The sequence below is a fragment of the Adiantum capillus-veneris genome, chromosome 30 (genome assembly GCF_014529385.1).
Source record: "Adiantum capillus-veneris isolate H3 chromosome 30, ASM1452938v2, whole genome shotgun sequence".
Classification (NCBI taxonomy): domain Eukaryota; kingdom Viridiplantae; phylum Streptophyta; class Polypodiopsida; order Polypodiales; family Pteridaceae; genus Adiantum; species Adiantum capillus-veneris.
In genome coordinates this window covers 97131151-97203239 of record NC_140960.1, presented here as the reverse complement: position 1 = coordinate 97203239, position 72089 = coordinate 97131151, and the positions used below count along the sequence as shown (strand labels likewise).

The following is a 72089-nucleotide window of genomic DNA, read 5'->3' as shown; positions in this document are numbered from 1 at the left end:
TATACTTAAAAATTCAGCCTTCACACACCCACTTTCTTTCATGAGTAGTTGGCAGTTTCAAACACCGTGTCCCCCCCCGACCCCCTGCCTCTCTCTCTCTCTCTCTCTCTCTCTCTCTCTCTCTCTCTCTCTCTCTCTCTCTCTCTCTCTCTCTCTCTCTCTCTCTCTCTCTCTCTCTCTCTCGCACGCGTGCATCCTCAAGGTCTACTGTGCTTAGAGATTCTACTGTGCAAGGTTGGCTGCTTCAAGGACGATTGCAATAACCACCCTCTTCTCTTCGAGGTATGTCTCTCCCATTGAACATGTACACTCTCTACTGCTTGAGCACGCGCACCCCACCTGAGATCATTTAGCTACATTAAGATGCATTTGGAGCTGCATGAGTGCCACACCTTGCTCATTTGCAACAAGAGGCAAGCAAAACCTAATGCTGCTGTTGTTGGCTCCATGAGAGGACATAGACTCCCGAGGTAATTTGCTAGTCCACAAGCTGCATGCAACCTTGGGGCAAATCCCATAGCACATCACCTTGAATGCCCTGCTTACAAGAGCAGGCCCATGAAGTTCTTGTTTCTTTTTAGTAGGGATGATAAGTGAGGGCACACCACGTCTCATGAGTTCATTGGATGATGTGCAGGTATATCACTTGAGACTAAATCATGGCACCTTCCTCAAAGCATCCGATTGAAGCAAGCAGTAGTCTAGTTAGGAACATCGAACCACCTTTGCATACCAAGTTTTGTCGTCTTGCCGAGGAATTTCATATGGAGCGTGGATTGCCATTGGAGGGAGTTGATCTGTGTAGCTTGATAGGAAACAATGACATCTCTGAGGAGGACTGGGAAGCTGTCTTTATATGCCCAAAGCCTGTTCCGTGTAGCCAGAAGAAAGTGAAGGCATACCATGCTCGGTCGAAGTTCTTACAAAAGCTTGTGTGGAGACACTGGGATGTCTACCAGGAGGGTCCCTTCATGTTGACGGGAGCAAAGCGAACCCCGAACCCCGACGGCCTCTAAAACACCGGGGACCAAATGGCGCACCTCGAGCCTGTCATGGTAAAGCAAACAGGGGGGCACCACCTAGCTTCAACAGCTAGGACGCAAACAACACACCACCATAACAAAGTTTTCATCCAAGAGAGATGGATGCTTGGGAGTAATGATGAAGAGGAAAGGGAACGAGATCAAGTGAGAGAGAGAGAGAGAGTGAGAGAGAGAGAGAGAGAGAGAGAGAGTGAGGGAGGGGGTATAGCGGCTTAGTACTTAGGCACCACAAAAGAATGGCGAATCCGCACACCCTTCACACATACACAAGCTCACTCCAAACACAAGACTAGGTGGCGATTCCGCACACCTCACATGGGCAAAACATTGCAAGAAAACATACTCACAAAACCTCAAGCTTTATTTAGAGAATAAGGTGATGAAATGGGGAGCATAGGGTAGGGGAATGAGAAGGGAGAGCGTGGTAGAGCACATGGCGGATAGGTGGGAGTTAATGGCGAAGACTCGCACGAGGGTTATGGCCATCATCCTTCATTTAGTTTCCCTTCATCTTCCATAGCCCAAGGGTGTAGAGGTCATGCTCAAGACGAGCATGGTGATTGCGGTGATGGTGATGGTGTGGGTGTGTGTGTGTGTGCACTAGGCACACACAGTGCATAGTGTACTCTTTGGTGATGGTGTGTGTGTCCTTAGTGTGATGGTGACCCCTCTTTATATAGGGGAGGAGGGGGGAGAAAGTCTAGAATTTAGAAATGAAGAAATCATTATCTACATAGGCCATGTGACTGTGGGTCCCACTTGTCTGGCTGTGTGTATATGTGCCAGAACAGCAGTCTCATGAGAGAGAGACTAAGAGAGAGAGATGGGTTGATGAAAAAAAGAGAGAGGTGACATGGAGACTAAAGTAATTACAAGAGGGGAGAGAGGGGAGTGTGTTCAGAGGTGAATCTGTGTGTAGATGTGTGTGAACACAAGAAAAATCAGGTAACCACCGGGTGGGGATGGGTCTGTGGGCACCTTTTTCAGTGAAACTGAGTGTGTGTGAGTGTGGGGGAGGTTATTTAGCTACAAGACAAGAGACATGGCGCCCTTTAGAGAGAGAGGGGGGTATTTGGGTCATGGGATATGATAGGAGAGAGAAAGAGGGGGTGGGGTATACTATTTTAGAAGATAGGGTAAGTTGCATGTGAGTTAGGGTGCATTATTGGTGAGTTATAATGCATTATTGGTGAGAGGTGGGGTAGCTTGAGGGGAGAGAGAAATTAGAAAGGACAAGGGAAAGAGAGAGGGGGTTGACCTTTTGAGTGGAGGAGAGGAAAAGGGACACCCGGCGGGCAACAGTGAAGAAAAAGGAGGCAAGGTGGGGATGGGCTACCCCGCAGGCATGAGGTGGCCTATTTTACCTTTCTTATATATTTACATAATCATACTTTATTTTTTTCTTACTTTTTCCAATGCCTTTTATCACTCCCTCCCTAAGAGGGGGTTTTCATGGGGTGGGGACGAGAGAAGAGGGGTATGGGAGCTTGGCTTGTAAAAAGCCCCCATCATAATCCCTCCCCTTTTGGCTAGAGGCATTCATGTCTCTAGCTCATCTGTTTGATCATTATCGTCGGAGGTGGCGGCTGATGGTGTGTCCTCATCTGGAATGTCAATTGGTGGAGCCTGGTCAAATCGAAGAAAATAAGGTTTAAGTCGCCAACCATTTACCCTGGTTTTATGAAGTTTTCCATCAGCCTCCATAAGCTGGTAGCTTCCATTGGCATACTTTTTCCTGATCATGAAAGGGCCTTTCCATCGGAGCAGGAGTTTCTTATCCTTGCGCGTGTCGAAGCGATTGTCGTGGCGGAGCACCAACATTGCTTTCTTCAATTCTTTTTTCCGGAGATGCTCGTTAAAGCTAAGCCGTCTATGCTCTGCTTGTGCTGCATAATAATTTATTGCTTCTTCTCTGTCCAGCTGCAGTCTTTCCAAGTTGATGATGTGATCTCTCAAATGCATGTTGGGTTGTTGAAGTTGGCTTGCCATTACTCTGAGACTTTGTAGTTGCACTTCAATGGGCAAGATTGCTTCCTTACCAAATACTAGATGATATGGTGTGAATCCCAAGGATGTACGAAATGAAGTTCTGTAGGCCCATAAAGCTGGTAGTAGATACTTATCCCAGTCTCCGGGATGATTATTTACCTGCTTGGTAATAATTTTAGAAACCATTCCATTTACCTTTTCAACTAGGCCATTACATTGAGGGTAATATGGTGAAGAGTGCCTCCTTGTAATGCCCAGTTTCTGCATTAATTCTCCTACCAAGTCTGCTCTAAAACCTGGCCCTCTATCAGAGATGATCTCTAAAGGTGTGCCAAACCTACATCATATGTGCTCGTAGATAAATTTAGCTACCTCTACCGCTGTGATTCTAGTGGTGGCTGTAGCCTCTGCCCATCTAGTCATGTAGTCGACCCCCATGATAATGTAGAATTTTCCTGAGTTGGCCCTAGGTAATGGCCCAATGGTATCGATACCCCATTTTTCAAATGGGCCATATGAGAGAATAGGTGTCTGTGGTTCAGGTATAAGTGACCTAGTGCCGGCCTTTTGACACAACTTACACGTTTTGCACAAATGGTGTACATCACGGTTGAGGCTAGGCCATATGAAGCCTGCCTGCAAGATTTTCCTACTTGTTATGTCTAGGGCAAAGTGACCACCACAAACCCCGTCGTGACAACTAGCAATTACTCCCGTGATTTCCTGAGAGAGAGGGACCTTCCTGAGTATTTGGTCCTTACCCTTGCAGTTCAAACCGTCATTGATGAGTCGATACCTTGTGGCCTTCCGCGTCAGCCATTGCTTCTGTCCCTTTGTTAAATCTGATGGGCATTCCCCTGTTTCCAAAAAATGCATGATGTCAGGCAAGGCATCACTTCCTTGAAATAGAGGGAGATTTAGTTTTATTGCTCCAACCACCACTTCCTGTAGTCTTTCACTTGCTAGGGCATCTGCTTCTTGGTTTTGAGCCCTTGGGATATGGTGTATTTGAACTTCTTCAAACTTACCCAACAAGGTTTTTACACCACTTAAGTGAGTCCTTAAACTAGGATTCTTGCATGTCCATGCTCCATTTACTTACCTTACCAGAAGTAGAGCATCCCCAAATACATTAAGGCGTTGTACACCTTGTGAGATGCACCATTGTAGACCCTTGGTTAGTGCTGCATACTCAGCTTCATTGTTAGAATGTGAATCTAACAATTGGCCCAACGAAAATACCTTTGTCATCAAAGACCACTATGCATGCAGATGCTTTGTCGGACGCTCGCTTGTAGGCTCCATCAAAGTAGAGAGAGTATGCTCCTTCTACCATCGGTGGTACTGGAGGTAATCGGACTTCTCCTTCCTTAGATTGCTTCTCCTTCCCTTCAAAGACTTGGTAGGTCATGAGTCCCCCCAAACTTGCCCTTGTTGTGCTTTCTACCTGTACCGTGTAGTCAAACTCTTGCAGACGAACTAGCCATTTAGTAATTCTAGCAGACACATCCATGTGTTGTACAACATAGGGAAATATTTCATCCGTGGTTAGGATCACAAATTGCTTAGGCAGCAAATATGACCTAAACTTTGTAGTTGCAAATCTAAGAGCTAGGACTAAGTGTTCCACACGGGTGAAACCTTTCTCTCCTGCTGTCATCATTCGACTAGAGAAGTAGATTGGCCTCATGAAAGATGTCGTCGTATCCTTTTGGAGTAGCACAGCCCCCAATGAGTCATCACCAACACTTGAGGTGACATAGAATTTTTCATCCCACTTAGGTGGTGAGATAGTTGGCAGAGTGGCTAAGACCTCCTTTAAGTACCTCACCTTTTGTAGAAAAGAGACCAGTTGACGTGCGGTCGTTGGTGAAGGTAGGGCTATGAGTGCGGACACCTTACTTGGGTCGGCGTTGATACCTTTTGCTGAAATTTCATGGCCTAGTAGAATGACTTTACTCTCCCCAATGTGGCATTTATCCACATTTAATTACCCACCTAGGCTCTGCAACCTGGCCAAACCTTTAGTTACCTTTTCTAAATGTGAAATACGGGAGCTATATATATAAAAATCATCAATGAACACTCTTATGGATGTTCCAAAGAATGGTTGAAAAATATGTGACATATCTTTGGAATGTGGCAGGTGCATTTGTGAGACCAAATGGCATAACCCTGTATGCAAAACAACCCCATGGCGTGATAAAAGTGGTTTTTAGCTGATCTTCCAAGGCTATGCGTATTTGAAAGTATCCAGAATAACCATCACAGACGGTATAGCATTCAAAACCCGCTACTTCATTCAGAATTTCATCCAAGAAAGGGAGAGGAAAGTGGTCTCTCTTTGTAGCTGCATTTAGTGGTTTGTAGTCAACACAGACCCTCCACTTACCATTCTTTTTAGGCGTCACCACTACAAGTGACACCCATTCTGAGTTTTCTACAGGATAGATGAATCCCGCCTCCAGCAATTGTAAAGAAAGAGGATGCAAGAGAGCTACACAAGACAAGCACAAAGCACACAGAGATGGAAAGCTTCTTCTTCTTCTTCACAGAAAAGAGAGTACAAAATGACTAAGTGCTAAAGCTGAAAAGTAGCACATATGTACATGCGGTCACTAAGTGTGAACTCGCTAGAAGCGTACTAGGCTGGCACTATAAGTGTAGTCCAGCTGTAGAATCACTGGCAGAGATCCTCCGTGTCGGTCACCTAACGCGCTAGTGAGTAAATGCCGTAAGCGGCCAAGACCCGTAGTGGATGCCAGCTCAAGGTGTAGAGCTCGACATCTCAACACTCCCCCTCGAGCTCTGCATGTCGCAGAGTCCAAGCATAGTCCGGAAATGTCGAAGCTTCTCAGCTGCGAGGGCCTTGTTAAAGATATCCGCTATCTACTCCTCTGTGCTGACGTAGACCAAGTCGATGTCGCCCGCCAACACTCGCTCTCGAACGTAGTGGTAATGGACCTCTATGTGTTTGGTCCTAGCATGGAACACTGGGTTCCTAGCCAACTGCATGCTGCTGAGGTTGTCACAATGAATGACAATCTGCTGGTCCACCTGCACTCCCAAGTCCTCAAGTAATGTGCGTAGCCAAGCTACCTCGCACGCCGCAACTGCTGCACCTCTGTACTCGGCCTCTGTGCTCGATAAAGCAACCGTAGGCTGCTTTTTGCTGCTCCAAGTAACAGCAGCACTCCCAAAAGAGAACATGAAGCCACTCGTAGATCTCCTATCAACAATGCTACCTGCCCAATCTGCATCTGTATACCCATACAATGCTAATGGTGCATGTGCTGCATAGAACAATGCGTAGTCAAGAGTCCCTTGCACATACCTAAGTGTGCGTCGTACTCCATCCAAATGTGGCTTCCTCGGAAGCTGCATGAACTGACTCTCCAAGCCTACTGTGTAGCTCAAGTCTGGCCTTGTGATAGTCAAGTAGATTAGACTACCCACCATCTTCCTGTACATATTGACATCCTCAAAAACATCACCCTTCTCTGCACTCAGCTTTGCATTCATATCCAAGGGAATAGAAATCGGCTTACAATCAGCCATACCATACTTTGACAACATGTCCAAAGCATATTGTCTCTGTGACAGCCATACACCCTCTCGAGTCCTGATCACCTCAATGCCAAGAAAGTAGCGCAACTCGCCCAAATCTTTCATTTCAAACTCCTGTTTGAGAAGACCCTTCACATGGTCAATCTCCATAGCATTGTCACCCACAATAATAAGGTCATCTACATATATGGTAATGACCACAATCCCCACATCACTCTCACGTACATAGAGTGAATGATCAGCATGAGCTCTCCTAAAACCAATACTGACAAGATACTTGGCAATCCTGTCATACCATGCTCTAGAGCCCTGCTTCAAACCATACAAAGCTTTGAGAAGTCTGCATACATAATCTGGGTAACCTGGATCGACATAACCGGGTGGCTGATGCATATACACTTCCTCTTGCAACTCACCATTCAAGAAGGCATTCTTTACATCCATTTGATGCATAATCCATCCTCTAGATGCAGCCACTGCTATGACAGCTCTCACAGTCGTCATCTTTGCCACTGGAGCAAAGGTCTCCTCATAGTCTATGCCATACGTCTGCGCATAACCCTTTGCGACCAACCTTGCCTTGTGACGCTCAATGTTACAATTAGCCTTATGCTTGGTTTTATACACCCATTTACAGCCAATAGCTTTCTTGCCACTTGGCAATGGCACCAACTCCCATGTGTTGTTTGCTTCCAATGCAGCCATCTCTTCATTCATTGCATCATCCCAATGCACATTTCCAACTGCATCCTCAAAACATGTGGGCTCCACATCCTGTATCACCTTAGCCATGTAGGCTTGGTGATGCGCTAGATACCCATCATAAGTCAATTTCTCAACTGGATTTCTGACTCTATTAGATCTGCGCGGTCCTGGGTCACTCCTTTGCCCTCTAGCATCTTCTTGTACTTTCCTTACACCAGGTGTCCTGACAGTCGGAATTCCAAATTTCTCATCAAGACTTTGTTCAGAACCATCTGAATCCATGTCTACATGTGAAAAACCTGATGATGCATCAGCCATAAAGGGAGATTCATCAACCTTTTCCTTTCCTTTTCGTGATACATTCCCTGTACCCGTTGGTGGAGTAACTTGCGTACGTAGTCTACCATTCCATGGTTTCTCAACAGAGCCACGAGAAGAGGACTCTTGTGGTCCACTCAAAACCTGTGACTGTGGCCTCACATTTTGTACAACCACATCATCTTTTACATCAGCCCCAATAGTGCCATGTGCATTACTGTACCAGCTGCTCATCTCATCAAAGATTACATCTCTGCTCACTCGTAATTCTCGTGTAGTAGGATTGTAGCACCTGTACCCCTTTTGTTCAAGGGAATATCCCACAAGAATACATTTCTCTGCTTTAGGATCCAATTTCCTACGCAACTCATCTGGTACATGCACGTAAGCTATGCAGCCAAACACTTTCAAGTGAGCCAAATCAGGCTTTGTACCTGTAAACTTTTCCTCAGGTGTTACATCATGCACCGCAGCTGTAGGTGTCCTGTTCATAATGTACACAGCTGTATTTATAGCTTCAGCCCAGAAATGATGAGGCATGTTCTTCTCATTCATCAATGCACGTGCAACCTCTGCAATGTGCCTGTTTTTCCTTTCTACGACCCCATTCTGCTGTGGAGTATATCTGCATGTAAACTGCCTGTGTATACCATGCATTCGCAGAAAATCTGAAAAATCATTGGAGAAGTACTCTCCCCCTCCATCTAACCTCAATGTCTTGATTTGCATATCTGTCTCCTTCTCAATCATGACTTTGAAGTCTTGAAAGTGACCAAACACTTCACTTTTGTTACGCATGAAGTAGACCCATACTTTCCTTGTATGGTCATCAATGAAAGAGACATAATACCTGCAACCATGTATACTTGCAGTATCGGTTGGACCCCAAACATCTGTGTGCACCACCTCAAGTGGCCTTTTACATACATTGCGCTCATGTGGAAATGAGCCCTTTGACTGTTTTCCAAACTGTCATGCTGCACACACTTTATGCATACCATCCACCTTGAATTTGGGCAAACCTTTTACAATCTGTTTTGATTGCATGCTGCGCAATCTCTGCTCATTGACATGGCCAATGCGTTTGTGCCAAATGTCAACATCAGCCACAACACCTATGCCCTGTGCAAATAATGCAGCTTTTACCTCAGGCATGTCTACATTCAGCGTAAACATTCTGCCCACACATTTGCCCTCTGTGATCAGCTTACAGCCATTCTGGAAATCTTCTACATAACAGCCATTTGGATTGAAGCGAACCTGTAAACCCTGCTCAACCATTTGTCCAACAGAAACAAGATTCTTTGTAATGTTTGGGACATGAAGTACATCTGCTAAGTACTTTGATTTCCCACTCTTCGTATTTAGAGGTATGTCCCCTACATGAGCAATGGGGTGAGCTGTGTCATCTCCTGTCTGCACATAGCCTGACACATCTGGTTTGCGCATATCTCTAAACCACTCTCCACGAGATGTCATGTGATTAGAGGCACCTGAATCCACATACCAAACATCATCTTGGGTGGAATTCTCTGCAGTCATTGTATTCATTACATGCTGCATAACAAACATGCGCTCGTTTTTGCTGTCATCTGCATCTCTGCTAGTAGATGCATAGTTGCCTTGTTCTCTCTTTCTACTTGCTTTTCCCTTTGGACAGTCACGTGACATGTGACCTCTTTCACCACAAGTCCAACATTCTCTACTATCTGGAGTATGTTGCTGCCTGCTTGATCCTGCACCACGACCTCTTTGACTGCCCTTGCCTTGAGACTGATTTCCCCTGCCACCTGTATTGTTTTGATTTGATTGACCTTCCAGAAATTGGCCCCTGCAACCCCTTGGGCCTCGACCACGACCTCTACCTCTACCTCTACCTCTATTGGAGTTAGAATAGAAGTCCTGTTCAGAATTATTTCTGCCATGAGAAGAAGATGTGTCAAGGTTCTTCTCCTCAATAATAAGCATAGAAATCAAATCTTGGAACACGGGGATGTCGTCTCTTGTATTCATGGAAGACCTAAAATGTACATACTCATCTCCTAGACCATCCAAGCATGCACGGACAATGTCATCGTCTTCCACTGAGACTTTAATAGATCCAAGAGCCTCAATGATACTCTTGATCTTCAAAGCATAATCATTGATGGAGAGGTTGTTCCTCTTAACTTGATTTAGCTCCGACTTTAGTTGAAGCTTCTTGGCCTTGGTGTTCACCTCGAACACTCTGCCTAAGTTTTTCCATGCAATGGCGGGGGTTTCAGCATCCTGTAGATAGCCCATCATGCCATCTGTGATGCTCATAGAAAGCCAATACATCACTTTGCTCTGGCCTTGTTGCCAGTCCCTCAAAGATTTCCTTTGTTCTGCTGTAGCATTTGCCTCGGGAATCTCTGGTTCCTTTTCATTGTCTCCTTCTACATAGTCCCAATAACCTTTTCCTTTTAGGAAATTTGTTATTCTGAACTTCCATGCAGGGTAGTTATTTTTCTCAAGCTTCTCAGTAACAATCTGACTGAAACCGTCAGACATCTTGAAGCACTAAGACAAAATAGCTGCAATTTGCAAAAACCTGCAAATCTGCTAAACCTGCTATCGTGGTTCCTGTAACGCTTTCTACACTCAACGAGTGTCCACAATCAAGCGTTTCACAACCACTGTACTTGTACAGTAAATCTCTGTATACTGCACTTTGGAGACCTGTTCAGAAACTTGTGCGAACGAAGGGATGGTGATGCTCTTGCTCTCTTAGCCTCTCTTGCCTGCACCAGGCTCTGATACCATGTAAAGAAAGAGGATGCAAGAGAGCTACACAAGACAAGCACAAAGCACACAGAGATGGAAAGCTTCTTCTTCTTCTTCACAGAAAAGAGAGTACAAAATGACTAAGTGCTAAAGCTGAAAAGTAGCACATATGTACATGCGGTCACTAAGTGTGAACTCGCTAGAAGCGTACTAGGCTGGCACTATAAGTGTAGTCCAGCTGTAGAATCACTGGCAGAGATCCTCCGTGTCGGTCACCTAACGCGCCAGTGAGTAAATGCCGTAAGCGGCCAAGACCCGTAGTGGATGCCAGCTCAAGGTGTAGAGCTCGACATCTCAACAGCAATTTCCTTACCTCGGCCAAGAGTGCCTTTTCTTGTATGACCCCCAGTTGTCGTAGCTTTTGCACAACTGGTTTTACCCCTTCCATCAGCTTAATATGATGTTCCACCACTGTAATGCCTGTGATTCTTTCATAGTTGTCAATGAACAGGTTAGGAAATCCCATCAACATTTGCAAAAAACTATCTTTCTCCTCAAGTGTTAATTCCGTAGACAACATACCCTTCAACCTACTTACTCCTAGGCCAGGTGATTTGCTCTCCTCTTCATTGGGTTGCCCTTTTGGTGATGGATCACCAGTTGTGCTTACCCTTTGTGGATCCTTCATAATGATACCCATCACATCAATGGAACTGTCACTTTCATCGGTGGATGTGGTCTCCTCCTCAGAACTGGAAGATTCGCTAGTGGTTTCATCTACCGATGTTTCCAGATTCATTTGCTTCTGCTTGCCAATCCTCATGTCGTAGTAGATTGTCTCCCCTTTCTTACCGGTCATGCGTAGAAGGCCAGTACCTCAGTCCTGTTTTGCCTTCATGGCCATCAACCATGGCCTTCCCAAAATTAGTGGATAGCCCTCCCCCTTAGTAGGCATCACAAAAACATCTACCTCTACCTCAGTGTTGAAAGCTTTGATTTTCACGGCACTTACCACACCCACACACTTTACTTTTGCGTTGTTTGCCATCTTTGCCTTGCATGGAGAAGGCCTGTCAACCTCGAGCCCTAATCGAAGCATGATAGCTTCGCTCATTACACAGATTTGTGCACCTCCATCAATGTAGGTGTTTCCAACCCTCTTTCCTTTTATGTTTACGTCGACAATTGGAAGGATTGCATCCATGTTGCATCTCGAAATTGCTCCGGCTACCTTTGTTTTGGAGCGTCTTGTACTTACCATTTTAGACCATTGTCGCCTTACTTTTGGTGCAAGATGTAGCAGCTGTGGCCATGTAATCTTCGGTCCTTGCTCTCCCACATCCAATGTTGGATCGTAGGGCTTAGAACTTTCCCCTAGCTGGAAGTCGGTGATGCCCAATTTCCGTCGTGGCCTGGATGGCCTCTTGCTAGTTTCTCCTCTCATGCTTCTCTCATCATCTGATTGTGTAGCTTTCTCCCTCCTAGCTCTTTTCACAGTCATGGCTTCAAGTGGTTCTAAAAAGGTTACCTTCTCCTTACCCTTGTTCCTCTCCTTTGCTCTGGGTGGATCCACTACTATGGATTTTCCTTTCTCTTCTAGCCTTATGATGTTTACAGGGCGATCAGGTGGTGGGGCTGGTGGAAGAGGTGGGATGGATGCTTGTAGTGGTGTCTGGGGTGGAGGTAGAATTTGTGTTGGTGGGGGTGGTGCTCGGGGTGGGGGTGTTCTTTCTCTAGGGGGTGACAATTGGTTCCTCCTACCTCCTCTATTATAGTTTTGTCGTGGTTTGGGACAATAGTACATACCGTGACCATCTTCTCCGCAGTTGTAGCAATGATACTCCCTGTTTTGTCGTCGTGCTCTTCCAGGGTCTTGATCTCTTTCTTGACTCCTCCCTTGCTGTATTAAGTGGACAGACAAATTTTGCAGTTGGTCAGTAATATGGGCCAACATATCTTGTTGGTCATCTCTTACCCCAAGAGCTGGTGGTGGTGGTGGAATGGTGGTTGTCGTAGTTGCTGGTCGACGTGATGTTGTTGTTTCTGTTGACTCGGTTTCTTTGGCTTTCATTCGCAGCTTCTTGTCCTTAAGGCGAGCAATCTCAACGACTAACTCGTACGTAGCCGGGAATCTACCTTTCACCTTCTCCTTGAGAAGCGGCCATAAGCCATGCGTGAACCGATCTTTTTTTAGAAAATCGGGTGCAGCTTCCCCCCTTGCCAGTGACTCAACCCACTGTTCCCACAGATCCACAAATTTGGACTCATACGTGGCATATTCTAAAAGACCCTCCTGCTTCAAGTCTCTCAACTTGTCCCACAACTTTTCTGAAGTGGTACCTCCCCCAAAGCGCCTCTTAAAAGCGGTTTTTAAGGGTTCCTAGTCATCCTTGGTTGCTTGTGGAAGTGCATTGTACCATGATCTAGCTTCTAGCTTCATGAGATGCTTAAAGATTCTAACCCGGGATTCATCCATATCTTTGTTGCTCACTACACATGCTACTTCAAAGTCATCTAGGAAGTCTGTTACCAAATCCTCCCCCTTCTTTCCTTTAAATGTTGGAAATGCTACACTTGCCATGATTACTGAGAGAGAGCTAGAAAGACACACTGCTTAACTTGCAAAAGTTTTTTCTTCTTTACAAGGAGGCGTGTATACCCTCTTATACTAGGACATAGATTAAAACTTCAAACGGTACATTGCCTTGTACCAAAGGTAGGACAAATGGTTGATCTAATGCCAGAACCTCAAAAAATCGCTCCCCACCCAGCATGGTGTCAATGACGTGCTGGTAGTGAGCCTTCAAATCCAGTATTACCTTGATTGAGCGTAAACGTGTTGGTATGTGTGATCTGTCTTGAGGTAGGTTGTACTGATTCATGTGAAGCTTAGAGGTGCTTAGTCACTGTCCAAGCTTGTGGGAGAGGGTGGTGTTCTTTCCTGAAACAAACTCAGTAGATCCCTAGTTTCTCTAGTGAGAGTGTGAGCCAATGATTCCGTTATCTGTGCTGCAGCATCAGGTGCGACTTGAAAACTGACTGTGATAATTACCTCGGTGACTTGAGTTACCCGATTCTCAAAGTAGAATAGTGTTGATTCTCTATTGTGTAGAGCTCCTTCCATTTTGTTGTTGTGGGTTGGTTGTAGGTTGCGGACATGGTTTCGACCTTCTCCTTCTTCTTCTTCTTGGCACTTGGCCTATGTATATCCACTAGGTTTGGCGTGTTGGTTGACTCTCCCACTGCAAATCGATTACCGTTACACCTGGCACTCGAGCTTCGATGGAGATGCGGAGTTCGTCTAGTTGTGCTTGGAGATCTTCTTCTTCTGTCGTCCAATTAGCAAATCTTGCTAGCCATTCATCCATTCATAATAGTTTAGGGGTTTCAGTCTTGTAAACTGAAGGGTTTCATAAAAAGATCCTCAGTGGGGGCACCAAATGACGGGATCAAAGAGAACCCCGAACCCCGACGGCCTCTAAAACACCGGGGACCGAATGGCACGCCTCGAGCCTGTCATGGTAAAGCAAACAGGGGGGCACCACCTAGCTTCAGCGGCTAGGACGCAAACAACACACCACCATAACAAAGTTTTCATCCAAGAGAGATGGATGCTTGGGAGTAATGATGAAGAGGAAAGGGAACAAGATCAAGTGAGAGAGAGAGAGAGAGATAGAGAGAGAGAGAGAGAGAGAGAGAGAGAGAGAGAGGGAGGGGGTATAGCAGCTTAGTACTTAGGCACCACAAAAGGATGGCGAATCCGCACACCCTTCACACATACACAAGCTCACTCCAAACACAAGACTGGGTAGCGATTCCGCACACCTCACATGGGCAAAACATTGCAAGAAAACATACTCACAAAACCTCAACCTTTATTTAGAGAATAAGGCGATGAAATGGGGAGCATAGGGTAGGGGAATGAGAAGGGAGAGCGTGGTAGAGCACATGGCGGATAGGTGGGAGTTGATGGCGAAGACTCGCACGAGGGTTATGGCCATCATCCTTCATTTAGTTTCCCTTCATCTTCCATAGCCCAAGGGTGTAGAGGTCATGCTCAAGACGAGCATGGTGATTGCGGTGATGGTGATGGTGTGGGTGTGTGTGTGTGTGCACTAGGCACACACAGTGCATAGTGTACTCTTTGGTGATGGTGTGTGTGTGTCCTTAGTGTGATGGTGACCCCTCTTTATATAGGGGAGGAGGGGGGAGAAAGTCTAGAATTTAGAAATGAAGAAATCATTATCTACATAGGCCATGTGACTGTGGGCCCCACTTGTCTGGCTGTGTGTATATGTGCCAGAACAGCAGTCTCATGAGAGAGAGACTAAGAGAGAGAGATGGGTTGATGAAAAAAAGAGAGAGGTGACATGGAGACTAAAGTAATTACAAGAGGGGAGAGAGGGGAGTGTGTTCAGAGGTGAATCTGTGTGTAGATGTGTGTGAACACAAGAAAAATCAGGTAACCACCGGGTGGGGATGGGTCTGTGGGCACCTTTTTCAGTGAAACTGAGTGTGTGTGAGTGTGGGGGAGGTTATTTAGCTACAAGACAAGAGACATGGCGCCCTTTAGAGAGAGAGGGGGGTATTTGGGTCATGGGATATGATAGGAGAGAGAAAGAGGGGGTGGGGTATATTATTTTGGAAGATAGGGTAAGTTGCATGTGAGTTAGGGTGCATTATTGGTGAGTTATAATACATTATTGGTGAGAGGTGGGGTAGCTTGAGGGGAGAGAGAAAGGAGAAAGGACAAGGGGAAGAGAGAGGGGGTTGACATTTTGAGTGGAGGAGAGGAAAAGGGACACCCGGCGGGGCAACAATGAAGAAAAAGGAGGCAAGGTGGGGATGGGCTACCCCGCAGGCATGAGGTGGCCTATTTTACCTTTCTTATATATTTACATAATCATACTTTATTTTTTTCTTACTTTTTCCAATGCCTTTTATCACTCCCTCCCTAAGAGGGGGTTTTCATGGGGTGGGGATGAGAGAAGAGGGGTGTGGGAGACTTGCTTGTAAAAAGCCCCCATCAATGTATGAAGTAGGGACTCAATTTGCAAAGGCCTTTGCATTGGAAAACTGCAGTGAATCTGGCAAACATCAAATTTCTTGGGCTATCTTTGCAGAGAGGGCAATGAGAGCCTCAGAAGAAAGACACAACTTGCAAAACAAGATCAAGAGGTGGGAAGAGCAGATGAGTGGAAGAGGGAGAGGTTCCAAAACCACTGCTGTCTCTACCAGATCATCATTGAAAACAGAAGGTACGTATGTACCATTGTCAAGCATGCATACAGGAGGATGCCTGGTACAATTGGTAGAGGAGGGTAGCAGGGCACTTGCAGAAATGAAGAATATTGCAGAGGACAGATTGCAAGACTATAAGTCAAGATTAGAGGGTGCAAAGAAGCAGGTAGAGGATCAAGTCAGAGAATTGCATAGGGCTGAGGATGCTCAAAGCTCAAACACTTTGGCCATAAAGTTGCAAATGGAGATTGATTGCGTGCAAGACCCTGTAGCTCGACAACGCCTGATTGATTTGATTGGATAGTTCTCGAGTACTACTAAAGACAACGTTGCTGAACTAGAAGCCAATGTGGCTAAAGCAAAGGTGCATACCCTCCTACATGTGCTTCACTTTGTTTTGGAGTATGTGGTTCACTTCCATGTGGTTATGTGATTAGAGTGTTTTGGATTGTATGGTTATGTACTGTATGAGCATATTCTATTTTTGCTATGTGCTATATAGCACAAAATATGTGCTATATGGTCACAACATAGCCATCATCTTCATGGAGTAGGTGGTTATATGCTATGTGCCATGTGTGGTTATGTGCTATGTGCTTTATAGTTCAATCTAGGTGCAACATGTTCACAATAGTACCCTCATCTATTTGGAATGTGTGTGATTCTATGCTATGTGCTCTGTGTGGTTATGTGCTATGTGATACATAGCACAAAGGACATGTGTAATATGTGCTATATAGCATAACCTGTATGCTATATGCTCATAGTATAGCCCTGAAGTGTGTGTTAAATATTGATATGTGCTACATAGCATAATCTTTTTAATTGCTATGTGCTAAATAGCACATTTTGTGTGTTATATGTTCACAATATAGCCCTGGAGTGTGTGGAATAGTGAATTGTGCTATATAACACAATCTCTATTCTTGCTATGTGCTACATAGCACCATCTCTAATTGTGTTATGTGCTACATAGCACAATATTTGTGCTATATGCTATGTGCTATGTCTCATATAGCCCATTGCATATCATATACCCAACAAGCTTGTGCTATATAGCATATAGAGAAAATGTTTGGGCTATATCTGGTATTTTAAAAAGTCTCTCTGCTATGATCTACAGTGCATACTCTATGTAGCACTTATAACACATTATACTTGGACTGTGCTATGTGCTATATAGCACAATGCATATCATATACCACATCAAGCTTGTGTTTATAGCATATAGAGTAAGTGCTTGTCTTATATGTGGTATTGCAAATAAGGGACAAGATTCACGCTGCATATTCTTTTGAGCAATCTGCTTTTTTTGGGTTATTGAGACATACATTAGATGTGTTGTCTTCTTTGTTTCACAGGCACTACTTGCAGAATTAGAGACCAACATAGCACAGGAATCAAAGCACTTTAAATTTTGTGTTACCATGGAGAGGACTTCACATAATGTGGGGGCCGGTTTGATGAAGCCTTTTCCTCCTATGGATTTTGAGCAGAGCATTAGAGAGGTGGCACTTAATGAGTTCTACCATTGTGTAGGATGTGGATTCCCATTCGATGCCAGAAGCTTGGATGTATTCTCCCTGCCTTGCACCGATGTGCACCATATGCTATGCTTCGCGCATGTATGTAGGGACTATGGCTATTGTGTTGCACTAGATTGCAACATGTCTGTTCCACCTAGAGCTAAGCATATGATTGGTGAGATGAAAGAATCAAGTGCAGGTAGTCACTGTGTCAATTATTTACTAGTACTACTGCAGACCCACTTCCATTGGGAGTTTAAACTCTTGCATTTAATGAAATCATTTGCAGGTACAAACATCATTGCAGAGACCTGTATACAAGAATCATTGAGGACAAAAATAGAGAGAGTCTCTACGCAGGCCACTGGCAGGTACCAAAATCAGTATTTATGTGTGTATTTTGGGATACTCCAAGTGAGACTTTGTAAATAGCTTACTTTGTAGAACAATCATCGCATGCTTGCTCCAACAAGACGATGCATTCCACAAGGAAGAATGGCTTGATTACCCCAGGGATGCAGCCAGCCCTTGAAGCGGAGTCTGCCGTAGGGGGTGCAATACGTGGAGTAGTTGAAGACATCTTGATGGAAAAGTCTTATGCACTCAAATCACCTAGGAAAAAACTAACTCCAAGAAGGCTGTTACGTTATTCGTTGAGTGTCAAAGCATCACCAAGTTCCCTCACTAGAGATGAAGCATCAGATGAGGCAGCTGCAGATGCGGTGAAAGAAACACCCCCTCCAGCGGGGAAGAAGCCAACACCAAAGCGCAAGAAATCGACTCCCAAGAACTTAGGTGGAAGTCCCACAATGGATATACCTCTTGATTCATTTAGGAAGAGGAAGAAACCAAATGCAAAGCAATGAGTGTGTTTTTGTTGTAACTTCGTGCAATTAGAAGATGTCTTTAGAAGGCATGTGCAATCCATTGCACCCCTATTGTATCCATGCTCATTGATGAATCAAGTGTTGGAATGTGTTAGTGACATGTCTCTTAATTCTTTGCATCGAGTAGTTGTAAACTATTTGATTTATTTTCTGTACATGTTTAGTAATATGTTTCTACTTTCTCTTGTCGTAGATAATCAAGAAGCTGAAAAAAGAGGAACTTGCATGAGACACACTCGCTCTTCAGGGTTTCTAGATGAGGGGTCTGTAGGTTCACTGGCTCAATCTTAACCTGTGAAGAATCCAAGAAGGGGTGCTACAGCTTCCAGGGGGGTTACAGGCAAAAAAAAAGTGTCTTTTGATACAGTTGAGGGGTCTGTAGGTTCACTGGCTCAGTCTTATCTTGTGAAGAATCCAAGAGAGGGTGCTATAGCTTCCAGGGAGGTTATAGGCAAAAAAAAAGAGTCTTTTGATACAGTTGATCCCTGCACACCTACTAGTACTGCTGATTTTTTTCCAAATGTACCTAATGCAGTTGATGTGCAGGTTGTGCATGATGATGTGAATACAAATGTTGACCATGCTAAACTTGAAAAGGGTACATTACCCACCCCCACCACAGTTGAATCTGGCACATATGCCATTGATGATGCTATGGTAGTTGATGCCTGCACATATGCCATTGCTGATGCTACGCTAGTTGATGCCTGCACAAATGACATTGTGGATGCTATGGAAGTTGATGCTCGCACAGATTCTGATGTTGATGGAAATGTTAATGATGGTGGAAGAGAAATTATTATTCATGCTGTCATAGATGCCCTTCCTGATGCAGTTGTGGCTATGGGTACAAATGCCACTGTTGAATCTGGCACAGATGCCATTGATGATGCTACCACAGTTGATGCCTGCATAGATGTCATTGCTGATGCTACGATAGTTGATGCCTGCACAAATGACATTGTGGATGCTATGGAAGTTGATGCTAGCACAGATCGATGCTGCTGCTGATGGCAATGTTAATGATGGTGGAACAGAAAGTATTGTTCATGCTGCCATAGATGCCCTTATTGATGCATTTGTGGCTATGGGTACAGATGCCACTGTTGAGGATACCAAAGGCATGGGTGAGGAGGTCCTCATTGAGAGAGAAGCTGAAACACGTGAGGTAGTGGGTGCAAGTGATGTCACAGCCCAAGCTGAGGTGGTATGTCCAAGTGATGCAGTTGATGACATTGTTGATGCACAGGAGGCAAAGGGTACAGATGCCGCTGTTGAAGATATGGCAGGCTTGGGTGAGGAGGACCTCACTAAGAGAGTACCTGGAATAGGCTCAGCAGTGGGTAACGGTGATGTCGCGTCTTCTGTCGACACAACTAAGGCAGGTGACAGAGAAGTTCAATCGGGAGAGGCAATGGGAGAAGTTGTCGTGGCTGCTATGGACATGAAAGAGGCAAATACACATAATACAACTGAGGCATGTATAGAGAAAAACAATGAGGCAGGGAAAGGCACAGAGGTGCCCACTGACACAACATCTCAATCGAGAGAGGCAATGGGAGAACATTTCATGGCTGCTGTGGACACGAAAGAGGCAGTTACACATGATACAACTGAGTCTTGTACAGATCCCACTATTGGGAATACCAAAGGTAAAAGTCTAGAGGTCCCTATGGGTCGAGCGGCTGCTACAGATACAAATGAGGCAGGTACAAATAATGCTGATAAAGAGGCCAAAAATGGACATGAATATGAGAGGCAAGAGAGGCCAGAGTGTGTTGTGGTAATGCCAATATAGATTGTTGCACTGCCTCCTGCGTCTTGTGAGGACAAGAAGAGAAGGGATAATTTATGCATCATACTGGATGTGAATGGGCTTCTCATAAGGAGGTATAAGGTCTCCTTCTACAAAGGAATAGCGAGAAGCAGTACTCCTGATTGGGCAAGATCAAGGTATCAGGTAGTCATTGGGCCAAATGCTACAGGAAATATGCAATTTGAATATGTGGTCAGGCCCAATGCATCAATCTTTTTGCATGCACTGCTCCAAAGAGCACAAGCTGCACTATGGAGCTGCATGACCCAAGACAATATAGCACTTTCTTTGAGTGCATGATTTCCTAGGCTGAACAGACAATTTTTCCTCGATATTATCGGTCAAGAGGGGTGTAGAGAGGTGAGCTTCAAGCTAAATGAAGTTCCTGGGATCCCTCCATGTAGAGATAACGCAAAGCCCATATTTTTCAAGTGTTTGAAAGACTTTTGGAAGCACTATCCTAAGTTCAACTCTAATAATACACTGGTGGTGGATGACACACTCTACAAGTGTCTGCCCAACCCTCCCGGGACTTGGGTCTGTCCTGCTTCATTTGAACCAGCAGAGATTTGTCAGTCCCCAATTTACCTGGTTAGCACATTGTTCCCTTGGTTAGTCAAGTGGACAGTCTCACCCAGCCCTAATGCTTATGCAAAGATGAACCAGTTTGAAAATTCTTCGGACATAGTGTCTGCTCGTGTCATCAGCCACTATATAAGTCAATGAGAAGTATGTAGGGAAGGTTGATTGTGATTATGGAACATGTATACAGCATTTTGCACACTGAATGTACTTGCGATTACTATACAAAAAACTAACCTGTTCAAAGTTCTCTAAACTTAATGATTGAATGATGTAATTTTATTTTGGTGATATGATGTTGTCATACTCTGATAGAGTCCTGCTACATGGCACACATAATAGCATAGACAGGACCATTGGGATATTATTACACATAGTTATGCTATATAGCACTCATACTGCAAGAAATACTATGACATAATAGCATAGATAGGGAGATTGGCCTCTTATTACACACACTTACGCTATATGGCACACATAGTGCTCTCAATATGTAATATGACTCTTTCACATACCACACATCATATCATAGACATGAACATTGTGCTATGTGATACACACACTTTTACTGTATAACACACATGTTGCTATCTTACTACTATAGAGTCCTTTTATAGCATAGACAGGGAAATTGGGCTATTATTACACACACTTGTGCAATATAGCACACATAATAGCCTAGGTAGAGACAATGAACTATCTTGACACATTACTTGGCTACATATCACATATAGTAGCATGTACACAACTCCATAACACCCAATGGGTAGCTATTCATAAGAGTGATATGTTGAACTTGAGAGTTATTCATTGTAAGAATGAGACATATTTACCTGAGATTCATCAAGAAAGTGAATGGGATGCTCTTGATAATGTTTTCTTCCCAATCATTGCCGACAAATATCTTGGTTAACTTTTTTCAAGGTGCAACATGTTCACAATAGTAACCTCATTATCTGAAATGTGTGTGATTCTATGCTATGTGCGTTGTGTGGTTGTGTGCTACGTGATACATAGCACAATGGACATGTGTAAGGAGGTAATAAATGGTGAAGGCTATATAGAACATAATATAAGCCTGTTAAATAGGTGTCATGCTGCTTCATAGGGCATGGCATTGTAAATGGTTTCATGTAGTTCCGGAGATAAATAATATGTCTTTGAGGTAGCATCTACCAAAGGCATGTCAAACTTGATTGCCCGAACAAGGTGAGAGTACAGGTTAGTAACTCCCATATCATCAAGTAGAATGTAGTGATTTGGGTCCCCCTCTTGCTGTTGATAATAACACCCTGTGACAACATAAGTGTTTTTATCACATTTTTTTTCCCACTTATCTCTTAAGATGCAATCTGTCATCCATTTTCTCTTTGTACATCTCAAAAGAAAGAACTCTACTCCTTCTGTATTGCCAGTGTCTGCATTGACTGCAAAGTTATCACCTTCAATGAGATACTCACTCAGCATATAATCATGGGATCCCTCAAACATTGCATATTCATCTTCTGGTACCTCAGTCTCTTCTGGTACCTCAGAGAGTGGTTTCAAGGCCTTATGTGTCCACTTGCCTGCATATGATTTGCTGGAACAAGTCCTCCAATGGCCCTTCATGCAAGCATCACAAAAACAAGAAAGCTGCATGGTCCTTAATTGAGTAGGATCATGACGACGAAATCCTGAAATGCAATGGAGTGATCGAGATCTTGCAACTCTCTCACAACCCCATAGATTAGACCTGTCCACTTCTATCTCTTTTACTAGCCAAAATTTCCTGTTTATAGTAGGACCTGCTTTAGTGGATTGTGCATAAGAGCTACATGCAACATTGGACATTGTTCTCGTAAAAAATGCAACCACGTCTGTAGCTTGCCTAAGAACAACTCCATTACTCTTGAGTTGTTCATGTGTAAGGGCTCTCTTTATCACAGCGCCAACGCCATCATGCTCCCCCTTGCCATGGCCAGAGCCAAAAAAATTCCATGTCATCTCTGTACTGTTAGTTGGTAATATCTAGCAACAAAGTAAAATGGCCTTGCAGCCTTGAATTGAGAGGCTGCACCATCTGACCACACCCATTGCTTCTTGAAATTCAGCCCCTGCTCTTTAAGCTACTGATCACAAAGAAGGAAACAATGCTGGACAAATAGCGTATCATGTTGCCTATCATCGGAGATGTAGAAATGCATATGCTTGATAATACTGTCATCTTCGTTGTCACGCATGTACGTTATGTGAACAAGGATGGTGCATTGATCTGCATGCCAATGCATGCATTGTACTTCATTTTGCTCTTTGAACGAGTAATTTTCAGCAAAGTCTACTACAAATATAATGGTATCGAAAGGAAACACCTTCAAACATTCTTTGTATTGATCTGCCTGCCATCTGTAAGTGAAATTGTGCTCGATGAAGATTTTGATGTCATCTTTTATCCTCCCTGTCAGCTCACTTAAAGCCACCTATTTGAGTGACAACATCTTTCTCTTACTTAGACCATGATTAGTTTGAACTTTAATGTCCTCGAAGACTTGCAGTGGAACTGTCTTTGTCATCTCTGCACATTCTCGTGGACAAAGGCTGAGATTTTTCACACCACAGTTTTTTCATTGGCCCATCAAGCAGGTGTGTTTATGGAACATATCCCCCTCAGCCTTTGTACATACGCATGATTCCCACAACTTCATGATCACTGAAAACGAGTGCTCAACAGCAAGACATTCTGCATTCACCCCATCTGATTTGCAAACATTGCATTTACATGTACATGAACTCCCATGAAAACCAAAAGCAGATGAACGCATAACATTAAATGCATCTTTGAGATACATCAGTTTGATATGATAAACACAACATCAAGTATTTCGATCGTTCAACTTTCGCATGAACCAAGGCTTCAGCTTCTCAAAGGACCTTTGCCCAATTGTCACATGTGGGTGGCTATCTTTAAACTTCAAGAAATACTCTGTCTGCTTGAAAAGAAAATGCATTAGAATTACATTTTGCTATATATCACACACAATAGCATAGCTACAGATGCATTGGTATAAATACATATAGCTATGCTACATAGCACAGATAATAGCATAGATAGATAACTCATCTTTCATTACATGCTCAATTTTTCTATATAACACATAATAGCATAGATAGGGATTTTTAGCTGTTATTACATACACATCACACATGTCTGCTATATAGCACACATAGTGCTCTCATATGATAACACAGTTCTTCTACATAACACACAAAAGAGCATTGACAGGGATATTGTGCTATTATTACACATATCACACTCTCCATAGCACACATAATAGCATAGACATGGATACTGTGCTACTATTACACTAACATCTGCTATGTAGTACACATAGTGCTTTCATAATATTATATAATATGATAGAACACATAATACCATAGATAGGTATATTGTGCTATTATACACACATGTCTGCTATATAGCAGAAATGATGTTTTCATACTCTGATAGAGTCCTGTTACATGGCACACATAATAGCATAGACAGGACCATCGGGCTATTATTACACATAGTTATGCTATATAGCACTCATACTGCAAGAAATACTATGACATAATAGCATAGATAGGGACATTGGCCTCTTATTACACACACTAACGCTATATATGGCACACATAGTGCTCTCAATATGTAATATAGCTCTTTCACATACCACACATCATATCATAGACAAGAACATTGTGCTATTCTTACACACACCTTTACTGTATAGCACACATGTTGCTATCGTACAACAATACAGTCCTTTTACATGGCACACTTATAGCATAGACAGGGACATTGGGCTACACTTGTGCAATATAGCACACATAATAGCCTAGGTAGAGACAATGGACTATCTTGACACATTACTTGGCTACATATCACATATAGTAGCATGTACACAACTCCATAACACCCAATGGGTAGCTATTCATAAGAGTGAGATGTTTCACTTGAGAGTTATTCATTGTAAGAATGAGACATGTTTACCTGAGATTCATCAAGTAAGTGTATGGGATGCTCTTGATAATGTTTTCTGCCCAATCGTTTCCGACAAATATCTTTCTTGTTTGGAGACACCCTACTGTGCTCTATCCAAAATGTAATAATTGTCTGTTTCAATTCCTCCGATAAGGACCCAACATTTCCAGACTTCCTTTTGCATAAGTCGAACCTCAGCGTACTTGACATAGGATCTCTGTCAAGTCTACCCAAAGCTGAATATAAATTCCTTGGATGAACATTTTATAGCTAAATGCCACTTTATGTAGAGTAACACCTCTACCTTGGCTCCCATTATCATGCAGTAATCCATTCACCATCATGCTGAATGTGCTTCATTTTAAAAACATCTCGTTAGCTGATTTTGGAATCTTTAATTCCTGTAAGGAGACCTTGAGTGCAGAAATAAGGCCATTTGCAGGAAGATACAAATCTTCACAAAATGGCAAGATTCTATCATCATTGAAAACACCTTGAAGAATTGCATTTTGATATTCTTTCCCATAACTATGCAACTGTCTCACAATGTGCTGAACAATATTCTGAATAGTATGTTGCTTCTTGTCTTCCTTTGTGTGTACATCGACGTCCTCCCTATGACAATCTTCGCTATGACAATCTTCCGCTCCAATGTTGACGCTTGGATGTACTTGCTTTCTTGCATGACATCGCTTTCTGTACTCACGTTTAGCCTGTGCTTCATACTTCCTCACTGCAATAATTTCATCCTCATTTAGAAAAGCCTTTATCTTAGAGTGCACCTGCGTATGAACTATATCTATTCCATGTGCCTCATCATAAAATCCTTCGTCCACCATCCTGGAACAATCTGCAGTAGTTTGAAATGAATGAAGTCGTACAAAACTTCTTGATTGTAATAGTGAACTGAAATCCATTTGTGCTGCATTCAGTGAGTTCAAGAAGCTCCATTACTGCTTGTGAGGAGGTATGAGCTGGAACCAAAGCGAGAGGAAAAGAGTCTCCATCATCCATATTCTAAACAGGAGAGTAGGAGAGAGAGAGAGAGAGGTCCACACGTGCTAACCGCTCCATGTCTTTCAATCCGAGTAGTGGAGTCGTGAAGTCAGTTATCTTACCTATATTCTTTTACCAATATTCTTTTAAAAATTATTGACTTAAAAGCCCAGCTATGGTGCCATCCATAGCATCATACTTGGTGTCCATGGACACCAAGTATTTAGACACCATTCTATGCTTTTACCCCTTCCTTCCATGTTGACAGAGCTCCATAGAGGTAAATCCTATTAACCCCTATATTATAAAGACTATATCACTATGACAACTACGTGGAAGTCATAGCCTGAATTTTTATTCCCTTTTTTTAAAGAAACTCAATTGTTTATTGTTTTTAAAATTTTCATGCATTCATTCTTTTTTTTTTTGCAAGTCACGTTGGACTTGAAATTTATATTTTTTCTTATTTTGTATATTTTTATTTTTCACATATTCCACACTCACTGCTACATCGTGGAGGAATATCCTTTCACATTCACTTACCAACCCGTATAAAATCTAGATACGACTCATGGCTCTACCACTAGAGACAAAGTTGACTCCACCCACCTACCAAGCTTACACGGCGATGGGTACACAACATATAACATATAAGTTTCCCTCCCCAAGCTCATCACAAGTGAAGTATTTAGCATACCAACTATAATCTAGAGTTTCAAAGTCTCTCCCAACCAGAAAGATCTACGACACTTCAAAGATTTGTTTTTATCGTTAAGGGTATAAATGTACTATCCAACACTAGATTAGCTGCAGTGACTATAATAATTAATAGCCCTTACTACTCCCTGTCAGCCACTAACCAGTTTGGTCAAAATTCTTCATTAATAATTCTAGATAAAGACTACTAATAAAACCATATAGATTCTTAATCTAGCATTCTAATAAAACTATGCATGACCCTTATTAATTCTTCACTGACTTACATGCATTGAAATGAAAAGATGTTAACAATTTGAAATAACACTTTCTAAATAAGACACCCGTTAGGTCTTTCTTGAAAGTGTTGCTTTACTTTGAAATGCATCCCCAGATACAGCTTTACATCTCTTTACTTTACAACATTTACTCCAATCTTCTCTTTTGATCACACACTCTAACTTTGCTTACTGCAAAAGGATTAGAACTACACACCCACTAACGGAATGTAGTATCCTACTCCTAAATTTTTATGGGTTTTTGTTGTTTTTGTTTTTGTTTTGATGATTTGCTTGTTTTTGTGCTTTTAGTGTTTTTTTTTATAAAACAAAAAATCAAGCATTAAAAAAACATTTCTTTTTGGATTTGTGATTTTTTATTTTTTTGGATTTTTATGGTTTTGTTTGTTTTGTTTAGTTTTTTTTCTTTTTTAAAACAAGTGTATGCAAAGCTAGGCAAACATAAAGTCCCTCTGCATCATCCTCTAAGTCTCACTACATATTACGGAATAGTGTAGGTGCATTGGCTTAGCCAAAAGGTGCTACATGCTATCCACACATGGTCCAGTTGCCTATTCTCAGTAAAAGCTTCACAATCCTATTTGTATTAAATGCCCTAGTTAGAGGCATCTATATAAGGTCCATAAACCTACTTTTACCAAAAAGCTATAGCTCCCTATATATATGTGAAACCCTATCCTTTTTCTTCTATTGTGCTATGGATTCCAAACATATTTACATGCTACAGACACCTACTATCCATTGGAAATTTGTAGTGTCCTACATTTAAAATACCCTAGCATATACCACTGTGCACATTATCTCCTATCTTGCACCAGTATTTGTCGGGATAATTTCTTCTTTTCACATGATCTAGCAATATGGCTTTCTATGCCACAATGCTTGCACTTGGATTGATATTTGGGCTTGAGAATTTTCAACTCAACTCGTTTCCTTAGTTAGCTCTTTTCTAGCTTCCAAGGAACCTGTAGTATGCATAGGCACTAGATTGGGCTCTTTAATTTAATTGACACGATGATTATTGCCATCCATCTCTCTTAATGCAATCAGGCTCTCGTCTCCCTTATGAACACTTTTTGAACACCTAATGTAGCTTGTCTATACTCATCAAGGTCTTCTCTCATTGCATCAACATCATTTCTTAATGATGCTATTTGTTCAACATGAGATTCATGTTTGAGGTTAATCATCTAAGATATCTCTTCTATTTTCTCTTTTAATGTTATAACATCATCGCTATAACAATCATCAATTAACTTCACTAAGTCTTTATTATATTTAGCTTCCAAAATAGCCTGCCCTTTTTATCTTTCTAGTTGGGCCATTTTCTGTAGCACTTGAGCCATAGCTTCGTCTGCTAACTCACACACTTTTAGTAAGTACTGTTCCCAAATATCCTTTACTTCCATGAATTCACCAGATTCTCTTCTAGGCTTATCCAGATCATCTAAGTCGTCCTCCACGGTTATATTAAAACAGTTTGCCAAACACTCATCTGAGTTGGAAATCCATTGTGCGATATCCTTATCAAAATCATTGTAAAGAGACCTTTCCAGTTTAGTGTACTCGTTTATGTACTCTCCTTCTTCCCCTAACATACTACACGTAAGACAACCAACCTATGCACATGCCTTTATAATTATATTCAACTTTGGTCGTGGCTCTCAAAAGATTATCAACAATCCTCCACTTAACAAGATCAGGCAAATTGATGACCCATTCTAATGAGATGTGGTCCTTGACCTTAGTCGTATCTCTTCCAATATAGAGACACTATGTTTACTTACCTAAACTAAACGGCTCTATATTTCACTCTAGGCCTCTAAGTCCAACCAGGGTACACTCGGCATGCAAAGTCTATGCACCGGGGTGCCCCGTAGATTTAATAGCCAACCGAGTTCTTGGTGGACGCACTAAATGAATGCTACCTTCCAAGAAAACTGAAATACAACGATCTGGGATCCTAAGCATGCAAAGTATACGCATTGGAGTGCTCCACAACCACAAAGGCTGCAAGAATGCTCTCAAGAAACACACACAAAGTCTTAGCCTTTTTGATGACAAAATTGGAGGCTATCAGGCACAAGGGTACTTAGAAGAAGAAGAGAGTTTTAACATCGTAGGAAACTATCCACACACACACACACACACACAGGGAGAGAGAAGGTTATTTTAACACTAGGAGCTACACACACACACCCAAAGAGAGAGAGAGAGAGAGAGAGAGAGAGAGAGAGAGAGAGAGCGAGAGAGAGTCTCCTGAATCAATCAACCTGGGAAATGAGTAACTGAATTTTTATACAATGGAGGCAAGGGGTTGCTTATGTAGCAACCTCAATAAATTGCCCTACCCAAGACTTTGACAAATAAGTAAAATAAATATCTAAAAGCCAAACTAAATAATGGGATCACATTTGAAAGTAATGCCATCTTGAGAATCGATTGCCTTTGTAGAAACTTTGAACTGTAGACCACACTACGTCCGATAATCCCCATTAGTGAATTGTGAACACATCATGTCCAAAAATATAAAACTCCAAGATAATGAACTGTTGGAACACATCATGTCCATAATCTAGCCAACAACAATGGATTGGTGCACTCATCCATAGTGTTTTAGACGTCTAATCGGTTCCCTGCCAGATGCATGTGCATTGAACTCTGACACACGGGTCCAAACATCAATAGCTTGAACTCCAACACAAGGGTCCAAATTAATTATAGGGAGCATTGCTTGCCCTTCTCTGCCACTCACAAGCCTCTCTCTGGCTGAAGCTAGTGGTGACACCTATCATTTGACTAGAAAGCTGACATCGAGGCCACTATAGCCGCCGCCACCAGTGCCATGCCGATCTTCTCTGTCAAATCTTTCTTACCGTAATCTCTATCCAGATTTCCTTTATCCTTGTATTCTTGTGAGTTCCTGTTTTTGCCTTTGGCTTCAAACTCTCGAGCCAAAGAAATCGTTGAGTTACATTCATGACAACTGTGATCGTACCTCGTGGGTACCATGGCAGCTAATCGAGTAATTCTATTGCCATCCTTTTCCAACTGACCTTTGCCGTTGTCCTCTAGCGAACTCCTCCATTTGCTTTTGACTACACAAACTTGAGCCAAACAATTTTTCGGGTTCGTTGAGAACTGTGCCGATGCATAGGCCGCTAAATGGATGGTTGACGATCCATTATCCATAGCTTTTGGTTGGTTTTGGTCGATGTCAACATGCCTCGAGCAAGAGGAGGACATATTGAAGCTGCAAGATCTGGTAATCGGGTACCTTCTCGCACTCCACAAAATGGCCGTTCAAACCAAGCCGCAAAAGATCCAACCCGATTCAATTCCACTGCATTAAAGGGAATTCCGAATGCAATGGGCTCTGCACAATCTGATATCCCTCTCTGAAATCCAAAACTCTATCGTTGATGCCTCGCACGTTTACCGTGTGGTAGGCCTCAAACAAATCCAAAGCTCCATAAGAACTCCAAGCTGACGCTCGACTCGTCAGCAATGCCCAAGATGCAAGATCTCCAAGTCTTCACCAAAAAGCTCCAATGGCCCAATGCCCAAGGCCATACAAGGTTAGGCCACAAAAATCCTTCTTTGATGCCCAAATTGTGGGTTGGCTGCCTTGGTGCAGCGTTTCAAAATACTTGAGACTACACACAGTTGCCACTCACTCTACTCATCCCATCCATTGCTCTCTCTCTACTACACTAGACCACTCCATGGTGGCTAAGCCTTAGATTGTCATGCCATATTGCTTCCCCACGAGAGCTATTGTTGGCTACCCATTATAACAGCTTGCACCCCGCACTTGACATTGCCACTACACACCCACCAACCTCAGACCTGTGCCCTCGTCTGCCCCATAAAGCCAACACTAAGGATTATCATAACATGGGTAGTAGCCACTATCACGGGTAAAGACGATCATCAAGCAACTACAACAAAGCCATGCAAGCATGGCTTTGCTGAGAAGATGCATATGGCTGCCACTAATCATGACGGTTGCAACTCAGTGCACATACGTACAACAAGGGCGTTAGGCCAAGACACAAATGCATCGTCTTGATAGTGCCAAATGGAGGTGGACCATGGACAAGACCTGCAACAAGGTACCTGCATGGCAATCATTGAGAGGAGTGTAAGTGTAAAATGAATTCTAGGACTCAAGTAGGTGCCCCCCAATTGGCGCAAAATCAAAATAAGGGGTACTATGGAAAGGTGAAGTGTGATAAGAGGTGAAATCAAAGCGTAAAAGCTTTTGCATGGGCAAGATCATACCAGGTGGGAGTCATGTTGAGTTCTTCTGGAGCACGATATCCATCTCTCTCTCTCTCTCTCTCTCTCTCTCTCTCTCTCTCTCTCTCTCTCTCTCTCTCTTACGTGGTGCATTCTCTACATTAGACGGATCTTCTTGCATGAACCTAGTGTACAATGCTTGCTTTTGCAAAGGTTGCCCCTCAACCTCCATAACAAGGCTAAACCTAATCTCCTCTCTCTTGCACGCCTTATCTTACCATAGCTTATCGACATGCCATTGTTATTGCCAAACTCGACTATTGAAAGCATCTACTAATAGCGGTTCCATCTTTGACTGTCACTTCTCTCTTGCTCTTTCTGACAAGATTGTGAGAAATTTTGAGACAGTCATTGCTGGATGTGCCTCTAAATCAAGAAATAAAGTTGGAATCCATTTGAGCTCTATGGATCACGAGGTTCTAATTATTGCAATAACACCTTTTAGAGTCAATTGGACTTCCGTAGCAAGTGTTATTCTCCAATTTTTGAGAAAATATATGCTAGCACAAACTTTCAATGTTGTTAAAAGATGCATTTCATTCCTTAAGCAACTCACATACCATTTCATGACGTCGACAACTCTCCTCTCCGCATGTGTCCACACTGCCTACTCTACATACATCCCTATGATTTAAAGGGCTTCAGTCCATAGAAGCTTTCAATAAAAGTCAGTGGCTATTGCACGCAATACCTCTGGCTCTAGAGCAATAATGACATCTTATCTTCAAAGCTGTCTTAACACCTGCACGTGAATGTCGTGGACCCGTGATCTCACAAAAGCACACGGGTACCGATAGGTGGCTTGGCCTCGGTACTATCTCACATGGGCTAGATCCAATATGAGACGGCCTGTCTACAATAAAAGAACTCAAAGCATCGTTCCTCTATCTCACGAATCCCCTGTCTCGCTTGACTCATCCACTCCTTAAACTAGCAACGCATAAGCTTCTGCTCCTGAAGTCTCTGTAGAGAAACCAGACTATGGCGCAACACGTGGTCTCTATTTTGAATCCCTCACAGCCCTGAAAGCTCTGTCTCATGGACAAAAAGTAGATAAAACTTTGAAATCCCTAGACTTGGAGAGAATATTGCCGAGCCTGCAAAAGCCCAAGCTAGGCCACGGGAGAATGGAAGTGCATCATGAAGCTCCGTCAAGAGGAAGAGAGAGAATATATGCCGGCATGAGAATGAGAGAGAGAGAGAGAGAGAGAGAGAGAGAGAGAGAGAGCCAATCACCCTCATGCAAAGCTGAATCTGCTCACTAAGACTCTGCGCAGCTAACCTAATTATGCATTGACCTTCAAGCAGTCGGCCACTGATGATATTTATATAGATGCCTATTGCACACGAGAGAGAGAGAGAGAGAGAGAGAGAGAGAGAGAGAGAGAGAGAGAGCAATGTGTGCTATTGCCCCCTCGCTTCGCTCTACCTCCGGCAGTGTGCTCGATCTTGCCACCTCCCTTCGCTCCACCTTAGGCAGTTGCAAGAGATGTGAAGGGCCGCCCTTGACTTGCGAAGAACGAGTTATGTGGTTCTCTTTCATAAGGCTGCTGCTTCTGGCACCCATATGTTTGAGCTGCTGCGTAAGCTCAAACGAGCCTGAGTCTCTTTACATGCACCACCTTAATGCAATTTGCCAAGAAGTCCAAGCTTGCTCAGATAGGAAATGCCTGAAGTGAGCTTATACATGTGCAATATATTCTCTTGTCTCCTACCTTCGCTCCACCTCACGCAGCTGCAGGGGATTTGAAGGGTTGCCCTAGATTTGAAGTCAATTTCACGCATAATGAGCGAGAAAGACCGACAGGCTTGTATACTCCATGGTGTGGGGAAGAGGAGAAGGAGAGATCTGAGAGAGAGAGAGAGAGAGAGAGAGAGAGAGAGGGAAGGATGTTAAGCTTGAGGCATGCAAGAAGGTGATAGGCAAGAAGCATGCATTCATTCCATTACAAAGGGTTGGTTTTATACAGTTATGGTGGCAGTTACAAGGTCACGTGATTCATCAGGGTATGTGCTCTTTGGCATCTGACCAGGTGTGTGATGACATGGATGGATGATGTGGATTAATTATTCCCACACGCCCTCATAAGACACATCATCCATATAGAGGCATGTGTAGATGCATAGTAGGAGATGCAATCTATTGTATGCTTTGATATGTACAATGATGCTCATGCAGACTTGAGGTTAGTTCATTTTCAAACACTTCAACCCAAATCTAGGTTTGACTTCATGATGAAGAAGATTAGCAACTCCGATTGCTGCTTTGGTCGACGAGCTTTGAAAGGCTTTGTCAGGTTCACTTCATGCATGCTTTCTCGAGTTTGGACATGACTTACTCGCCCGCACAAGGGAGATGAAAGCATGAAGTTTTCCATTGGATGAACTGCAAGAGAGTCAAGGTGGACATCTAGCATCCATTGAGGTTGAGGCATCAATTGAGAGTGCAAGATGATGTCGAGGATAAGATGTAATGGTTGTAGATCAAATTGTCCACCAGGGTCAAAAAAAATGAAAGATCAAGAGGTTGCACAAACATTTGGAGTTTGCAAGACACCTTGCACAACTCTAGCTGCCAATGACATGTCATTGGTGAGCGTTGAAGGTAAGGGGTTCAAGGCGGAATCAATGACTTGAACGTCGGTGTGGTAGTGAATCTCAACAGATAAAGGGGGGAATTGATTTTGAGGAGGAAGGGATACCTCCATGTAAGCATCCAGTAAATCCAGCTAGGAAAATGTATTTGAAGAGGTATTCAGTATGGTAGCTTGAAGGAGAGGCCAGAGCTTGGATTTTCTGAGATCCTTGGAGAGGTGTGGAATTCCAATTGATGGACAGCTAGGCTCGCGAGGTGGCTCGTCATTGTAGAGAAGAAGGAGAACTCACTGTGAGAGAGAGAGAGAGAGAGAGAGAGAGAGAGAGAGAGAGAGAGAGAGAAGAAGGCTATTAAGCTTGAGGAGGATACGCAGGAAGAGAGGCAAGAAGCGTTATCTTATTGATGACCAAGGGTGCAGTTATATACAGTACGTATGGCAGTTACAAGTTCATGTGATTCATCGGGTTGTGTGCCGTTTGGCATCTGACCATGTGTGTGGTGACTGTGTGATGACATGGATGGATGATGTGGATTAATTATTCCCACATGCCCCCATAACACACATCGTCCATACAGAGGCATGTGTAGGTGCATAGTGTGAGTTGCATTCTACATGCTTTGGGTAGATACAATCATGCTTATGCAAATGTACATGATGCAATAAGGGGATTCCATCATCCTGGATCAATTTTCGACTTCACCATGAAGAAGATAAGCAACTTTGATCGATGCTTTGGTCGAGCTTTGAAGTGCTTTGTCAGGTCCGTAGAATGAATGATTTCACGAGCTTGGACGTTGCATATTCGCCCCCCATGAGAAAAGAGAGCATGAGTTTATGATTGGCTGAATGAACCGCAAGGGAGCCAGGTTGAGGTTTCAGCATCCTTTCATGGTGTGGTTGAGGCATTAGCTGAGAGTGTAAGTTGGAGGTCTTGTAGACATGAATACAGGGATCAAAGGGGGTAGAAGGAATTACTCTTGGCGAGGGAAAGTTTGTTGTATCATGGAGCTGAGTATTGGTTTGAGGGAAAGGCTCACTTGGCAAAGGTTGGATTACAGTAGCCAATTTAATGGGAGGTGGCTACAACATGAGCAGATGGCTCAACTGGTTCAAGTTGTTGGAGATAGCATATAATTTGAGTGAGAATTTGCATGCTTGATGCGTCGGGGTTCTACATGAAGCGGGAGAGGCAGTTGGCAAGGTACATGTCCGAGTGCTTATGGGAGACAAGGTAGAGAACCTTACCAAGAATTAATGTTGTATTGATTGCTTCGGATGCAAGGTGATGAGTGGCATTTGTTTCTCGAACGTCCCGCCTGCGAGGGTTGATGGCAGTCGAAGGTTTCAAGTTGGAGCTACATTTGCGAAAGCATCCTTTGTAGTAAGCGCATAAGGACGGAGCATGGCAGGGATCTTGAGTGATCTTGGCCCTCACAACAAAGTGTGGCACAAATCGGGCCTGAGGTACACAGGCTGAACTGAAATTGCCAAATTCTTGAAGATTGGGAGTAGAAGGTGCTATGGAGCTGCGACTCGGAGGTCCACCATTCCTGCGGGGATGGACGCCAGAAGAGTGGCAAGGGGTTTGGTTGCCGTAGTGAATGGGAACCGGTCCATAGCAATCAAGCAAATCCAAGTTGAAAGGTGTGGGCACACTTGTGATCACCTCCAGTAAGGTTGGGGATTTGTGTGGGTAAGGTGCTTCCAGAGCATGGTTTGATTGCTTTGGAGCATCTACAGGGTGCCTGACTAAGTGGCCATTGGCGAGGACAAAGGCATTAGCTGCAGCATCGAGGGTGTGGTTGTCTGGGACGTGGGTGAGGTGGTCCACAGAAACATGGTATTTGGAGAGAAGGGCCTCAGTGGCTAGGGCTCGGGAAGCTTTGTGAGAAGAAGCAGAGGCAGCACCGAGAAAAACATTAAGAGGTTTGACCACAACTTCTGCGTCATCTGCAGGGTTTGCCGCATGGTCATATGCAAGAGTAGCAGCAGCATTGTCGGTTGCTGCGTAGGGCGCTTCAAGTGAAGCAAGAAATGCTTCCACGATTGCGAGGTTGTCAGCTTCGAGCGCAAGGGTGGTAGCACCTTGGGCTGTTGAGTATCCTTCTGCATGTGGTGCGGCTGCAGGTTTGTTGGCAGAGAGGGCATGTGCCATGATCAAAGGGTGAGCATCAATGGCAGCATGAGGGGTTGCAGCAACAACACCTTTAGCAATGGCTGCAGGGGTGACATGGGTCTTGCCTGCAATTGTGGCGTGCAACGAGGTCTGATCAAGAGCAGGAATGGGTTTGCTTGGACGGTTGGCATCGCCTGCAGCAGAGTTTGAGAAAGGCGGTTTGTCCAGTGCAACATGAATATGGTTGGAGAAAAGGGCCCCATCGCGGTAACAACATCAAGAGGCCGTGCGAGGGCTCGCATAGGATGGGCTGGGTGGGTGGCGCTTGCATGGCATGCTGATGTGGATTGAACCATAGCGCCAACTTCAGCAGTAAGAAAATGGCGGGCTTGCCTGAGGGAGACAGGATCTAATGGGCTCACGTGTCAAGGTTGACACCAAGAAAGCAGCGGGCTGGCTGCAGAGCCGCCAAGAGAACCATGGCTAGGTTCTTCACCTAGAGCCAAAGAGGCGCAGGGGCTGCATGGTGGGGCTGCTCAAAGAGGCGGCAGGGTTTGAGCGCAGGAGCCAGGAGGGAGGATCTTGTGGCTACAATATACCATGTAGAGAAGAAGAACTCACTGTGTGTGTGTGTGTGTGTGAGAGAGAGAGAGAGAGAGAGAGAGAGAGAGAGAAGAAGAACAAGAAGGTTGTTAAACCTGAGGAGGATACGCAGGTAGAGATGCAAGAAGTGTTATCTTATTAATGACCAAGGGTTATACAGTACGGATGGCAGTTACAAGGTCATGTGATTCATGAGGGTGTGTGCCGTTTGGCATCTGACCACGTGTGTGGTGACTCTGTGATGATATGGATGGATGATGTGGATTAATTGTTCCCACAATCGTCAAAGCGGTGCTTTGGTGTTGGACAAGTTTTGTGTGGGCGTCTTTGGCAAAAGCGGCAAAGGTCGAGGCCATGGTGGAGACGGATACCATTATGACCATCGAGGGAGTAAGAGTTACAATTGAGGGAGGTTTGCTGCAAGAATTCTTGGTGGGCAGCATGTGGACGTAGTTGATCCATAATTACTTGACCTGTAGGAGCTTGGCTCCCAAGGAATGCACCATCTACAAGGGGTCACCTCCGTGTGGATTTATCCACAGCAAGAGATTCAGCATCAAGGGTGGCGGTTAAGGGTGTGGCAGCATTGCAGATTGCAGTAGCGTCTTGAGCTGCAACATTTTCTTCCGGAGGGGTGGTGGTGTCAGACATTTTTTGGATAAGCATGAAGTCACTAAGTCATTCTAAAAATCTTGCCCACTAGCCTTATGTATATATGTGTATATAACTCTGCAAGTTTTGGAAGTGGCCTTGTAAAAATTCATGTACAAAGGTGTGATTTTGCCAAGATTGAATGTTGATGTTTTGAGTTGTTTGAGACTCCAAAATATGATTTTTAATAACTGTTTTCAGCCATGCTTTATAGCTTGTGAATCGGACTTGTACATCATGAGTTATGAGCATCCGAAGCGGGTGGCTTCAACTTAGAAGGTGATTGCAGGTGCATGCGAGAAGGGCAACTAGACCAACTTTTGGAGTTCTCTCACAAACTCTCACAGCCAAAAGCCTGGTGCTTTCATAGCAAGATCCCAAACTTCTCAACATATTTTTGGTAAACCCGGCGTGAATCTGCTAGGGTGAGAGTTTGTGGGGAACCATGGGTGATCATGTGGAGCAACATGGTATGAATTTTGACCCAGCAACAATGCAAATGTTTCAAGCATTTGTAGTGTTCATGCAACAACAACATGCCAATGAAAGAAGGTAGACTTCATCAACCAAATCCATACAAGCGGTCGTCAACAGAATGGATCATTTCATTGGCAAAGATGTAACCAAGTACTTATGCGAGTATGTTTAGGAGATAGAGCTGCATCGCGTGTCAGAAGGTGAGATGATTCAAAGCTTTGAGCTAGTTGATGCACCAAAAATTAGGAAACATGTTAGGGAAATTAAAGATGGGTATGGAAACTGAGAAGAACTCAAAGTAGGTTTAAAGGAGGAATATTTCATGGAGGACTCTAAGAGAGTGACCAAAAGGACATTCTTTGAATGGGTTGTCAAGCCAAAGCAAGGACTATCAATAACAGAGCTACTTAGGAAATTCTAGCACACTATGCACAACTCACAAGGACAGAAAAGGCCACACTAGATGTTATAGAATTTATATTTTATTATCTATTGCAGCTAACAGGTGGCAAAAGCATCAGCAGATAATGGATTATGTAGAAGGATATTAAATTTTATGTATCTTTGATTATTCAAGTGCTCTTTATAAGCTTTGGACAATTATGTCCAGACAGCCAGTTTGTACTCATTTTCGGGCATTCCAAAAATCTATACATAAATACGTGCAAGAGGAAAATGCTCACTCTTGCACGGGGGGAGATTGCACCCAGTGTCTGTGTATTCTTCTTTCCTCTCCTCTCTTCACTCTCGCCGTGCTGGCTTAGCACTCCACTCTAGAAGGTGCGCCTACACGTGCTCTTTTGCTCTGTCTTGCTCGCAGTCTCTCTCTGTACACATACGTCGCGGTTTATATGCTATGGGAATTGCCAGGTATGCAGGTTTGTCAGTTTATGCTAGATATTGTGTTATCTTGGGTATTTTGCAGGGCAGCCATGTTTCCGTCTGTAGCAGTGGTATCAGAGCATGGGCTACACTCCAAGACTAAAGATTTTTGTCAAGTAGCATACGCTCCAAGACTAAAGATTTTTGTCAAGTAGCAGCTAAGTGTTTTGTTTCCTTATGCTTGTAGATTTCGTTAATTGCTTCAATTTATAATAATTATTGTCGATTGTATGAGATAGATAGTGATCTTTAGAAAATTGAAGAGAACCCTTTCTTTTTTATCATGATATAGTGATTATTAGTATAATTATGTTAATTAAATGTATTGATAGAATAGATTAAACATAATCTTATGCTTGGATCTTATGGCAATATGCAATAATAAGAGAGGAATAGCATGTGACCTTATGAAAAAGTCACAATAATAGAATCTCTTTCATGATATCAAGGCTCGCCTAAGACTCACAACATATGATAAAAGGTGAGAAATGTTAGATTTCAATTGCGTGTTAGCTGATAAGAAATCTAGCACAGAATTTACAAAGGGGAAAACGGAGGAAGAATAGATTTATGAAGAGGAAAGTAGCCAGGGTTTCAATGAACAAGCAGTAGAAGAAGAAGAAGAATTTGAGAAGATTTAATGATGTAACAGTCTTTCGAGTCTGTAAACGATGAATTTAGAGTCTATGGAAAGAAGTCCCACAATTTCTCTCCCATCATTGCGTAAGGGAAAGAGAGGTTGTGAGTGCCAATCAACAAGTCGAGAAATTTGATGATTTTTTCTTGCCATAACCTTCCATACGTCCGACAACAACCACATTGGTTGCGAGCAACGGCGGGTGGCAATAGGAAAGGAAAATTGCAGGCTAGCGCCCCACTCCCTGAATGGCCACTCATGACTGCATGGCAGCCGCAACTCACTTCCTTCGAGTCGTCACCAACCGCGTCATTTTGGCCAACCCATCTGGCGGCCTCCTCAAGCTGGCTCACATGCGCTATCACTACACACAAGCTCATGTTAAGAGTGGCTATCATACTTTTTCTTTCCCTTAGCCGCCACTCATCAAACCCATCACAACTACTTGCATGCTGTGCTCACCTCCCAATTCTCCTCTTCTTTCTACCTACTGCCACGTTGGGTGAAACTTTTTTGAGGTTGGCAAGCCTTTTGACGACGGCCGCAAGCAGCTTGTGCAACTTCTCTCTCTCTCTCTCTCTCTCTCTGGCCGCCAACCACCATCGTGACCACTAGCTTCAGTACAGCTGCATGCCAACTTCAATTATCATATATCACCTTTTTTTTGGTGACACTCAATCAGTCCTCCAACTACCCATGTCCCTCCCTTGCGCATGTAGAACACTAACATCTCTCTCTCTCTCTCTCTCTCTCTCTCTCTCTCTCTCGCGTCACCCTCGATTGCCTGCACCACCTTGGTGCATCTGTTAACAACCACCCCTCCAACCTATCCTTGCGTGCTTCCCACAACCATTCGTCTGTGATTGACTCCCACCCATCCATGCCTACTAGTTATCGTTAGACACACAAATATGCCTACAGCTAGTTACCAGCAGTGACACCAAGCTGATGAGCACAAGAAATGTGTCACCAGTAGGCTATGCGAAAAAATCCAAAGAGAAGGAAGCCCCTGCACACACACGTGAGTATGCACATAAAAAAAACAGGCCCTTAAGCCTTCGGAAGAGCCGCCTGCGCTTGCTATGTAGGTTGGGAGGTTCAAGTTCGGGACACTGAATGTCCTTCAACAGCAATCGACACAGGTTGTTTTGGAGATTGCAGAAAAAGAGGGAGCTTCCACAGTTGGTGTCGATTCGCCGGTGAAGTACCGATCCTGCATCACGGTCAAGTCTGACTTTATCGTAAGTAGACTCGGAGACAGCACGAGGGGAGACATACCCGAGTTGCCGGGTGCAAGCATGCGTATTTCTTGAGCTAGCTTGATTCTGCGTGTCATGGCAGAAACATTCCATTTCTGGCATGCAGCGATGGTCGCACGTCAGAGATTCCGACCCTCAGCAGGTACGCATCAGCGATGTCATTTGCAAGACCGCATGCTGATGAAGGAAGGTCTGCCTGATACTTCGATCGGGAAAAAAAAAAAAACAAAACCTTTTCATTTGTCCCCCTTAATAATTTGAACAACGCGTGGTTCCCACCCATCTTCTGCCCTATCAAGTTGTGGTAGCACACAAAGTGCGCACCACTCCCATACACACACTTGACTTCATTTTATTTTAGTCCTCAGCCATTGGCTTTTATCCAAAAGAATTGTATCAGCTTTTTTTTATATGTAAGTTTCTCCTTTGAAGACTAGTAATATAACATTTCATTTTTGCTATCTCTCTTCCTCCTCCCACTATGACTTGTTCCGGCGACAGACATTGAAGATGCTCTTCGACACCCACGGCAATACTTTATCTGATGCTGGAGACCCACGCGCATTGTCGATGACAATGTTGCTTTTCATCACAACTTTAGGCTATGGCTACTATGGCTAATAAAATCTCTCTAGAACGTGACCAATATCTCTGATATATGTTGTTTTTAAGGGTTTTCTTCAAATTCTCTTTACTTGGCATAACAGTTGCCTTGATAAATCAATCCTTCTCTTAGGGCTTGAAATACCAAACCCGAATTAATTAACGTCATCTATAATTGAAATTTATGAAACAAATAGCTCGTGTAGCCCAAAGATCTTGAACACAATCTAGCATAGTTATATACTTATAATATATATATATATATATATATGTATTCTTATAATGCATGTTCTCTTCTAGTACATGTGATGATGCCATTAAACCTCTTTCCAGACAAGAAGGATAAGCTACCCGCTAATTGCTTTACTGAGAGAAAAGTAATATTTGTCCACAAGTCGTGAAGTTAGTGGTTCCATACTTTGGTGGTGTTTTTTTTAAGAGTCTACCCGGCTCAATGTGCACATGTCTAAGGGTCCTCATTTCTTTGTTAGTATTAGGTGACACTATATTAAACAAGTGATATCTTTATTTATTTATTTATTTTAAAACAAAAAAACCATACCAAAATAAAAAAAATTATTCTTTTATTTTAACTTAAATGTTCCATCATATGGTATAATGCTAGTGCAATTTTTGTTACCTATTACTTGATATAGTTTCATTTATTTGCTTCTGCATGACATCCATGCTATTAGTACTCCTCTGTAGTTGTTTAAGGTAAGCCATGATGCATAAAAGGTCATATATTGGAATGATTTTTTATTTTATTTTTTCAATTTTATTTTGACAATAGTTTAAACAAAAGCCCCGTTATTAGTTTCTTCATTGGAACTACTATTTGACCTTCCTATCGTTTTCGCAGAACATTAATCTCTACTGACTACCATTCCTACGTTGTAAACAAACTCTCATTACAAACTTTTAAATCTTAATGAATTTAGTGTGTGCTTCAATTGTTCGAAAATCCTTTTTACTGCTTTGCCTTTGCGAAATACTATTGCAGATAAAGCTAACCACCGTACTCTCATATCAATGAACCCCCAAGTAGCAATTTTGTTTTTGCAATGTTCTCTACAATATTTTAATTGTCCTTGATTTAAGATCTCATCATTATAAATCATCTCTCATCTGCTCATACTGCAATGTACTTGATTATTATACTATTGTGATAATATTCACCTTCTCAACTCTCTTGTACGATGCATTTTCTTTGTATATATGCGGAACAAGCTCAAGGAGCTTGCAACAAGGATATTTTGCTTATTTGCATTCTTTTATGACATGTGAAAATTTACCATCACTAACATTGTGTCTTCTGCTTACACTGAATATAATTTCTATCGAGATGAATTGTCTTTAAGTTGTACAACTCCCACGAGAGCTAAGGTGCTTTGCGATACTAGACAAACTGTTTGTAAGTACTTTTTTACCCGAGAATACTGCAACTTTTTGTCAAACGGGTAGTAAATAGTTTTATCTTTTATGTCTCATCTAGTCCATTGGTCACGCACACACAGATTTGCCGATCTAGGCACTGTGTAGCTACTTATCTTGGTGCAGATCCGCCGATTTAGGCAACACATTAATAAACTTCAGATTTATGCTTTTTATACAATATCCAATATAGATCCGCCAATTTAGGCAGCATTAGTGCAAATTTGCCAATTTAGGCACCACACTTTATTGGTGTAGACTCGTCGGATGAGGCATCACCGATCACAAAACCATGTTGCAGTGGCTGGCCACCACTGTAACTGGTATGATTTTGTTACCCGGGTATAGAAAATGAAAGATATTTTGGATTTGGATTTGAAATTGGATTTGGAATTGGTATATGATGATTTTCTGTCGTGACAATATTTATGAAAATGAACTTGAGATTGATGAGAATTAATTTATACAATGATGAGTGTGACCAATGATATCCTGATTCATCAGGATATGACATATACTACTATTCTAGTGGTATGGGACACTAGAATAGGTAGTATGTGGATGACGACAGACATAACCAATGTGTCTAATTTTATGGATTTTTCTTTTACTATTTGATATAGATTTCTAATCATTGTTTTTGACAAGTATTGTTTGCAGATTTTTATCTTCGCAACTGAGGACAGTTGCTTTCCAATGGAGAGGTATGTTATAGAACTGATATTTTATTATCTATTGCAGCTGACAGGTGGCAAAAGCATCAGCAGGTAATGGATTATGCAGAAGGATATTACATTTTATGTAGATTTGATTATTCAAGTGCTCTTTATGAGCTTTGGCCAATTATGTCCGGACAGCCACTACAAGAGGTTGTGTGCTCTTGTGACGCTGTTAGCGACGGAAATACATTGGGTTTTTATAACCCCCGGCGTCGCTAAAACCGTCGCTACGAGAGCGTCGCTATAAGCGTCGCTATATAGCGACGCTCATAGCGACTGTCATAGCGACGGTTATAGCGACGTTTACACAGAAGACTATAGCGACGCTACAGAGCCATAAATAGCGATGGCTATAGCGACGCCCGAGAGAATTTTTTTTTGGTGGCAGGGCATTCAACTGCCACCCATCAACCATATTGTACTTGATTCACTTTTTAAAAAAAGTGCAAGGGTAGATAATAGACCCAAAATAGTCACCCACAAGATGCATTGTTTGCAAAATTGACAATTGTACACATCATAGGCAAAATGAATTGATTGGCAAATGTAATAATGACAATTGTACAACATCATAGGCATAAAGAATTGATTGGCAAAAGGAACTGCGGTGACAAATGTAATAATATACATGGTTCAAAAAGACGTATAAAATCCGTCTCATGATACATAAGCTATGAGAAACCCTAAACTAATGCTATCTAGCTACGGCTAAACTGACGTCGTCTAGTCAGACGTCTCATCGCGTCCAAGCGGCGTATCTGTCGGATTCGTAGCACACCATCCGAAGATTTATTCTCCTCATGCCATGATGCTAGGGCGGCCATGGACTTACATTCGAAGAAATGCTTGATGCGAGGAAGCAGAGGGAAATGTCGCAAAACCTTTTGTGGAATTTTTGTCCCGTGGAGATCTACTCGATATCTTTCGGAATCACATTTCGGACACTTCTCCATGTCTATGTATTCCCCTTTGAAAAGAATGCAGTCATTAGGACAAGCGTGGATAGAATTGTAATCCATCCCCAAGTTTCGCAAAATCTTTCTTGCTTCATCTCGGGAATCTGGCATCACATTGTCAGCTGGTAGTATGTGCTCTTTCAGCAATCTACACAACATAAAAATATGATACAGTCGTGTAAAAATCTATCAGATCGTTATACATTTAGAGTTTTATTAAAGTAAACTAATTGTAATAGATCACCTGAAAAGCGCTGTGACGCTAGTGTCACTCCATACAAACTTTGCCTGCATGTTGAGAAGAACCAGGAGTGCTTTCAATCTAGACATACGTGCTCCATTATACAATGGCGTATCGGCTTCACTTTTCATATCATCATAGATAAGCCTTTCTGAATCCATGATCGTCTCGATCATTTCATCAATCTCGGGCTCAAACATTGCCTCGTTGGGAATGTGCTCTGCATGATCATCCCCCGAGCTGTCAGAGGCTACATCTTGTGGCCTCACATATGCTGCTTGACCAAAGCGCCTGCGAACACGTCTATTGGGTTGCAAGATTGGTGCTTGTTGGCCAGCGTCAGAGTCCGACGAGTTATAATTGGCAACAACTCGATCTATAATAGATGGATCGAACTCGCCAAATTCGCGAACGTGCTGCAAAGAAACACGTCTTGTCCGTCGCACAACATGCTTGCATTGATTACAAGGACATAAGACCCTCGTTGAGAGATAGGTGTTTCGGTTGGACGGTCCCACATCCTCGTCACTACTCATAATGAGGATAAAAAACTTATAACCTGGACAAAAAATTTAATATTCTATTGGCATTCTTCGTCTTATCTCTCTTTCTCTCTCTCTCTCTCTCTCTCTCTCTCTCTCTCTCTCACTCTCACTCTCTTTACCTCACATTCTCTAGTCATGTCCAATCCCCACACACCTCGGTCTAGAGGTGCACGGAGATCAGAACCACCGGGTTATAATCTTGTCTTTATTGGTCAATACCTATATTTGTGGGTACAAGAAATCTACACACCCACGTCTACATGATACTGCATGTAGTGGACAAAAGCCCTTTGCCTCTTCTCTAGCTGTAGCACTTCACAGCATCTTAACATCTTTTCACAGTAGATCTTTTCACTGTTCGTCTAACTCTAAACCCTAAACCGTAAGTAATTCTTGCGTGGACTCGATCTAACATAAATAAGCGTAAATCTAACTAAAAATAAACCTAAATCTAATTTAACGTAAGTCTACATCTAACCTAATCTTTAACGTCTTTTGGGATAGTTTCCTACGACGTTAAAACTCTCTTCTTCTTGTGTGTGTGTGTGTGTGTGTGTGTGTGTGTGTGTGTGTGTGTGTGTGTGGGTAAACCTAAATAAACCTAAGTCTAATCTAATATAACATAAATCTAAATCTAACGTAAATTATGTTATATTAAAAACAAAGAACTAAACTAACAGGGATTATAAGAACCTTAAAACTGATTTAACACATAATTTTTCCCTAAACTCGGCAAGAGTTGGCATTCTCATCACTAAAGATGTGAGAGTTAACTTCCGGCGGTGACGCTGCCTCATCTCCATCCACATCTGACGACAGCAATTGTCCCTTTAGACCGTTCTTGCTCTTGTTACTAACTTTGAAGTTGCTGTTGAATGACTAGAGGTTGTCTAGATGGTCATTGTGTCGGGGATGTAGTGACTCTTGCCGCCCTGAAGATCCACCTTCTTCCCTATCTTCTGAAGACATTTCATCAGTACTTTTGGATCGACGGAGCCCACCATGAGTGAAGGCAGCAATACCCTATATTCCATTGAGGGCTTTCTTCACCTGCTTCATGCAGGCATCGCAGTCTATGGAGACCTAAATCTAATCTAATATAACGTAAATCTAAATCTAGCGTAAATAAACGTAAATCTAGTTAAAAATAAACCTAAATATAATTTAATGTAAGTCTACATATAACCTAATCTTTAACGTCTTTTAAGATAGTTTCCTACGACGTTATAACTCTCTTCTTCTTGTGTGTGTGCGCGTGTGTGGATGTGTGTGCCAATAAAAAGAGATAAATGGTATAACCTTTCTATCACCCATGCCAAGTATGATAGATTGATTATGCCATTTCCCTCTTGAATAATAGGTCTTGAGTTCAACTCCTCGTCGACTAGATCTTTAGGTCTTTTAATTTTAATTAGTTTCCTACGACGTTAAATTAGTTTCTCTCTCTTTCTCTCTCAATGTGTGTGCATTTTTTTGGATCGTATGCATGTTTTCTCTCTCTTTTCCTCTCTCAATGTGTGCGTTTTTTGTTTATGCATGTTCTCTCTCTCTCTTTTCCTCTCTCAATGCGTGCGTTTTTTGTTTATGCATGCTCTCTCTCTCTTTTCCTCTCTCAATGTGTGTGTGCATTCTTTGTTTATGTATGTGTGTGTGCATTTTTGTTTTTGTTTGTACTCTCTCTCTCTCTCTCTCTCTCTCTCTCTCTCTCTCTCTCTCTCTCAAAAAATCTATGTGTGTGTGTATGTGTGTGTGTGAGAGAGAGAGAGAGGGAGAGAGAAAGAGGGGAAGGGAACATGAGAATGAGGAGAGGGAAGGAGCATACCTGGCTCTCCTTCCTCTCCTCGTGTGTGTGTGTGTGTGTGTGTGGAGAAGAAAAACAGAGAGAGAGAGAGAGAGAGAGAGAGAGAGAGGGAGAGTGTTACCTGCTCCTTGCTTGAGGGCGCCGAAAAACTCAGATCTGAGATCTGAGTTTTTGGGCGCGCTCGGTTATTTTTTTAGCCCAGCCGGCGTCGCCATGAGCGTCGCTATGAGCGTCGCAAATTTACAAAGAAAGTTGCGACGCTCATAGCGACGCCGGGAATTTTTTTTTTGAGCGTCGCTAATATGAATAGCCTCTTGTAGTGAGCCAATTTGTAATTATTTTTGGGCATTCAAAAAATCTATAAATAAGTATGTGCAAGAGGAAAATGCTCACTCTTGCATGGGGGGAGATTGCACCCAGTGTCTGTGTATTCTTCTCCCCTCTCCTCTCTTCTCTCTCGCCGTGCTTGCGTAGCACTCCACTCTAGGAGGTGCGCCTACATGTGCTCTTTTGCTCTGTCTTGCTCGCAGTCTCTCTCTGTTCGCATGCGTCGCGGTTTATATACTATGGGAATTTCCAAGTATGCAGGTTTGTGAATTCATGCTAGATATTGTGTTATCTTGGGTATTTTGCAAGGCAGCCATGTTTTTCATCTGTAGCACTAGATGGAGATAAGACATATCTTTTTTTGCAAGCTTTAGGTAAAAAGTTTAAAGAAAATTTCGAGCTTCTTCTTGCTAGATATTGTGTTATCTTGGGTATTTTGCAAGGCAGCCATGTTTTTCATATGTAACACTAGATACAGATAAGACATATCTTTTTTTACAAGCTGCAGGTAAAAATTTTAAAGAAAAATTGGAGCTTCTTCTTGAAGATAAATATGTTGAGCAAGGAATAAAGTTTGTCTAGAATGAGGTTGAAGGTGATGTCTCATTGCTTGCCAAACGACAAAGAAGAAGGGACAAGATGGTAGTAAACACTACAAGTCCTTCCATCTCAACTTTTGATAAAATGGTAAAGCCTACTTTTATAGCTCCTAAGTTTGATGATTCTATTCTAGATGAGCTTGTAAAGGGAATGCGTGACTTGAAGGTGAAGCTTGCAAAGCTTGAAGAAAAAAGCCAACCATCACGGCCACTTCCTAGGCAAAGACAACATCCCCAAAGAAGGTTTTGTTAATAGATGTATTTGGTGTGATAGTACAGCCCATGTAGCAAGGGATTGTGATAGTTTTAGTGATGCTTTGACAAAAGATGTTGTCTTTTTTAAGGATGGTAAAATACACTTAAGAGAGACAGGTCTACCCTTGAGAACTAACATTGGGAAGAGGGGAATGCAAACCTTCGTTGAAGATATGACGACTAACCATGCCACCTCTTTAGTTGAGGCAGGTAATTATGGAGTAGAAATTGAGTATCTTAGTGATGAAGAGGTGAGTGGCCGTCATGGTGAACTTTGGCCAAATGTCATGCAATTATCTAAAAAGTGAAAGCTTACAAAAAGAGATTCTACATGAATCAAGTGATTGCATATGTCTAGAAAAAGGGTGGAGTGATCTAATGGATTCAATGTATGTCCATGCCTACATTACAAACTGCCAAAGCCATGAATCCATTGTAGAAGAAAAGCATAGGTTTGAAAATGGTGATGAATGGCCTTAAAAAAAGGCTACAAGAAGTGGAGGGAGGAATGTGCAGCACCTCTACGAGCAACTTACAAATTACAATTTGACAGTGAGCTTGGTATAGACTTGAAGAAATTTCACGAGGAGACGATTTTGAGTAGTAAGGTTGAGTTATCTTTGGGGGAGGTGCTTGGCATAGCCAAGCGTGAATTCCACAAAACAATTATTGATATCATCAAGAGAAAGAAGCAAACACTTGGAGATCATATTCACCCACAAGATGAAGGCGATACTGTGAAGACATAAGGAGTACAGGTGCGTGCTAAAGAAGATGACGGAGCTATGGTGGGATGCTACCAATCTTCTTGGAATGTAAGGCAAGTGATATTTGTTTATGATGGGGAAGAGTCTCAAAGTATTCCTTAGGAGACACTATTCTAGAAGCCATTGGGCACTACAAAGACATTGATTAAGGTAGGTGATCTTGAAGAGCCATTTTTTGCCTTAATTGACCATTTTTCTGAAATAAATATAATGTCAAAAAGTCTTTACAACAAATGTAAATGGAAATGGACACAGAAACATGGTTGGTTGGTCAAAGTAGCAAACAATTCATCAGGTGAATTGTATGCAGCATGGCCAAGTGTAAAGGTGACAATAGGTGATGTAAAGGTTGAACAAAACTTCTTTATACAGGACACATCCTTATATCATCTTATCCTTGGACAACCCTACAATGTGGGAGTTTGAATGGAAACAAAGGTAATGGATGATGATTCAGCTTATGCCAGGATACGAAGCAAAGATTATAAACGTGCTGTTCAATTTCTCATAGTTTGTGTAAACCATGAAAGAAATTGTGACAACCTCAGAGATCATCCTCTACCAAAGGTGAGCAAAGAGTTTCATGACCATATGGAAATGATGGATTTGGGCCAAGTACCATTGTAAAGCATATTTTTTAGTAATACAAAAAGAAAAAGAATCTCACCTGATTCAAAAATAAGTGAAACTTTATCAACGGGCTCCTTGGTAACAAGGAATGGATCAATATGTTTTACAAAACTTGAAGATTTGAAGAGATGTGAGAGGCAATATGTACATAATGTACAAATAAGTATTAAAGAGAGTGGGTTGTTAGAGCCTACTAAAATTTTGTTGGGTTTGTGTGAGCAACTTTCTTTTGTAGATACTATGGGTGATCTTGATGCTATAATGGAGTCTAGCTTGCATCTTGCAAATGAATTTGTGGAAGTATTCTCTATGAAATGTATAAAGTCATAGAATCCTTTAAAGAGAACCAATGATTTAAGCAAATAGTTGGCCCAGAAGTCCATGTTGAAACTAAATACAAGAGTGTAGCAAAGAATGTGAAACCAGTAGCTTCATCCTTACCACCCAATGTAGATGGGTCAAAGCATGGTTTGGTGGTACAAAAAGGAGTGTCCTTGACACAACATGTGCTTGGTGATTCTTGTGTGTAAAAACCATGGGCATTTTTTTGGAATTGGGGAGGGCAAATAAACTTCTTTTTTAAGTGGACGTTTTTTTAACTTTAGAAGCATGTAATCCTAAGAAGAGGTGGGGGGTGACGGTGGGGCCGGGGGGTGGGGTTATGGTTGGGAGCTTTCACTCCAACACCTCTCTCTCTCTCCCTCCCTCCCTTGCACGTCCCTCTCCCTGTGTGTCTCTCTCAGTTTTGAACCTTCTCGCCTTCCTTGCCGCCTCCATAGCCACCGAGCTCCTGTGTTCTCTCTCTCTCTCTCTCTCTCTCTCTCTCTCTTTGCAAATGGATAGTAGCGCAGGAGATTACTGGCTTGGTGATGCTCAGGAACTTTCTTTCGATGAGATAGAAGGTGATGCTGAGGACCTCTCTTTCAACGAGGTAGAAGGTGATGCACAGCTCCTCTCTATCGACGAGATGGAAAGTGACACACAGTTCCTCTCTTTTGATGAGGTACAAGGTGGCCCAAGCAATGTTCAGCAGATGCACATAAATTCCATTAGCACTAGTATTCCAGCTGCATGTACCAGTAATCAGGCTTTTCTTCGTGATTATTGGGCTGCAAAGAAACGCGCACAGAGAAGTAAGGAAAGATATCATACATCTTCTCTTGGATTACCGGAAGCTAGGTCAAGAAAGAACATTTGTGCAGCGGTGGCTCGATGTTGGCACAAGCAAACAGTAGGGATTGCAAAGAATGAGTAGAAGGAAATATTCCGGTAACTCCTGGCCCACCAAACATTTTCCTTGCTGCAACCATCAAATTTCAGCAAAGTCGAAGACACTGTTGTATCGGGTGTGCGCAACACTGCTTTGACTCAAATCAAGGTCCCTCATTCAGCAAGTGAACTTTTTGTAAAGAGAAGCTCTTTGGAAATGATTCTGAACAATAGTACAAACTCACAGTCAGTAAACCAATCCAGAATGGCTAATATCCTGGGGATCCATCGAAGGAATATAGCTGCAACAAGCTCACGGCTAGAGAATAAAGATGAAGATGAAGTGTTGCTATTGAGTGCTTGTGAGAGACAATTGCCACGAGGAACCGTTATTACCAATGAAACAAGAGATTTTGTATATGCCTTTTGGACATTAGAGAGCAGAGTTTCACCCAACAAGAAAGACATATGCAAGATGAGAATTGGAAGGAAAAGTGTCGTCAAACATCCTATACATCTACTCGACGAATCTCAGATGAAGATGAAGTGTTGCCATTGAGTGCTTGTGAGAGACAATTTCCACGAGGAACCGTTATTACCAATGAAACAAGAGATTTGGTATATGCCTTTTGGACATTAGAGAGCAGAGTTTCACCCAACAAGAAAGACATCTGCAAGATGAGAATTGGAAGGAAAAGTGTCGTCAAACATCCTATACATCTACTCGACGAATCTCAGGTACCAACAACTTCTAGTAATTGTACATCTTGTTTGGTGCTACTTAAGGCTTATTTGGTCCAGACAGTACCAAATTTGGTAGTCTGATGTACGGCAGAGGGTGTTTACAGTGCCAAAGAATATCTATAAAGTACCAAATCCTAGCTATCGAGTGCCAAAGCCGATCCATAGAGTTTAAAACCCTCTCTATAGAGTACCAAAACCTAATTATCCAGTACCAATGCCTATGTATAGAGAACCAAAGTCTATTTACAGAGTACCAAACTCAATGGATACCACCAAAGCCTCTTTGTAGAGTACCAAATCCTATCACTATAGGACCAGGATCTATTTACAGGGTACCCCACACTTCTGATAGTACGAAAGTATATATGTAGAGTACCAAATCCTGTCTATCGAGTACCAAAGGATATCTATGGAGTACCAAAGCACATCTGTAGAGTACCAAATCCGGTGTATCGAGTACCAAAGCCTATGTATGGAGTACCAAAGCAGATCTGTAGAGTACCAAATCCGGTATATCGAGTACAAAATCCTAGCTATCGAGTGCCAAAGCCTATCCATAGAGTTTCAAACCCTCTCGATAGAGTATTAATACCTATTTATCTAGTACCAATGCCTATGTATAGAGAACTTGTTGGACGGATACGCCGCGACGAACGTCAGCATAGCGAGAACTCACCTAACATATAATGTCAGCTAAGGATGAAGCTCGACCCGCAGGCGCGTGGAAGCAAGCATAAGGTGTCAAACTACACTCGATCGACTCCTAACTAATTCCTACAGAGGTCTCTACCAATTGTCTAAGTCACAACCTTCAAGAGTGCATAAGAGGAAACTTCCTACAACGCTTTCTAGAGTCGAACACCCATCAACGAACACCCATCAAACAGTCTTGAAACACCATAGAACTTGAAAGAGACCCTACTAATACCAATAGGTTTCTCTCCCTAAGGTCTATGAACCAAAATCCCAACCCAAAACACCTGGTGCAAAATCACGTAGGATGTCTGGCCGAAATTTGCAGATCTTCGTTTCCGAAATCTAAAGTGCCTAATGTGTAGTTCTACTCAATGTGAACGCGTGGATATGCTGCAATGCAAAATCGGACAATGTATGCTCACCAAATCACCAGATGAAGCTCGTAGAAGGAGCTCGCAAAACTGGACTGTACGCGCGCAATGTAGGTATCGACGTGTAGCTCTCGTCGGGGGCAACACGCTGCACTTCTCCGCACTCGATTCCGACCACCGATGCACACGTAGAGTCAAGATGAATCTCACACTCTCTCGTACACAATACGCTCACTCGACTTCAAAACTTGTTTTTAAAATGACAAAAGGTTTTTCATTGAGGTCAAAAGGTGGTATATATACCGGGTATATACCTTACAATTCTCAAACCCTAAAGTTCCAAATCAACCATCTACTCAATCTAACTATCAAAATTGGGATACAATCTGGAAGCTTCTGTAAGCCCCAATATTTACAAGGTGAAAAATCAGGTTTCCTCAATAAATGAATAATTACAAAAAATGATAATCTTCCGAGTAGTTAGTTTCCATGGGGTGTGTCCAGCTTCTAACACTCCCCCTCTCCTTGCTCACATCGTCCCCGACATGGCCGCTGATCTGCTTCTTCATCGTATGGTTTCACGCATCTTGATCATTGATTCATACCTTGCATGTAGATTCATCATTGTTGGGCCTAAAATATCAGTGTTTATTGTGAAGAAGCCGGTGTAGAACGCTTCTTCAAAGTCCTGGAGGTGATAGGATGGTAGAAACATTATCCTTTGATACAACGCATGTATCACCTCCTTGGAAGGCTGACCAGACAGATCATAAGCGCATCTGTAAGTATCTTGGAATAAGAAGATATTGTCTGTCACATGGCCTGGCTTGAATGTCTCAAATACTGCTAAAAGGGTTTTACAGATTTTCTTCATCATGATGCACGTAAGGTAAGGTGAGCCAGTGAACAATTTGATGGCGCCCGTTAGGGTTTTCACCATGTATTGGACACTTATTCTCTCACCTGCCTTCAAGCCCGACAGCTTAGGGTAATTCAACCAAGTGGTTTGGCTCCTTTGTAAGATCTCCTGGGCTTTCCACGTCCTGATCCTTGGTAGAGGACAAAAGCTGAGGTTGTCTCTGATGTTTTTCGGTGCCTCTACCAAGTGGATTAGGTATTGTGGGTACTTTGTGAGCCAAGCCTTTCTCCATTTGGGCTGAGAGTCAACTATTAGCCTGGCCCCTTCTGGTTGGGAGATGTCTGTGTTGTAGAGTGGCACGGTCGGCTCTTCTCTAACCCTCTTATTGATGGTGGCGGCTTCATATTTCAGCAATGGATATGGGAGAGAGGGTTGAAGCCATTCACGCCTGAGGTTGCTGGCGTCAATCTTTTGGATGGTCATGGACTTGAAAACCCTCTACTCCCACTCCAAGGCTTTCTTTGTTGTCTCTATGATCTCCACCTCTATTGCCTTACGCAGCTTTTCTTCCCCCTCCTGTGTCAGATCTTGTGGCTTTTGAGAGAATCCTTCTAGGATTTCCTCTTGCATAGGTGTGTCCACCAGATCTGTCACATTTTCTAAATCAATGCCTTCATTGGCCGCTGTCCCTGTGCCCTCTTGCTCTCCGGCTTGCTATCCTCTCAGCTCCTCAATCTGCTTTAGGAGTTTCTGTTTTTCTGTTTCAGCTTCTTCGCCCATATTTACGAGGAGGTCTTTCAATTCAGCGTTTATCTTCTCCGCCTCCTCGAGCTTTCTTTTGATACTTTCTAATTCCTCTTGCAGGGCTTTTTGTTCTTCTTCCATTCATGTTTGCATGACAATAGACCCTTTTGCCATCATCATTCTTTGCTTTTTCTCTAGAGTCAGCTCCTTCTGAAGTTCTTGCATCTGTTCTTCATAAAGTTGACTTTCCGTAGTGATGTGAGTCGATCTAGTAGTCTGACTCTGGTAGGGGATGCTCGCAGCCTCTGGATGGTCTGATCTTTCACTTTGAGCTGGTCCTTGAGCTCAAGGATCTCATCCTGGCTGGCTTCTTGATCTATCTCCGCCTTTTCTTTGGCATTTCGCATGGCTTCGACTTCTTTAGATTCCTCAGCCAGCTGTAGGGTCAGGTTATCCCTTTCCCTCTCGGCATCTATCAGTGATTTGGTGAGTTGCTAACATTCCTCTTCAACTCCTTGCAATCTTTGGGCTGCTGCCTGATTTTCCTTTTCCATTTCCTGGCATCTTTACAATGCCCTTGCTAGACTAGCCTGTAGCTCCGCTTCTCTTTCTTTCTGCCTTTGAATTTGTCCTAGTAGAGAGTCTACTTCCAGCTTTATCTTTACTTCCTTGGCCTTCAGAGCTGCCATCTCACTTTCTGAGGCCATGGACTGCGCTCTTAACCTAGTTAACTTTGTCATCACCACATCCCAGTCGTTGGAGGGCGGGTGCAGATCCACTGTATCTGTGGCCATTTCTTTTAGTTCTACTAGCCTGATGCTTTGCATTTGTTCCTTAGGCCCTGTGCTTGCCAAGTCGAATGCGACTGTGGGAGCCTCTTCTTTTATGTATCCTGCCGCTAGCAGGTCCAAAAATGTGTTATATCAATCATTTGGTTCTTGTTGCCAACTTCGAGGCTTAGCCTCTTCCTTTGGTTCCGGCTCCTGGCTCTGCTCTTGCTTGGCCTCTTCTCGTTCTTCTGGTTTTTCTTCAGCCTCTGTATCTTCTTGTGGAGAGCTGCTAGGAGGTGGTGAGGGTGGTGGTGAGGGATGTGGGCTAGCCGGTAGAGATGTAGGCATTTTCTTTAGATCTCGGTCTACCTTTGGTTTTCTTTCTCTCTCTTGGCTCTCTTGCTCGTCTAGCAGTTTTTGCCGTATTTGCTCCACTTCCTCCTTTGTGAAAGGTACATGCGGGATATTTTCTAATGCGGCATCAAGAATATCAAAATTTTTAATGTAATCTTTGAATCTATCCCTTTGCACCCTTCAAGATGATCCAGACATTGCTTCTAGAGATGGCTTCCAGAGTTCTCTTCATCATTGCCCAAGTGAATGTCGTGGCAATTGCACCTGGCGGCATTCTGTACTTTTGTGGCCTCTTCGTACACATATGGAAGTATTGGTTGTACAACTGACTAATGATTGCCACTCTTGGGTTGGCAATATCTTCAAAGGTGTAGTTTCCTTTCTTCTCATTGTACACCTTGACATCATCCCTTCTTTTAGTTACACTATACCCCTTGTTGGAGAGGTCTAGTGCATCTGCTACAACTTGCTCAGTGATGATTATTTCTGTTTCTGGCCTGCCTTGTAGATCAGTTACTCTGGCCACTCCGTCTTCTTTGATGGTCGTCACAAACTCCCAGACTCTCTTTATGTCAACCTCTACCGGCACTGCTTCAAAATAGTTGTGGAGATCAATCTTCTCCAAGTACTCGGCCATCTTTCTTCTTACAAACTCATTGAGTTCTCGCGGCAGCATTGGTAGCTCGATCACATTCCCTTCAGTGTCTTTGAAAACTCCTTGGTAGATCTTTAGGTCGTTCGACTCTAGCAGATCTTCTTGGATCCATGTGCTGGTGGGCTTCAGTGTTCCTTCCGGTATGACGAAGGGCTCTACTTCTTCTAGGTAATCCTTAATGGTCATTCTTTTCTTCTTTGCCGGTGACTTCGCGGCTACCATAGATCCTGTTGCACTCAGTAGTCCGAAGTTAGCGTTTTTTCCATATTAGCTGAGAAACTGAGTTTTAACTATCCAAATGACTTGAAAATTGAAAATAAAGCTTAAAAGGAATTTGTGAAACTGTGCATGTGCTCATAGTTCAAATCTGGCCAAAATATTCCATTTAGACATCCTACGCGTAGGATGTCTTTTTCATCAGAATTGGTTGATACCTGACATGCTTGTGCATGGCTTATGGAACATGGCTATGTGCTTGGATATGGATTTGGGCATCAAAAGTCGATTTTTTGGCTGATTCAGGCTTTAGGTCACAAATTGGGTAGAAAGTCCATAACATGTAGCAATTGATGTCCAAATGGGTTGAAAATTGGTATATGGGCTCATTACACCATGGTATTGGCTCCCATGGTGTCACTCTTTGCACAGAAGATCTAAATTATGCGGTTTAGGCTCAAAATTGCGAGATGCGGTTTAGGCTCAAAAATTGCGAGTCACTGATCATCCTTGCGGTTCACCCCCCGTGAACCGCAAGGATGATCAGTGACTCGCAATTTTTGAGCCTAAACCGCCCTTGTCCTGTAGTCACTGATCATCCCCCTATTTTTTGTTTTTCATTACGACCGTTTTTCACCTGCTTTTTGTATTTTTGAAGTTTTTCTACCCAAAATTAGCAAAATTAAAAGGAAAATAGCAAATCAAACCCAAAAAATCCACAAAAATCATAATAAATCACAAACATATTCGCAAAACATTATATACACTCACATGCAATTTTTATGGCCGGATTTCTCCGTTTTACCAATATTTTGCCCGAAAAATGGCTATTTCTACTTATATACACACACCTAGGGGGTTCATTTGGCGTTTTTCCCCATATACCTATAGATACATGTTGTATAAGGGCATATCTACTTGGGTTAGTCCAAAAAATTTCGCAATAAAAAAACAACCCTTAAAATAGTCGAAAATCATGCCCTTTTTTTCTCTTTCTGCTATTGGTTCCTCTTTTGAGAATGCCTCCCCCCCTCCTAGCCGGAGTCCTCCCGGACGACAAGGTATCACCTCGGAGTATGTGCCGTGCATAGGTTGAAAAAGTTGTGCTAATGCTTGGCCGATTAATGTGGCCCTAATTGATGCATATTCGGTCAATGCATGGAAAAATTAATGCTGTGCAAGAGAAGGGAATAAGCAAGATGCTTATTGGCATTCGTTGTCGAGGTTTCCTATTTTCTTTGCAAGTAACAGCTGTAACTCTACTGCTCTCTGTTTAATTGTCTTTCTTGCAAAAGGCAATCACTTTGCCACTTCTGTTGAGATAGCCATAGTTGTTTTGATGGTTAGGATTGGCTTGGCCGGAATGGCCATGGACCGTATTTCCTTTGCTTTCCATTGGTAGCTTTTCTTTGAAGGGGATCGGGGAGCACCACAGACGGAGAGTGAGAGAGAGACAAGGAGACACACACACGATGTGGGTGGGTAGACTGTGAAGTGGCAGCTCCCCCTATACAGTATACTCACTATAAGTATAGGGTAACAGTGGGCGGGCGCCCATGATCTGGGTGACCGGTCAAGGCACGTAGGCCTTAACCCCAACAACCTCCCACTTAAAGGCCAATGTGTCTTTAAGCAAGATCTACTAGTGTACAACTAATAGAAGGTGAGATATTCTCTCAACCTATGCCCACTGACTCTCGAAGAGCTAGTGCATCCGGCTCTACTGATAGACAAACATCCCGCTGCGAAAGCCACACAGAGCTAGCTCCAAGCTCTGCAAATAGTCTACAAGAGCTCATGCACTCCTGCAAGTATCGGTCCAATACCTGCAAACCTCCCCTATGCTCTATTCCAAGATAAGTCATCGAACTGTTAGGAAATAAGACGTAGCTAAATAGATAATTGAGTAGATTACTTAATGGAGAGAGACAGATTTATATACACGAGATTATAGAGTAGAGAGAGAGAGAGAGAGAGAGAGTACACACGATATACGTGGTTCACCCAATGTGGGCTACGTCCACGGGAAAGCAGCCACTCAATGGCTTTAGTACTTCAAAACAAGAAGTAGTTTACAAAGGGATTATACCCTTAATGGAGCTCCTGCCTTGCTTCACTTTCACCACCTCACACTCACCTTGTTGCATCAACTTCACACTATGAAATGTGTGTAGAAATGGCCTCCTTTTATAGGCCAAAAGGGCTGCCCTCTCTCATGAGAGACAGCCATGTGTAGCCGCCCTTGTGCGAATAAGTCCAAATCGGACCCTCCAATCCGCCCATGTGAGGCCGCCTTGAGAAGACAAGTCGGCTTTTGAATTCGGCCACAGACCACAGGCCATTGACTTTCGACCACCGGCCATTGACTTCTGACCATCGGCCATCGGCCATCGGCCATTGACTACCGGCCACCGGCCAACCGATCGGTTGTTTTTTGACCACTTTCCGGCCGTAGTCCAGCCATAATAATTTGGCGAGAAAAAAAGTCTCGGGGGCCTCCGTCCCCGAGGCCTCTAAAGTTGCCCTTGATTCTCGTCCGTGAAAATCTGGTTTCCGGTGAGTGATTTTCCTTCACGCAAGATGGCTTCTCCTCATAATGGGGGCCTTACAAATGTGCACTTTTACCACAGAAAATTACAAGGGTAAATCAGGCTCCATACTTAACAATCTCCCACTTGGAGACTGATCTCCAAACCAAACCTGTGACTGCTTTCCATTCTGGCTTCTTATCCTTGAATGCCGATTGAAGATGAACAAAAGCTCAACTTCTCCTTGTTGACCACCTTTGTAAACATGTCTGTAGGATTTTCACTTGTATGCACCTTTCCTAGCTTTAGCTGTCCCTCTTCCAAAAGAGTGCGTATGAAGTGATATCTCACCTCAATGTGCCTTTTCCTTGAATGAAAGGCTGAGTTCTTTGCAAGATGGATAGCGCTTTGGCTATCACTGTACAAGACACAATTGTCTTGTTTGAATCCAAGCTCTTCTAAGAATCTGTGAAGCCACAGAATTTCTTTGCTTGCCTCCGTCATTGCTACATACTCTGCTTCCGTGGTAGAAAGTGAAACCACTTTCTGTAGCTTTGAAGCCCAGCTTACTGTTGTGCCTCCAACCGTGAACACATAGCCAGTAGTGCTCCTTCGAGTATCTTTGTCACCTGCCATATCTGCATCAGCATACCCTTCTAGAAAAATATCAGTTCCTCCAAAATACAAAGCATTTGTTGTTGTCCCTTTTAGATACCTAAGTATCCACTTCACAGCTTGCCAATGCTCTTTACCTGGGTTGTCCATGAACCTACTCACAACTCCCACTGCATGTGCAATGTCTGGCCTTGTCCAGACCATAGCATACATTAGAGAACCTACCGCTGCAGCATATGGAACTTTAGACATATAGGCTATCTCCTCTTGTGTCTTTGGACACATATCCTTCGTTAGTTTAAAATGACCAGCCAAAGATGTAGAAACTCGTTTTGCATTTTGCATTGCAAACCTTTCTAGTACCTTCTTGATGTAATCTTCTTGAGATAGCTTTATTGTCTTCTTCGTCCTGTCCCTTGATATTTTCATACCAAGTATCCTCTTTGCAACACCTAAATCTTTCATTGAAAAAGATTTGGACAGCTCCTCTTTTAGGTCTTTGATGTCCTGCATGTTAGCACTTGCAATCAACATGTCATCAACATACAACATTAGGATGATGAATTTCCCATCTCCCAAATTCTCCGTGTAGACGCAGTGATCCGAGTTGCATCTTGTGAATCCATGATCCAACATCCATCGATCAAACTTCAAGTACCATTGTCTTGATGCTTGCTTTAAACCATAAAAGCTCTTCTTTAATCTGCAAACCATTTTCTCCTTAACTTTTACTTCATACCCCTTTGGTTGAAGCATGTAGATTTCCTCCTCTAAGTCACCGTGAGGGAATGCCGTATTTACATCCATTTGCTCGAGATTTAGATCATGAGCAGCCACAAGGCTTAAGACAAGCCTAATTGAGTTCATTTTTACAACAGGAGAAAATATTTCATTGAAGTCAATACCTTTCTTTTGAGAAAAACCTTTTACCACAAGCCTAGACTTGTACCTTTTCTTCCCACCTTCTTCTCCCTTTAGCTTGTACACCCATTTGTTTTGAAGTGCCCGCTTACCTTTAGGCAACTCAACCAACTCCCATGTTTGGTTGCGATGTAGTGAGTCCATCTCCACTTGCATGCTCTTCGTCCATTCTTCTTTGGATTCATGTTGCATAGCTTCTTCATATGATTCCGGCTCTCCAGAATCTGAGATCAAGAGATGGTTGAAGGAAGGAACAAACCTTTCTGGAGGTCTACTTGCTCTTGTAGATCTTCGGGGAATAGGTTGAGGCTCCTCATTTGGTTGACGTTGTTGCACATTGTCACCGTTTGCAGTCCTTGAGTCTTCACCGTCCTCAAGCTCCATGTACTCATCACCTGTTTCTTTTGTTTGTTTTCTTTCCAAGTAATCTTTGTACATATTTTGTTTGTTAAAAATTACATCCCTACTTCTTAAGATTTTACCATCTTCAGGATTCCATAGGCGATACCCAAAGTCTCCTTCTCCATAGTCAATGAAGAAACACTTTTTGGACTTTGCATCTAACTTTGATCTTAGGCTTCTATCTATGTGCATGAAAGCCTCACACCCAAACACTTTGAGAAATGCATAATTCACCGGTTTACCTGTCCATGCCTCTTCTCGAACTCCCCCATTAAATGCCGTTGAGGGTGAGCGATTGATTAAGTACACAGACGTACTTACAGCTTCCGCGCAAAGCTCAAGCGGTAGGCCTGCATGTAGCCTCATGCTTCGTGCTCGTTCCATGATTGTCCTGTTCATCCTTTTCGAAATCCCATTTTGTTGAGGTGTCCTTGGGGTTTTCCTTTGCCTCCGAATTCCATTGCTAGCACAAAAGCTTGGCTGCAATATTCGCCTCCATTGTCGGATCTGAGGCATTTAACCTTGGTACCTGTTTCATTCTCCACAAAGGCTTTCCACCTTTGAAATATGGAAAATACATCGGATTTATTCTTCATGACATAAACCCATGTTTTTCTAGTCGCATCGTCTATGAATGTTACATAGTACAATGAGCCACCAAGTGATGGTGTACTTGCAGGACCCCAAACATCAAAATGAACCAACTCAAGTTTTTTATTTTTTCTTTCATTTCTTGATTTTTGAAATTTTACCCTCTTTTGTTTACCATAAACACAATCTTCACAGAACTCTAATTTCACTTCTTTCAAACCTGGTAGAAGCTTTTTTGTTTGAAGGATTTGCATTCCTTTGGCACTCATATGCCCAAGTCGGTAGTGCCACACCGCACTGTCAACTTCTGTAGTTGCTGCACAAGCTGAAGGTTGCGTGCTAACAGTACACAAGTAAAGTGTACCGACTTTTTCACCCTTGGCAACCACCAAAGATCCCTTTGAGATCTTCCACCGTTTGTTTCCGAATGCAATGTTGTGACCTTCATCGTCCAATTGTCCTGTAGAGATCAAATTTTTGCGAAAAGAAGGAACATGCCTAACATCTTTAAGCTTCCATTCATTTCCGTTAGCAGTTTTGACAGAAACTGTACCTTTTCCAACAATCTCACAAGCTTCATCATCTCCCAAGTATACATACCCAAAATTACCTTTGGTGTAGTCTTGGAAATGTTGCTTGGGTGGTGTCGCATGGAATGAAGCCCCGGAATCTACTATCTAGGAATTAGACACATTGTCTAATGAGAGAATTAGAGCATCTTGCTCTACTTTACTTGCCACATTGGCCTCCGATGTTGGCTTGTTGTCTTGAGACTCTGTCTCCTTCTTCTTCTTGGACCAGCAATCCTTCTTGACGTGGCCCTTCTTGCCACAGTTCCAACATTCAAGAACTGACTTTGTGCGTGACTTGCTCCGCCTTGAGCGATCACAAACCTTTTGGTTTTTGAACCTCTCCTTAAGTCTTCCTCTTGTTTCCACTAATAGTGCAGCACTTGATGATTCTCCTGTGCTTCTTCTTCGCATTTCCTGGCTTAGGAGAACACCCACAACATCATCAAACTTAAGAGTATTTGTGCCAGAGATAGAATTACTTACAGCCATCACAAGGCTATCCCAACTATCCGGTAGAGATGATAGTACAAGGAGAGCTCACACTTCGTCATCGAAATTGATTTTCACTAATCGAAGTTGACTTATGTTTGTGTTAAAGTCATTTAGGTGTTCTGCAACTGAACCATTCTCTGCCATCTTTAGATTGAACAAGCGCTTCATAAGAAATACCTTATTGGATGCCGATGGTTTCTCGTAGAAGTCGTCAAGTGACTTCATCAAGTCCTCCGTGGTCTTCATCTCCAAAGCATTGAAGGCCACCGTTGATGCCAAGCTTAACCGGATTATTCCCAGTGCCTTTCGATCAAGGACAATCCATGCTTCATCTGCCATTGTTGCGGGCTTCTTCGCAAGACCGCCTAGTGGCAAATAGAGGTCCTTCTGGTAGAGATAGTCTTCAATCTGCATCTTCCAATGTTGGTAGTTTTTGCCGTTGAACTTCTCAATCTGGAGCTTCCCTTCCTCCGCCATAACTCCCACTCAATTCAAGGAATCCTTTCCTTGAGATAATTTAGCTACGAGCAAACCTTGCTCTGATACCAGTTGTTAGGAAATAAGACGTAGCTAAATAGATAATTGAGTAGATTACTTAATGGAGAGAGACAGATTTATATACACAAGATTATAGAGAAGAGAGAGTGAGAGAGAGTACACACGATATACGTGGTTCACCCAATGTGGGCTACGTCCACGGGAAAGCAGCCACTCAATGGCTTTAGTACTTCAAAACAAGAAGTAGTTTACAAAGGGATTATACCCTTAATGGAGCTCCCGCCTTGCTTCACTCTCACCACCTCACACTCACCTTGTTGCATCAACTTCACACTATGAAATGTGTGTAGAAATGGCCTCCTTTTATAGGCCAAAAGGGCTTCCCTCTCTTATGAGAGACAGCCATGTGTAGCCACCCTTGTGCGAATAAGTCCAAATCGGACCCTCCAATCCGCCCATGTGTGGCCGCCCTTGAGAAGACAAGTCCGCTTTTGAATTCGGCCACCGACCGCCGGCCATTGACTTCCGACCACCGGCCACCCGACCGGTTGTTTTTCGACCACTTTTCGGCCGCCGTCCGGCCATAATATTCCAGAGAAAAAGAATATTCCGGCGAAAAAAAAGTCTCGGGGGCAGAGCCTTTAAAGTTGACCCTGATTCTTGTCCGTGAAAATTTTGGTTTCCGGTGAGTGATTTTCCTTCACGCACGATGACTTCTCCTCATAATGGGGGCCTTACAAATGTGCGCTTTTAACACAGAAAATTACAAGGGTGAATCAGGCTCCATACTTAACACGAACAACTAATCAACCCTGCTGCAAATGCTCCCACTATAGCTGCTATGTCGGGCCTCGAGATCATTATCTCGTACATGAGGACACCGAATGTTAATGCAACCCTAGCAACCTCTGCCACCTCCAACTCAAAACTCAACTCATGGCAATCTTGTCCCCTATCATAGAGACCATGGCACTCTCACTCCGAGCTCTTGAGTGACTCCTCGTGCCCACCACATATCACATGTGTACCAAGAGTATCCATCTGTCTTGAATCTGCATCAAGATTTGGCATAAGCATATCAAGAAATGACTCCACAATAGTCGACATCTCAACATCCATGTGAGTCATCTCTGTCATCACCTCTGATGACTCATCCTGTTGTGACTCACTAGAGTTGTCCCGCTCTACCTGTGCAGCCGTAGACGCAACCTGCACAACAAGGTCACTGCTCTGCACTCCATGCAAAGCATCCTGCAACCCACAAGCAAAAGAGACTCGCCTGCTCTCTCTCTCTCTACCTGGCTGCATGATCACAGAGACATCACCGTCTCTCCCGTGATCCACATGCAATGGGTAACCTGTACCACTCTTGGCACCTCTCGCAATCACTAGCGAACCCAAATGCATCTTAAAATCTCGCTCTCATAGAGAAATCTGACATCCACAATCTCTAAGCTGACCAATCGAGATCAAACTCACTGTCAAATCTGGTACATAGCGCACATGTCGTAACAAGTAAGATGCACCACTCAGTAATGACAGTCTCACATCTCCTGCACCTGCTATCGCATGCACCGATCCATCGGTCAAACATACACTGCCAAGCATCCTGCTAGAATAGCTACAAAACCATCCACGATGCAGCGTGACATGAAACATAGCATCTGCATCTAGCAACCACTGCGAAGGGAGTGCACTATCCACATGTATAGCATCTCGTGCATAGCTCGACGTAAAAGTGACATCCCCGTCACTAGTATACTCCGACACTACATCTGCCTCAACTGTCAAAGCAACTGAGTCCATGTCATCACTACATACATCTCTGAGACGGCCATGTCTCCTACGACAAAAAAAGCGTCGTCTAACGTGTCCAGAATGACCACAGTACCAACATATCACCTGTCGGCGTACTCGTGAATGGACATGTCTCACACGAGTCCTTGATGACTCAGATCTATCATACATATCATGTAATCTGCGCCAAAGAGCTCTCGAAGCAGTCTCATACATAACAAGAGCATATACAGATTCCACAAGGTGTAAAGAGAGCGTAGATAGTGCCATCTCCTCTAGCTCCTACTACTAATCCTCAGACATGTTTGAAGGTCTACCTGCATCACCACTCAATGGTCGATGCAACCCTCGCTGTGTCAATGCATCAAGCATACACTCTCTCCATGCTGCAAAGTCTGACCCATCAAACATGCACATTTCGGAGAGATCATAATCTGAGCGATCACTTGTCTCTGCCATGACCAGAATGTAGCAAACTAGAAAGAAAAACCACCACACCTGGAAACTGTCTACATATATGACCAGAAACACAATGTAAAACCTGTGAGACACACTCCAAAATAGAGCTCCCGCAATGTCAATACAAGCCTCGCATGCTCTAGTATCACACTGCAATCTGTGAGCTAATCTCCAAGCCCACAATGTGGGGTATCGATGCATACACACACACAAATCTCCCACCTGCAGAGAACACCGCACGCAAATGCTGAGTGCAACCCACAATCTCTACCTAGATCGCATAAATGATATGCGTAAAACTCCTGGTAAAATTTCACCAGAGTTTCGACGCACAATGGCTATCAACACAAAATAACCATTGTCCAGCAAGCTCAATACAATGAGAAATCAATGCGTATCAAACTACACTCAACATACATGCATAAGCTTTGCAAAACTATGGCAAACAATGCTCGAGATCACAAGACTCTCCCACCCGAGAGCAAACCACTGTCTCAAGCAAAGAAAGATACACAACTCCTTACTCCTACGAGAGTGGGTACAAGAACACCAAACTGTGTCCAAACTGACAAAATCTGTCAATATGAGAGCCAAGCTCGATCACAAACTATGGCGAGTAATCTCCAACCAATATCCCACAAAAGCATACACAAAGAAAAAGCTCAAGACACCTGCTGTGTCGAAACTGGTATGCAAGCCAAAACACTACAGAAGATGTCCTCAACTGCAAATGGCAACACCTGTGGGAGTACTAGACTCAACTTGTAGCCGGGAGTCAAAACTGGAAGCTCCAAATGGCCGAGCACACACAGATCCAGACCAACAAAGCAGAGCAAAACATGCTCACAATGCACCACCCAAAAGGAAAAACACTACACACAAATCCTGAGTGCTATAAGTAATCGCAATCTCGATCGCACCAACAATGCGCATAAAACTCTTGGGAAAATTTTGCCTTAGTTTTGTCAGTAAAATGGCCACAAAACCAGTAACTAAACAGGCTACACGCTCAAAACCATGAGCAACCAAAGCGCATCAAACCGCACTCCAAATGCATGCACCAATCTTCACACTTTGCATACATCATTGCAAACACCTACAAATCTAGTACACAAATATCTGCTCTACCTGTGACTGCCAAAAAACATACTCGAGGCATACATTGCCGAGCTCAAAATGCAATCACATTAGTCTCCCTGAGCATCAAACCACATAAGGCATACATCGTATCCTCCCACCTGTGAGAAAACTTGCAGCAAATTTCACTCTCACATTTGAGAGCAAACCATGTGTGGAATCCTCGACACACAATAAAAAATTACTGCTGCAAAAAATTCAACCTTCAAAATTTTAAAATTCTAATATAACGAGCGCGTCCGGAGCGTGCCAAAACCCCAAGGTAGACTCCTGGATCACATGTATCCGAGTCCGGGTGTGAAAGCTATGCCAAAAACCTTCGTTGCAACCCAAAAACGCAGCATAAACTGACAAAAGAGGGCTGAAAATGCAGCTCCTCAACCGTAGCTCGAATGAGGTTTTTGATGGCTCGAATGGATTTGAAAGGGGGGTAAAACTTCAGGACACCTACTGGAAACGCTCTCGAAAAGCTGAATTTGCCAATGCCGAAGTCGAAACCCTGTTTGCACTCTTGAAAGTGCGCGCGCGCGTGAAAGCGATTTCGGGAATGAAACTGGCTCTAATACCAATTGAAGGGGATCGGGGAGCACCACAGACGGAGAGTGAGAGAGAGAGAAGGAGACACACACACGATGTGGGTGGGGAGACTGTGAAGTGGCAGCTCCCCCTATACAGTATACTCACTATAAGTATAGGGTATCAGTGGGGGCGGGCGCCCATGATCTGGGCGACCGATCAAGGCACATAGGCCTTAACCCCAACAGTCTTTGCTGGTTTTTGTAGATGTTTTGGTACTTCCTTGGTTGCCACTGGTTTGTTGCGGATTAGCATCCACATAAGTCGGTTGCCTTTTTTCAAATGCAGCTGTCTGTCGTCCGTTGTTGCTTGTACTGAAGGGAGTTCCTTTTTCTTTTGTTTTGGTATCCAAATGTGAGTGACATTTGGGTTATTGCCGAGCATTTTCTTTGGGATCCATATTTGTTTTATGCCGTTGGTTTTTGGTTGAACTGTCTGCTTCGGAATTCTTTCGTTGCATTGTTGTTTGTCTGCCATGTCATTTCTATCCTTTTGTATCCATACTTGTTTCCCTTGTTTTGGTAACCTAGATCTTTGCACTGTGGTCGGTGACTTTGTATGTATGCAGTCAGCATGGTTTGATTTTATCTGTTTATTAGCCTTGGGTATCATGTTGTTATTTGGTGGCATTCGTGGCTCTTTTTCCAGTGATTGCATTGCTTGCACCTTATTATTCCGGTATTGCGGAGCAAAGGCTATCACCTGTTGTTCTTGTGCATGCTGAATTTTGACTGCATTTGCATTCCAATCTATTTGCACATTGTACTATTTTTGCCAAGGTTGTCCCAACATCATTGGGTGTTGTGTTCTGTCATCCTTTACCACATAGAATTTGTGTGGGTAGATATATTGATGTATTTGAACATGCAATATAGTCCATCCCAATGTTTTCAACGAGTGTGATGTACTACTTTCTAGCACTTGAGGAGTAGGATGAAGCTGGCCTGTGGATTTGAGTTGTTGGTATAATTCGTAAGAGATCAAATTTGCTTGAGCTCCCGAATCAAGCAATGCTATCGATTCAACTTGATTGCTACCCACTTTGACTGCAATTATTGGATCCACTGTGTCTTCATCCAACTTCGTCAGTCGAATGGTATTGATTCGCACTGGTGCTCCACTTTGTTGTTGTTGTCGCAGAAGTCTTCTTTTTGCAATGCGTTATTGTGCTTTTGCTTGAGCTTCTTCTCGTACTCTCTGTTTTTCCTTCATTCGTGGTTCTCCTTGATGAATTTGTTGGAGCATATCCTGTGTGAGTGGTAGACATCCACTAATCCAGTTCGGCATTTCTTCACCTGCTAATGTAGCAAGCTTGACAGCTCCGCTTTGTGATAGATCACTAATCACAAAGGGTCCCATCCCTCGCTTTTTAAGTTTCTTGGCATGTTGCTTCAAAGTATAAACAAGTACATTATCACCTGTTTTGAAATCTTTAGTGCGCACATGCTTGTAAAAAAAATCTTTTTGTCTTCTCTTTTTAGCATAGATTGAAGCTACAGCTCTCAAGCGGAGTTCATCTAGCTTTTCAAGATCATCTATTCTTGAAGAGAGTTCATGCCCTGTCCATTCTAAGCGTTTTGCTACTCGTAGAGTTGGAATTAAAAACTCTATGGGTAGTATAGCATTTAAGCCAAACACCATGTTGTACGGTGTTGTTCCTATCAATGTTTTGTAAGCTACCCTATATGCCCATAGTGTTGAGTGTAGCTGCTGATCCCAATCTGTTCTTGACTCTGACACTATTTTAGTAAGAACTGTGCATAGTGTTTTATTTGTGGCCTCGGCTTGTCCATTGGCCTGTGGATGGTATGGAGCAGATTTCCTATGTATGACCATGAATTCCTCTAGCAGATATTCAATGACTTCATTAAGAAAATGTGTCCCACGGTCACTGAGAATTTCTATTGGTAACCCGTATCGTACAAAAACATTCGCTGCTTTTTGTGTTGCCTTGGCTTCCGCCCATTTTGTGAGATAGTCCGTAGCCACAATGATATATTGGGTATGGGTGCGATATGCAGGGGGTGAGATAGGTCCCACAAAATCAATGCCCCATTTTTCAAATGCTCTTGCTCCCATCATTGGCCGCAGTGGCATCTCATCTCTCTTTATTGGTACCTTGGTGCGCTGACATGCGTCAAAACGCTTTACAAACTCTTCAGCATCCATATGCAATGTAGGCCACCATATTCCTGTGGTTAAGACAATTTTTGCCGTCTTATCGTCCAAAAAATGGCCTCCACTTATTCCGCTATGTGCATGTTCTAGAATCATCAGGTATTCACTTTCACTTACACAGATTCTAAGTTGATTGTCCTTTCCTCGTTTATAGAGTTTGTTCCCAATTAATTGAAAGTCACGAGCTTCTAGCTCTATAGCCCTTTTCCGTGCTCTTGTGATGTTCTTAGGGAACGTCCTCGTGGTTAAGAAATCAATGATATATTTACTCCATGCACGTGCAATGTTTACCTGAAACAATGTCGCGTGATCCACTGGTCGTTTGGCACTACATATAGTACAATTGGTAACATAAGAATGTGTGTCCGCATACATTGTTGTCCAATAAACCCTAACTGTTTCAGTCTCTGGTGTGTTTTCACTGTTGAACAATGAAATACACAATCCTGGATATGTGCTTCTTCAAGGTAGCACTCGAATTCTGCCGGATTTATACATAATCGTAGGATTTGGTCCGATCCTAAATGATACAGCCGTCCTGCTACCAATTGGAAGTTTTTTGTTTGTTGAATTGTTTGTTGTTTGGGTCTGTATTCCGTATTATCAAATCTACTTCCAAAGGAAAGAATGCTAAAAATTTCCTGTGACCATTTGGGTATCATTTCAATATTGAAAAGATAAGCTTCTGGTATGTCATCATCTACTCCTTCAGGAGCCTCTCCGTTGTGTATCCTTGAAAGATGATCCTCTCATAGATGAGTTTTACCCTTTTTGACCACCACTGTGAAGTCAAACTCTAGCAATATAATAAATCAGCGTACAATTCTCCCTGTATTGCGTGGTTTATTTACCAGATACAAAAGAGCTTCATGATCTGTGAAGAACACAAATTTATTTGCGAGAAAATAATGCCGAAATTTTTTTACAGCATAAATCATTCCTAACCCTTCTCGTTTGGTGGTTTTGTAGTTCTTTTCCACATTGTTTAACTGTTGACTTGCATAACACACTGGAAAATCCATTGTTCTGTCTCCAGGTTGAGCCAGACATTAGGAAATTTCAAAGGTCATTTGGAGGGCCATATGAAGAGAGAGAATAATAGAGCGCGTCCAATGAGCACGAAGGCTACGTTACGTAGGAAAGTACGTGGAAAGACTCAAAAAATAGGAAAATAGCATAAAACTTTCACGAATCTAGGATTGTAGCATCGTAATTTCTTTCCTTTTACCGAGCTTTTAGGTGCTTGCATGTGGTCCCACTTCTGATATTCTCTTATGGTCATTAACGTACTGGAGGGTGACCATTAAGCCCGCACAAGATATTGGAATTCTAAAACACTTTCCCTCCATTAGAATGCTTTCAAAGTGAATCTCCCTCCACTAAAGCTTTTCTCTGAGAGCTATGGCTTCCACGTCTTCTCGCCTAAGAGGCTCCAGGTGTTTACTGTCTCTCACAACAACAACCAACAACTGCACTTTGCCTAGAAGGCCAAGTAGTAGCATATCCTCAATTACAATACCAGCCTCAATAAGTGCAGAGAACCAATGGGTTGGACAAAGGATAAACAAAGGTTCATGGGTCCTCATGCAACCAAGAAGACCCAAGAGGTCTAGTGGTATCAACGTTTACCGCTCAGCATGGAAGGCCAGAGTGTTGGATTTCAAAGTTGAAATCGGCAAAAGATCTGTAAAGGAAGTTCTTGCTCAGCATGTGTTTACCCATCCAGAGGTGATAGCAAACGGTGGAAATGTATCAAATATACATCAACCACATTGCAATTGTAAGTACTCTTGACATGTGAACTTACTGATACTCTCATTATAACTTTTCTTATATATTTTGCAAATGTTTCTCCCGCTTGTTATGAGCAATGTCTCCATTCTTCACAGCTCAATTACATTAGATTTGTCATTTGTACTTATTGATACTCTTAGTTTAACTCTTCTTATATATATTGCAGATGTTTATCCCTCTTCTTATGAGCAATGGGAGCCTGTGGAGTGCATAATAGGCCTCTTCCATGTTGTTCATGCCCACATTGGTTCTCTACAGTATTCAGGGAGGAGCAGCAAAAGACTGGCTGATGAGGGAATATTTTTTTATGACCACTTCTACCAACTCAGCTCAGGGAATAAGAATGGCATGTTGGTGAAAGTGCCTCTACCAACCGATTGGAACACTGTGGACTGGCCAGTTCCCGAGGAAACAATGGTGGAGGCAATGTGAAGTAAGCTCTACAAGGATATACAAAGGTCTCTACGTAGCTCTATTCCCACCAAACTGGTTAGAATTGCAAACTTTTGTCCTGTTGCACTCTTCATAGAGCCGTTTCATAGCTACAACATCCGTGTTATGAAAACTATGTTCATGTGCAAGTCATTTCAGTAGTCATCTGTGACAAACTTCTTGACAGAGGATGGTATGCAAAGGAAGAGATTGGTTTACGGTGCGAGGTCGTGCTTGATACTCTAGTTGTCAAGTACATGATTGCAAGCCAATCACTATTACTCTCGTTTTGGTATATGCGATCACAAATGCTCAACGGTAAGTACATTCCTATGGACCAGGTTTCTGCAGGTTTGGAAGATAATCCTGCTGTGGATGTGGAAGTGATTGATAAAGAGCATGGCCTACTGTTGGTGGTTACAATAAGGGAGCTATGCAGTCTTCAGCATTTGCGGCATGACATAATTGAAGAGTCAATGGACAAGGACCTATCAGATTTTTCCTTTTTCCTAGCTGGCCGTAAGGTGATGCGGCGAAGGGAAAAAGATATTTTGTGCAAAGAGTTGGATGGTCGGGTTGAAGTAGTGTCAATGTAACAGATATTCTTGTGAACCCAAGTGTATACAAATGACTTTCAAGACATGAAGTTTATTGAGCTCATTTTTCAATTGTGCCCTGTGAAAAAGTGTGCTTGAAATACATTTCTTTACCATGTCAAATCTCTCTCTCTCTCTCTCTCTCTCTCTCTCTCTCTCTCTCTCTCTCTCTCTCTCTCAATGTTAGACAAGACAAAGACATGATAGAAGAGTCATCTTAATTCATTAGAAAGTACAAACTCGTCCGTGAACAATGGACTGAGATACAATTTCTGTAAGTATGGAATCAGAATGTCTTCAAGGTAAAAATCGAAGGAATGCCCCTCGAAAGAAGGTGGTGAGATAGTTGTTCCCGGCGGATTTAGTTCTCCCTTTTCAGGAGTATCATCAATCAGTAGTGTATTAGTTGCATCAAAGGGTACACCGATTTGGCTAAACGGTTTGTACAAAAGAGGTAAGTGTGGTTTTTTCGGGTGGTAGTGGCCCTCAACGGTAACGCATTTTCTTTGATCATACAAAAAGGCAAAATCTGACGTGTGAGCATGGCATACACTGCAAACTATTGTAACTAGTGGCGACAAGTTTTGCCTTTGCATTGAAGACCATATGGCAACTCTGAAGCGCGGAAGAAGAAACTGAATATATTCCTTGGTTCCTGGACGAACCACGACTCGACAAGTTCCCATCCGAAACGTTTGTAAATCCTCAAAGGGTTCGCTGTCATGGAGAGGCACCCGCATCAGCAGCAATACATTGACGTCCAAGATAATCAACCTCTGTAAAAGTTGACAAATACTGAGGCGGTCCAGGGCGGGCAACAAGAAGAGCAACCTCTAGACACCCTTCAAGGCTCCCGTGCTGCTCAATGGGGTTGGGGCACAACACAACCCAAAACAACAAACCCCCAGCCAAATCCCAACTACACAAGGGGCACCACCTAGTTTAAGAGCGAACTAGGACGCACAAGAGGAGAATCGTTAGAGCAACCCACAAACAAGCAAGGAATTTACACTAACCCTAACACCAATGGAACACTCTCACACACTAAAACACGAGAGAGAGAGAGAGAGAG

At 42.9% G+C, this 72089-nt stretch overlaps 1 protein-coding gene across 1 annotated transcript; it reads right to left on the bottom strand.

The window, feature by feature from the left end:
* Nucleotides 1-31943: 31943 nt before the first annotated feature.
* On the bottom strand, nucleotides 31944-36774 carry LOC147418471 (uncharacterized). Its single transcript, XM_086507426.1, has one exon. The coding sequence runs from the start codon at nucleotides 35462-35464 to the stop codon at nucleotides 34481-34483; it is 984 nt and encodes a 327-aa protein (XP_086363552.1). The 5' UTR covers nucleotides 35465-36774; the 3' UTR covers nucleotides 31944-34480.
* Between the last annotated feature and the right edge of the window lie 35315 nt (nucleotides 36775-72089).

Excerpts from the sequence above, each read along its gene's own strand:
- LOC147418471 (XM_086507426.1), bottom strand. The coding sequence starts at position 35,464 with ATGGCACATGCCCTCTCTGCCAACAAACCTGCAGCCGCACCACATGCA.